We start from the raw sequence: 70,696 nt of genomic DNA, 5'->3' as shown, positions 1-70,696 counted from the left end.
AAGTCAGGAAAGCAGGCCCAAACAAAGAGTTTCAGCAACAAACTCCTCTTTCAGGCACAGACACCCATTGTGTCCTTCATCCGCATTGGCAGCTCAGCCTCCTCTTCCAAGTCCCAGCTCCTGAACGGTCTGCTGAGCAAACACAAACACGACACTTTCTTCCACCGCCACTGCAGAGGCAGCACCAGAGAGCGCTTGCTGATGGAAGGGCTGGTGGAGATTGCCTGGTACTTCCCTGGTGGAATCCCTGATGACACCTTTGAGCGCTGCGTGGCTTTCTGTAACCTGCATGGAGATGCCAGGGATCACGGAGCACAGCTGCAGTTCCTGCAGGAGATATCTGCTGTCAATGTGGCTCTTGTGTCTGATTGGGAGCACATGGACAACAGGGGGAGAAAGCTTCTGCATGACCTGTGGCAGTCACAAAGGCCTTTGGTTTGTCTTCTCACAGAAAAAGAGAAGGTTGCAGGTGGACAAGCCAGCAAAAAAATAAAAATTGGGATCAAGAACAGAAATGAAGCAGAACTGGTGGACAAGCTGACCAAGACAATTGGGAATCTCCTGGAAGGTTCTAATCCATGTTTCAGCCTGGAGGCCTGCGTGGACAAAGCTCGCCAGCACGGATTCATAGTAGATGCAGATCGAGATGCGTGTGTGACAGGCAAAGCAAAGGCAAAGGAGCTGGTGGAGCTTCTGAAGAACGAGAAGCTGTCTGACATCAAATCCCGGCTGCTGCCGCTTCAAGAAAAACTGTGGCACCAGTGGTGCCAAAAGGACAAAGAACTCACTCGCTTGCAGGAGAAGAGGAACAAGAGCATTGAGCATCATCGGAGCCAAATTGAATATGAGAAGAAAGTAATAAGAAGAAAGCAACTTGAGCAAGCTTTCCCTCTCAACAAACTGATGAAATCATTCCTTGGGTTTCTCCATGCCCAGCCAGCAGACACCAAGAAATACTTCCTGCACTGGATGAAGGTCTTTATGCACGAGCTGTCTTGTGGTCACCTTGAGGAAATGAGGAGGGACTATCACAAGTTATGGTCTAAAGTCCTGTCAAGAAAGAAAAGCAGGAAGAAACCCAGTGGCCGTCATGAGTTGCTTATTCGCTTGGATGCCCTCTCTGATGAAATCAATGATTCATCCATTGGCCTGGAGCACCTTCTGAGGGAGGTAGGGCAGATTTATGAAGCTCTGCAATTAATGAACTGCAAGAAAGAGAGTTTTGTCAAACTGACGGAAATTGCAGCAGATCTGATGGTTTCAGGGCACTCCGTGGAGCTGATGGATGGGGACGCTTCTTACCTGCCCTTGCGCTGGGTGGGAGCAATCTTTGACAGCTTAATTGAGAGGCTGGGGGACAAACGAGTGTTTGTGCTCTCCGTGCTCGGCATCCAGAGCACAGGCAAGTCCACCCTGCTGAATGCCATGTTTGGTCTGCAGTTCAACGTCAGCGCAGGGAGATGCACCCGCGGAGCCTTCATGCAGCTCATCCCAGTGGGCGAGGAGCTGCAGCAAGACTTGGGCTTTGATTTTGTGCTGGTGGTTGACACTGAGGGACTTCGTGCCATCGAGATGGCAAATAAACAGTCCCTGAACCATGACAATGAGCTGGCCACCTTTGTCATTGGTATTGGCAACATGACTGTGATCAATATCTTTGGAGAAAATCCATCAGAAATGCAAGATGTTCTCCAGATTGCTCTGCAGGCATTTCTTAGGATGAAGAAAGTCAATCTTTCCCCAAGCTGCCTCTTTGTCCACCAAAATGTGGGAGAAATAACTGCCAAGGAGCAGAACATGGAAGGACGAAGGCGTTTGCAGGAAAAGCTGGATGAAATGACTGTGGTCGCTGCTCAGCAGGAATTCTGTGACATCTCCTCCTTCAGCGATGTCATTGGCTTTGATGTGAACACCCACATTCACTACTTTGCTCACCTGTGGGAAGGAAATCCCCCAATGGCACCACCAAATCCCACTTACAGCCAGAATGTGCAGCAACTCAAGAGCAAAATCCTCCAGGAGGCCAAGAGGAAGTCACAGCACAGCATTTTGAGGCTCTCAGGCCTGAAAGATCGTTTTGACCGCCTCTGGAATGCTTTGTTGAATGAAAACTTTGTGTTCAGCTTCAAGAATTCCCTGGAGATTGCTGTGTACAGGAGACTGGAAACTGCCTTTAGTCAGTGGACCTGGAGGCTGAGGAGTCACATCTTAGATGTACAGATGAGACTGGTGAACAAAATTTGGAATGGGGACTGGCAGAATGTCACCAGACAGCACCTTGAAGGAGAGGTGCAAGAGACAAGTGATGCCATTGAGGAAGAAGTGGAAAAGTATTTCAGGGAAGACAAAGACTGTGAGACACTGGTCCAGTGGAAATCAAGCATAGAGATGAAGCTGAAAGAACTGAAAGAGACTCTTCTTCATGAAACAAAAAAGAAATGTGAGAATCTCATTGAGCTACAGAAGGAGCAGAGGAAACTGGATGCAAGGAAGTTGGAGTATGAAGATGAGCTTCTGAGAAGGAGTCGGGAATTGGCTGTGACTCTGAAAGGGAAGAGCCTCAGTGAGAGAGAACTGAAGGACAACTTCACTCTTGTCTGGAACCAGTGGATTGCAGAAGTCTCCTGTGCTGCTTGTCCTCTGGAACAGGTGGATATTGATGCAGAAATTGAAGATGTCCTTGTAGAGCACTTTAAGGAGTCACGTATCCAGGAACGGATCAGGTCATTTCCCAGAGGCAGAGGGTTTTCTTTTGATCCAGAGAAACACATCATGAAGAAAAAGAATTCAGGCCGTGTTTCAGTTCGCAAGAGCCTTTACAATGCTGATGTTATCAACTTTCCGTACATCACCGACAACATCATAGCATGTATAAAGGCAAGCATTGCTAAGAAGGAAGAGGAGAAACGTGATTACAATAGAAATTTTATTCATGAAATACTCAATGAAGTACAGAAAGGTGTCAACTCTGTCCCCAGCAACGCAACTCGTACTTTTAACAGAGATTACAGCATAGATTTGTCTCTGTATCTGTGCAAAATGGCAGCAGAAAGGTTTAAAGCCATGCATGAAGCATTCCGAAATGCAAATAACCCAGTTGTGTACCTGCGCAGCAAGAGAGAAGATTTCTTCCAATGTTTCCAGATTTCCTGCCAAGGAGCCACTTCTGTCACAACTTTTGCTGTTTTCCTTTGTGACAAGATTGAACCAGCTCTTCGCCGGGCCGTCTATGACAGGACAGCTAAAGCCATCGCTGAGGACATGCAGGGCAAATTCCCTGATTTCCAGGGCAACAGAGCCAATCTGGAAGTTTGCATCCTGAGATATCTGGCAGAACAGGAAAATTTTGAGTATTTCAAGCAGTACCTTATGTCTCCAAAACAGTTTTTTGAGAGTTATATTGAGACACGAGTTAGGAGTCACTGTTTAGATGGGAGCTGGAGTCTGGGGATGTTTTTAGATTCTTCCCTTGATATTCTCTATAGAAACATCCTTTCAGCTGTTTCTTTATCAACCCAAATTGTCAAAGACAGAAAGGACAGAGAAGACAAAATCTCTCTTTGGCTGGATGAATTTTGCAGGGAACTGAGAGAGGTGATCAACTTGCCCAGAAGTGACCTGAAGGGCATCGAGCACCAGGAGGTCACAGACATCGAGTTCCTGAGCAGTGCCATGGCAGATGCTCTGGATGACCTGAAGGAAAGGCTCAAGAAAGAATTGGCTGGGGCTGACCTGAGCTCATTTTCAAGGCAGCCTCACACCATCCTGGCCGAGCATTTTTCAGGGTGCTGGGCACAGTGTCCCTTTTGTTGGGCTGTCTGCACAAACACAATGCAGAATCATGATGGAGACCATCAGGTGGTGTTCCATCGCCCACGAGCTTTGAAGGGAACCATGTGGTGTAAAACTTCATCTGGCATCAAGCACAATACACACGAACTGGTCATTGATATTTGTTCCAGCCTTGTTGCAAGTGCCTGCAGATTCAGTGCTGGTGGTGGCCAATGGATCCCCTTCAAGAGATACCGGGATGCTGGACCTCCTTATTCTGATTGGAACATTCTTCCCGATTCATCCGTGCAGGTGTACTGGAAATGGTTTTTGTCTCATTTCAGGACACAGCTGGAAGCTTTGTACAATGGGAAATTTCAGGGTAGAGGAGAAATCCCTGAGGCGTGGCAGAGAATTACCAAGGAGGAAGCACTGTCTGAGCTGGAGAAGCGTTAGGCCATGTCCATGGGAAGGAAGAACCAGAACAGGTTTGCAGTTTATGAGAACTTTGTACCAGGCTCTCCACAAAATGCAGTTACAATAATGATGCTCTCAAGTCCAGGAAATACAATGGTATCCAATTGCTGCCAAATTTGTTGAAATAAGCTGCATTACTGCATCCATTACTCAGCAACTCCCTTGCTTCCTGGAAAACTCAGAATCCTCTTGTCTGTTTGCCATAAACATTCCTCTTAGATTTGTCCTAGAGCCAAACCAAACCCACTCTTTGGGGCAATCGGCCTCATGGCCAAGCCTGAGCCGAAGGGCTAGGGATGGGGAAAGGCAGCACTCAAAGCACCCCTTGGATCAGCTGCTGTGAGACAAGAAGGGACAGTGCCCCAAAGGCAGTTTTCCTGCAGCAAGGAGCTGTCCTGCCTGGAGGAAGGGCTGCGGGACCTGACACCAGCTCCACGCTGGCTGCAAGCTGGGCTGCTTGGCTTTTGGGTGTCATCCTTCCCTCCCTCACTGCAGCCTCCTGGATCAACTGAGGCCGTTCTCCCAGCAGGAGCTGTTGTGCCTGCAGGCTCAGGAAAGCAGTGACACGACTGCCCCAGGCTCAGGCAGTGCTTTCACTCCCTGTCTCAGGGGTGCTGTGTCTCCATCCAGGGCAGCCGCTCCTGCTCAGGTGCCTGGGGCTGCTGCCCTTCCCTCCAGCTCTCAGCCCCAGCAGGAGCTGCTCCTGCCCTTGGCCCTTCTGCTGAGCAAAATCCTTTGGAATGGCCCATGTGGAGAATCCTGTGTGCCAGCACCTTCAGCAGCAGCCCTCGGGGCAGTGCTGGTGCTGCCCAGGCAGGCTGGTGGCACCAGAGCCGTGCTCTGGAGAAGGTGGCACCAGCTGGCTCTGCCCCAGGGAGCTGTGGGGGCTTTTGCTGTGCAGGTGCTGAAACCCCGCTGGCAATGGGAGAGCCAAGCCCTTCCTGGAGAGCTGCTGAAGGGCTGCTTCAGCCTCATCCCCTGCAGGCTCTGTGTGAAAAATGCATATTATACGCTTGGCTCTTCACAAATATTAAAATGAACACTATATGTGTTATGTTGGAAAGTTATGTTGTATTAATCTCTTTTAAGTAGTGTGGTAAGTATAAATTTTAGGCTATAGCATAATATAAAATAGAAACTATGTGATGGATGATACTTTTCTAAGTAGCTCAAGGAATGGATAAGAGAATCAAGAAATTCTTCACAGGGAGATAACAGCAATAAGACACCAAAAATCCCAAGAGAAGAATTATTGCCTCTTTATCGGGAAGAATCAGACTTTGAAGGACCAAGACGATTGATTTACAAGATGTGGGGGGAGTTGATAATAACCAGAAAAGACCCTTTGTTTGAAAATAATTTTTGCATCATGTGAATATGCAATATGCTATTGCTTTTAAGGATTGTACCTTTGTTAGCAAGGTGGGCTTTTGCTTGGCAAAAGGAGTAAAACGCACCCAGATGTCTGTAACTCTTTCCTTTTTATTGTCTTCTATTGTCCTATTCTGATTGTCCAAATGCTTATTGCTCTAATTTTTTATAATAATTTTCATAGCAATTTTATTACTAATAAACTTTTAAAATTTTAAAACAAGTGATTGCTGGTTCTCCCACTCTGCTAATAAAGGAGTTGATTTGGACTGCTCTGTGTCTCCTTTGTGTTCAGGGGAGCCACAGCTCTGTGTGCTGCAGACAGGCAGGGGACAGGGGGTGGCACTGGGGAAGGGGATGTGACAGCAGAGGCTCTGCTCCATTCAGGGTCTCTGCTCCAGGAGCAGCTTCACTGTCTGCAGGGACAGTGAGAGGGCAGGAACCCCCAAACCACAATGTCCAGGGAAACCAATGTCAGTGGCAGGTGCCAAGGGAGGCAGGGCTGGGAACCAAGCCTGGCCTGTCACACACAGGGAGGGCTGAGAAGGTGGATCCCAGCAAGGTTCTGTGCTCTGGAGCTGCTCAGCTGGGAACCTGCAGGACAAACGGGGAACGGGACCAAACTCTGCCAAGCCCAGCCCTGGCCAAGCAGACCCAGAGCCAGTGACAGGAGCCAGAGCTGGGCCATGTGAGTGTGTGCTGCACAGGTGAGTGCCAGGGACTGGGCACACCTGGCCTTGCTGTGTTGCTGCCATGGTCTGTAAGAAACAATGATGTAGTCATTGCCCTTCACTGTCATATTGGCTTTTCCAAATTATTTTGGTATAGTACAGTTTGTAATTACTTTTTAACCGCTTTTTGTACAGTCTAATTTGTCAGCCTATTTACCATAATCCCGGTGTAGATTATATATTTTTGTGTGATAAATATAGTTAAGGCTCCTGCAAAATACGAAAATAGATACTATTTGCTGTTTATTATCACATTAACTGTTGCAGAAGTGTCACAGTGGTCACAAGGGTTGCAGGATAAAGAGAGAGGCGAGAATGTTGACCTCATGTTCAGAAGGCTTGATTTATTATTTTATGATCTATATTACATTATGACTATACTAAAAAGAATAGAGGGAAAAGTTCTCAGAAGGCTAGCTAAGCTAAGAATAGAAAATGAATCAAGAACAAAGGTCTGTGTCCCAGCAGAGATTGAGACCCAGCTCATCCAAACATCCACCAGAGACCAATCACGGATCCACCTGTTGCATTCCACACCAACATATAAGCGTTGTTTACATTTTGTTGCTGAGGCCACAGCTTCTCAGAAGGGGGAAAAATCCCAAAGAAAGGATTTTTATGAAAAGATGTCGGTGACACTGAAGTAGCTACTGGTTTTTATTTTTTTGGTGTAACTAACTGACAGTGGTGAGTATAACTCAGATAACAGTGTAAAACAGATAATATTGATTTCATGTACTTGTGGAGTATCTTATCCATATGATAAGATACCACTGAAAAGAACCAGGCTATCAAGAACTGTCAAACCATGGAACAGGGTGTCTGGTGAGGAAATAAAATAAAAATTTCATCTGCAGAGTGGCACATACTTTAAGAAGACGTGTCAAGCGCTGAACCAAGCAAAAGAATTCCGGGAACATATAAACTCAAAGGAATGTTTGAATATGTATAATCTTCATGGAGATGCATTTGAGCAATATAATGAAAAAGTATATATGAAAATTGTTTTCAGTTAACTGGTGTGCTTTTGGGATCCTATTACAGCGACCTGATGAGGTCTTCATGGTGAGAGAGAAGGACGAGAATCTTAGTTCATGATCAGAAGGCTGGATTTATTGATATATGATATATAATACATTATTACTATACTAAAAAGAATAAGGAGAGAAGTTGCAGAGGCTGCTAAGCTAAGAATAGAATATTAAAGAATGAATAACAAAGTTCTGTATCCAGGGAGTCTGTCCCCGAGCTTGGTTCTGTGATTGGCCCTCAATTGTAAACAGGGAACATGATCCAATCACAGGAGCCCCTGCTACATTTCACAGCAGCCGATAACAATTGTTTACATTCTTCCTCTGGGGCCTTTGCTTCCCAGAAGATGCACAAATCCCAAAGAAAGGATTTCTGTGAAAAAATGTCTGCGACATCTCACCTTTCTAAATTGTATAAATGAAAAGAAAAATGCTGATGTGAAATGAACAGGAAATTTCTTCACCTGTAAAATATACAATACTAACAAATCACTAAAACAATCCTACAATCTAAGAAAATGCAAAAAACAACGCAAAGAAAGTTCAAGTCCAAGCCGCTGAGTTTCAGGAACAGTCCATGAGCTGAAGTTATTTCTCTTGGGATATCTGAGAATCCTTTTTGGTCCTGAAAACAGACTTCTGCAAAAGTCCCATCAATAGTTATCACAAACCATTGACAGTCTTACAACAATTTCAAACAATGTGAACAACTTTTAGAATGTCCTTTTCTGGCCCTTCAATGCTTCAGTGCTTCAGAGCTGCTACTTCAGTGCTTCAGAGCTGCTGCCTGCTATTTTCAATCATTTTTATTTAATTTTTTTTTGATTGAAAAGGAAAAGAGCAGTAGCCGAGCAGAGCAGTGCTAGAGAAGGTAAGGCCCTGGGGGGCCCTGGCCCGTGATGGACCAGGAACCCCAAAACTGGCCCACAAAGGGGGGCCAGGACCAGTAGGAGAAACCACAACTCCCAGAAACATCAAGAGGCCAAGCAGTGGGCCCGGCCCAGGAACTTCCTGAGCCCAACGGCCCAAGTCAAACCCATGAGGCAGGCTCTGCATTCCCACAGGCCTGCACCCTGCTGCCAGTGGAATGGCAGCACAGGTGGTGACACGCTTCCTTTTCCCAAAACCACTGAGGCATGCCAGCAGCAGGGAAATAGAAGCCTTCCCCAGAAATCCCATCTGGGGTCTGGAGATGTTTGTTTGCCACAGTAAACCAGCTATGGTCTCCTCATCTGTGCCCTCTTCCCCTGCAATGCAAATAATGCATCGGGTTTGTCTCTCATCCGCCACATGGCTTCATCCCCACCCTCTCCGGGCTGGGGATCAGAGGCAGAGCTCTCGGGATGCACCCACCCCCCGCCACTAGGGCGCAAGAGAGGTGGCGGAGATGGCAGCCTCCATGGGACAATCCCCGAAGAAACACACCCCAACCCGCCGAGAATGCTGATCTTGAAAGCAGGCAGCCAGACTGCCCCCACAGTCAGCTGGCAAGCAGCTCCCGCTCCACGGAAGGAGAGACCAGCCTCCGGGGCTGCTGCTACAGAGGCAACTGGACCGGTATGGTCCAAGCTCAAACAAGCCGCCAGTTCCAGGGCAGTCTCTGATGCCGACACGGAAGACAGAGTCTCCGACAGCGGCAGAACTGCTGGGGCAGCCTGTGAAGGCAGCGGGGGGCAAGCCAGAACCGGGGAGGGAATCACGCTAGATGTAGGAGCAGCCGCGGGCTGCTCCGAGGTTCCCACAGGTTCGGCGCCATCTTCAACACCATCCTGAACAGGGACCATCTCGGCTTGAGGCGGTGAGGAGGCCGATGGAAGCGGCAGGGGGGCCGAAGGGGCTGCAGAGAACTCCTCCGCTGAGCTGGAAGCTGGATACGCGTTGTCATCGCCTAGCAACTCAGGCACAGGAAGTGCTGCTCCTGCACTCGCAGACACAGGCGCTGGCAGGGGCGGGGAGGCCGGTGAAGCCGTGGGCGGGACCGCTTGGAGAGGCAGGGACGGGATCACGCAGAGAGGCGGCGCTGGCTCTAGAGAAAGAGTAAAAAAAAATTCTTTGCGCGGCAAAGTTTCACCCCCCCCGCCGAGAAGCAGAAGGGGCTGGGAAGCAGAATCTCATCCCCCACTGGGTCTTCTCCCACTGGGGATGGTGGAAACGGGGTCTGCCCATAGCAGTTAGAAATCCATGGAAAAACAGCTGCTCTCCTTTTCAAAACTGGGAAGAGCTTTATAAATGCTGGGTATACAGGAGGCAAAAGACGTCCCTGACTGTCGACGAAATAAAAGATGGAATTCATTCACTCCCAGACGAAAACATGCAAAGCGTATAGGACATCAGTAAAGAACCCAAAAAGCTCTGCCCATCGAAAGAACTCATAGAGATCTATTTCTGACAGAAAAAATCATCTTCTCTACACCATTCTTGCCAGAGGGCAATAAGGTTCTCCTCTGAAGGAGAAAAACGAACCTCTTCCTGCAAGGCATGTGTCTGCCATACGAACAGCCACAAACTACGAAGGGCTGAATCCTCAGGGATAGAAAAACGAACAGTACCTTTTGAAAGAGTCCAGCTTGCTCTGGCCAGCTCCGCGGGTATGCTGCTCTTGTCTACCATGTTTCCTGAAGGTTTTCCCGAAGAAGGTTCACTTGTGGTCAGCCTTGGCTGTGAACTCTGTCCAAATCAGGATCTTCAGTTCTTCAGCTCCTGGCTTGAATCCACTTCTGTGGTCACTTCAAAGCAACCATCAAATGCTACACATACAGGATTTTACCCAGTGCAGCAATTTGCTCCGCTGGTCTTATCAAATTAATTTTTGCTCTGACACGAGGGGTCACCAACTATTACAGTGATCTGAGGAGGTCACTGGGGTGAGAGAGAAGGACGAGAATCTTGTTTGATGATCAGAAGGCTGGATTTATTGATATATGCTATATAATACATTATTACTATACTAATAGGAATAAAGAGAGAAGTTGCAGAGGCTTGCTAAGCTAAGAATAGAATAGAAAGGATCTATAACAAAGTTCTGTGTCCCGGGACTCCGTCCCCAGCTTGCTCCTGTGATTAGCCCTCAACTATAAACATGGAACATGAACCAATCACAGGTGCATCCTATTGCATGCCACAGCAGCCGATAACAACTGTTTACATTCTTCTTCTGGGGCCCTTGCTTCCCAGAAGATGCACAAATCCCAAAGGAAAGAATTTCTATGAAAAAATGTCTGCGACAGGCTGCAACCTCCAACAACTTAAGAGACCCCATGGGAAATGCCTATGTGCGGTAATCTGTGGCTCTCTGGGCTTTCTATGGGTTCTTTCCAGCTAGCTCGAACCCAAGCCCACACGGCCTTGCATGGACAGAAAGTAAGAGACAACAAGCGCTCTTCTTCATGTGGGGACAGGAGTCCTGTTTATTGGCTTGGGATGGGACGCTCCGCATCCGGAACCACCCAGGTAGAAAACAGAGCTAACAATGCCTGCAGTGGGGTTTTATAACCGAGGATGGGGGTGGGGAAAGAGGACCCAGCCAATGGGATAACACTGGGGAGGGTGAAGGGAGGGGTATCCATGGGACAAACCACCAGGTGTGTAGAAAGGGGTGCATGTGGGAGAGACCATGTGATGAGAAAGGGAGAATAATCTACATGACATACCATACTCAGTACAAACTTCCCATCACCCAGTGCAAAACAACTACTAAATAAACTGTTTAGTGCAATACAACACCTATGACCTTTCTCTTTATTCAAATAAAGCAGCTGGACTCCTCTGTCTCCTTTTTGGACATGAACCTCTGGTGTTTGTGGATTAATTTTCGTGACAGTTGGGATCCAGTCTTGGATCACCAGGTGGAAAACATTGATCTGCTTTTCCTGGTTGCACATTTTGAGCATAAACTCATTCTACCTCTTCCTTTGACTTTGCTACCACCACTGTCTTCTCATCTATGTTCAGCAGTGTATCTAAAACCACCTGAATATCATTCCAATCGGGACCCTGGTTCCTTAAAATGGTCTCAAATGCCTTACTTGCCTTCTGAGGATTTTCCCAGCAAGTCCCTACCAAGTCCTTCCGGGACCTCAACTTGGTTCTGAAAAAGGCATCGTTACCAGGACCAGTCCATCTGTACCTGCCTGAGAGGGGCTTGAATTTCCCCCTTTCCTCATTTTTTCTCTCTCCTCCTGAGCATATTGTCCCTGCCACTGGCCTAAATTCCTCTAAATCTGTGTAAATTTTTGTGTAACTGACAGTCTGTTGAACCACCAAGAAGCTGGACATACCTATGTGAAACACACATGTTAAAGATGAAAAAACTTGGGAACTGTCTCAGGTGGCCATTTGAAGAGCACAGGTGTGATGTTGACCCTTTCAGTGCTTCAATCCTCCCTCAAGTGAAAGAAAAGAACAAGATGCAAGCATGTGAAGGAACAGCATGAAGACATCGAGGTCAGTGAAGAAGAAGTTAAGTCCCAGATGGAAGGGGTGAGGAGATGCCTTGTTTTTGGAGCTGAAATTCTCTTGTAAACTGTGGAGAAAAGACTCTTTTTTTTTATAATGTATGAAACTATGGGGAGATGAAAGTGTTCAAATTGATATCGAGCAAAGGCCTCCATCCTAAGATAAGCAGATGGTGAAATAGCAGTGATCCCATGAGAAGTTTAAATGGAGAGAGAAGTGTAGTCCTGTGCTTCCTGGAGATTTCTGTTTCCAAGGATGGAGATTATTTTAGAGATAGATAATGAGAACTTTTTCCTTTGAACAGCTCATCTTTAAAACAATACTCCATAAGTTGACATGGCCCATCAACAAGCTATGGGGAGGCTTGTGAAAATGGGAAGGATTTCCTGATGGCAGGGTTTCCTAGGCGGCTGTTGTTTGTGATGAAATTGAGAACCACGAGAGAACTGTTTTTTCCTCTTGTGGAGAAGTCTCCATAACCTTAACAAGAGAGACTTCTATCCCTAAATGAACTGAAAAAAGACTATTTTCAAGGTGGTAAACTGACTGGAAATTTTAAGTTTTGTTTCTTTACATTATCAGTGAAAAATAAGAGGTTGTCGGGGGAGGAGAAGTGTTCTGAAGGGTTTGTTTTGATTCTCACTACTTTTTTTTTCTTTTAGTTACTATTAATAAAATTTTCTATTTACCCTTTTAAAGTTTGGAGCCTATTTTGCCTTTTTTTTCCTACTACTGTCTCACAGCAGGAAATGAGTGCACTGGTGATTAACCAGTACTGAAGCCCACCACACTCATGGACTCATTAGTTAGGAAATCTCAAAATTGGGGAAATCTGACATTAGCGAATCAAAACCACTATGCAAAATTACTGTTTCTGTCTGGTTTTGAACTGAAACCACCACAGGAGGGTCCAGACATGGTTACACCTGTTGACTCAGGGGGAAGGGAGGAGCCGAGCGCCATGGAGAGGAATGGAAAAGGCATAAGAGGGGCCATTTTGACACACGAGGGCGGGAAAACTTGGAAGAGAAGAAGACAAGATGGTGAGGTTGGCCGTGTTGCCAGCACCATTTTGTGGGATAACAGCAGAAGGGGGAGATGGAGCAAGGTACATGGGCATAGGGACAAGGTTGAGAGGAAGGTCCAAGATGGCATGGCCAGTGTCGTCCTGGCAATGGGATAGAGGGGATGGGGGAGCATCAGGGAGACAGTAGCAAGCCTGTGCAGAGTAGCAACACCCTCCAGCTGATTACCCCTCTTGAGGGCAAGGGAGTTTGGGGGCTTGGGAAGAGGATGGAGGGGAAGGAATTTTGAACGAGAGACCTGAAACTTTTCCCAAATCATTCCCTGAATCATTCCCCATTTTTACCATTGACTTAACAATAATGTGAAACAAAGAGTAAAACTTCCCCAAACAAATTAGAAAGAAGACACTTATGGTTAAGGATATAAACCTCTTAGGATTCCCCTTAGAAAACTTGAATTTCCCTGCTACAAGAGCACTCACAACTTGGAGATGAATGTCCCTTCAAGGAAGACTAAGTTTAGGACAGGTAAGTTGGTTTCACATACTCAGGCTTCTCTCCCACAACCAGAAGTAAAAGGGGAGAAAGAAAAATTGAAAAAGGTGACCCCAATATATATATATATATATATATATATATATATATATATATATATATGTGTGTGTGTGTGTGTGTGTGTGTGTGTGTATATATGTATGTATATGTATGAAACTCACTGTCTTTCTTCAGGTCAAACTAAACCCACTGGGTGGGTGGTCACTTGTTGACCAGCTTTCAGGATTTTCCTAGCTTCTTTGGAGGGTCCTGGTCACCCTTCGGATAACACTCCTTAGAACATAAGTGGTTCGTCTCAAGGAAGTGGCTGTTCTGAAAGCAGCTTGTGTCCAGCAGCACAAGGCTGGTGGAGATGCTTCTCCAGGGATCCCCTAAACAGGGTCCCTGTTCGGGCGCCACTTGTCACGGCAGCTGCAAACGGTAGAGAAGCATGTTTAAAAAAGATGCCCTAGGTGCACAGACACATCTTGCTCTTGCTGAGTGATTTCAGCTCTTGGGTGATTTCAGCCAGAGCGGCACAGAAGGAAGGGACGGAGTCTTCATATGGGGTTCCACAGAGTGTCTTTAAGGAGCTCCTACAGCAAAGGGGTCCTGATTAAGAACTCTCCAGGCAGAGAGAGCAGGGATTTATATAGGGATAGCAAGCAGGGGACAGAACATCAGAATGGATGAGATGAGGGCACAGGGGTGGAACAAAGGGGAAGGACCAATAGGATAAATCGAACCAACATACAGTAATGATGCATTCTGGGGGAAGCTTTTTGTCCTCACCATGACTAGAGAGGTTGTTGCTTAAGGGTTGTCCCTCAAGGGGAGTGTGGTAAGATTCTCCTCAGCCAATTTACCAGCCTCTGCATTTCCCCCTCCTCTGCTCAACTACAGCAGAAGAGCATGAGTGCAGTTTTCTTCGTGGGTATCCTGGTTTTTGGCCAGTGTCAAACCATGGCAGGGGGTTGCAAGAAAGCCAGGGTTTTGGTTCGAGGCTCCAGTGAGACATTGGGGTTTCAGGGTATGGAGAGTTCTGCTGTGAGACCCCAGATTAGGGGTGGTATCAGGAAAACACAGGGTTTAGGAGGATAGCGGCAGTGAGACCCGAGGTTTGTGGGTTGGGGGGACTGCAGAGAGAACCAGGATTTTGTGGCAAAGGCTTGAATTGAAACCTGGGATTGGGAGGGCTGTGGGTGCAGCAAGGACCAGTGTGGTAATGGTGGGACCATGTGAAACATGGAACACTACCCTTTCTTATGGGGCCACAGTGTCACTGGGAGCTTCTCCTCCTCCTGGGCTGGGATCCAGGGAGGCAGTGGTCACTTGTTGATGCATCCAGTGAGCTCTGGGGATGTCCCTCAAATGAAAGTACTGCAGAGGGAGCTCTGGGTTTCCTGGGGGCAGGGCCAGCCCAGGAACTGCCGCCATGGACCTCAGGACTGCCATTCTCCTGCCCCATGGCTGCTCCATACAGTCATATCCATGGGACCCACATCATTCCTGTCTCCTTGTGCCAAACCAGATCTTGTTCGGGCAATTTTAGCCTTGGGAAAGTGGCTGATCCAGCACAAATCTTGGTACTGAGTCAGATATTCCAGCCTTGATTTAGGCATTGAGGCTTGATGTGTGCACCCTTTCAAGCTTCCAAAGCTGGGTTACCTTGTCAGACTCACAAATGGGGCTGGAAGAGACCTTAAAGCTCATCCAGTGCCATGCCTTGCCATGGGCAGGGACACCTTCTACTGTCCCAGGTTGCTCCAAGCCCAGTGCAGCCTGGTCTGGAACACTTCCAGGGTTCCAGGGGCAGCCACAGCTTCTCTGGGCAGCCAGTGCCAGTCCCTGGCTGTGCTCCAGCCTGTAAGATATGCCTGGAAAAAGCTCTCTGGCCACACACCATGGATTTGGAGAAGAGACAATGGATTTGGGGGGGCAGTGGAGGAGGCAACATGTCCCCAGAAGGGAAGGAGTCTGTCCTTGGAGAGGAGCTGGTGTCCCTGGAGCTGACAGAGCAGGAGCAGAGGAGCTTCATGCAGGATGATCCCCAGCCCTCTCCAGCCCTGGCTGGGTCACTGCTGCCATGGAGTCAGGAGTGCAGATGGTTTCAGTTTGCAGTGTGCAGGTTCCTGCTGGCTGGGGTGAGGCAGGAGTGTGCTCCTGCTGTGCCAGGCTGGCAGGGGCAGAGAGGGAATGGTTCTCTGGCTGCTCCTGAAGGGACACTGAGGAGCTCCTGACCCTGAGGAAGCCGTCCAGCACAAGGTGCAGTGCTGGCAGAGAGGGGGTCATGGTTTAATGGCGCTGGGTAAGATTTCCTGGGGGTGCTGGTGCCAGTGGTGGACATGAGCACAGGTGTGCCAGGTGTGCCAGTGGCCAAAAGCCCTCTGGGCTGTTCCAGGTCTGGGGTGGCAGCAGGGCCAGGGCAGTGCCCGTCCCCTGTGCTGGCACTGCTGGGGCACCTCCAGTGCTGGAGGCAGCTCTGGGCCCCTTCTGACAGGAGAGACCTGCAGGGGCTGGAGCGTGTCCAGAGAAGGGAATGGAGCTGGGAAAGGAATGGAGCCCCAGGAGGGGCTGAGGGAGCTGCGATGGGGCTCAGCCTGGAGAAAAGGAGGCTCGGGGGGACCTTGTGGCTCTGCACAAGTCCCTGAAAGGAGGGCACAGCCGGGAGGATCAGGCTCTGCTGCCAGGGAACAGGGACAGGACAAGGGGAAATGGCCTCAGGCTGGGCCAGGGCAGGCTCAGGGTGGACATCAGGAGGAACTTCTGCATGGAAAGGGTGCTCAGGCCTTGGCAGGGGCTGCCCAGGGACATGGTGGAATCTCATACCCAGAGGTGTCTAAGGAATGCTTAGACACAGCACTCGGTGCTCTGGGCTGGGGACAAGGTGGGGATCAGGCACAGGTTGATCAGGATCAGGCACACGTGGGTCTGGGAGGTCTTTTCCAACCTCAGTGATCCTGGGGTTCTGTGCCTGTAACCCTCCTGCAGCAGGGAATTCTTTGGCTGGAGGAAATATCCCTCTGGAGACAGGCTCAGCTGAGCTGGGAACAGAGGGACCAAATCCATGCTCTGTAGGTGATGTGTCCCAGCCCTGCCTGGCAGCTGCTGAGGCTTCCCCTGAGGCCGGACAAATGCCAGCAGTGTCTGCTCCAGCGCTTGTGACTTGTCAGCCTGGCCCAGGTGATGGCTGCTCCTGGCAGGCTGGAGGTCTCAGTATCCAAGCTGCAGTGGTTGTTTTGCGGCTGTGGAGCAGGATTTGTGTGTCCACATGCCCAGGAAAAAGCAATCCAGGCCCCCTGCTCTGCTTGGGTGTTGAATGTCCTCTGCCAAACCCCAGCACTGTTATTGTCAGGTGTGGGGTGTCGCCTGCCAAGAAAGCTGCAACCGGGCCCTGTTCCTGCTTTGCTTCTTCTGCTGGAGATGTTTCCAAGAAGGCCAGGTTGGATGGTGCCTGGAGCAATCTGGGACAGTGGAAGGTGTCCCTGTCTTGGAATCGGGCCACCACTGCTTATCTGGGAATAGCATCCCAGCCCCTCGCAACTCTCCCAGGGTAGAATTCCTTTCAAATGTCTCATCTATCCCTGCCCTGTGGCAGTGGAAAGACATTCCCCCTTTTCCCATCCTTTCAGGTCTTTCTACAAAGTCCCTCTCGTCCTTTTTTCACATGTGTGAATATCCAACTCTCACAGTTTACAATATTATTACCAGCAGTCAGCACAGGAGTTAAGGGTCAGTGATCTGCAACAGACGAATGTAGACTGTGAATTGGTGTGGAATTTTTAGCCTATATTAATTATCTGACTCCGAAAGGATGGTTTCACTTTCACTCTCTGCAGCAGTAAAAAGCCTGATTTCCAGGAATTACTCCACTGGTATGTAACAGAGGTGGGAACCCCACAGCCACCCGAGAGCCAGGGCTATAAAAGCAGGGCCTGGGAGCTACGGGGCCGGCCCTTCTGCCAGCCTGGGAGCTACGGGGCCGGAGGGAGAAGGTAGGGCATGGGGATGGGGATGGGGATGAGCTGTGGGGCTGAGAGCCGGGGTCAGCCGGGAGCGGGATCTTGTTGCTCTCCTGCCTCCTGTTCCCTGTGCTTTGCCAGGGCTGGGGAGATGGCAGGGCAGGAGCAGAGGGGGCTGAGGGCAGCGGGCGGGCGCTGTGTGCTCCGAGCGTGGGCTGCAGGGAGCCGCCTTTGCTGGCACCGCTTTGGGGAGCTCGGGGGAGCCGTGTGCGCTGCGGGGGCTGAGCTGGGAGGGCCCCGGGCTCAGAGCGGTGGGAGCGGAGCGGCGGGGGAAGGAGGAGGGATGGATGCGGGGATGCAGGGGCACAGGGAAGGCTGCAGAGGCGCACAGGCTGTCCCGAGAGCCGGCAGCGGGGCTGGCCGGGCACAGTTGGCGAGCGGAGCCCCTTCCCTGCCGCCAGCCCGTGCCCGGCCGGGAAACGCTCCCCGCAGGCGGGGCCGACCCTGCCCGGCCCGGGCACCCCCAGCCCCGCGGCGGGGCCGGATGGCTGCGCTCCCCTGAGGGCAGGAGCCGGGGGGATCATTCCTTTTCCTGCCCCTGCAGGGAGGGTGGGATTCTCCTCTCTTGCAGTCTAAGCATCACCACCCCGAGCGCTCTGGTCCCTGGGACAGCCCCTCAAAGGCAGCAGTGTTCCCAGAGCCCCTTTCCCTGGGCCAGGGCTGCGGAAAACACTCTCGGGGGGCTGTTCCTGTGAAACGGGGTGCAGGCATTCCCATGGCAGGTCCTGGTACCAGCCTTGCCGCTTCCCTCCTGTGCTTCCAAGGAGGAACTCGGTCCCGAGTTATGCCCTGAATATGCTCAGTGTCTCTCTGCGAGCACTGACACAGTCGCGTGGGGCTTTTCCCCTATTCCTGCAGCACTGGGAAGCCGTGCAGGGAGTGCCAAGGGTGCCTGGGGGCAGGTTCGGGGTGTGGCTGGGCTGGAGTTGATGCTGTCCAGGGCAGCCTCTGGCTCCTGAGCCTGAACCAGCGCTGGCAGTGCTCCAGTGGGAGAGAATGTGGGAGAGGAGAGGGCTGGGACAAATGGCTCAAGAGGACAAGCTCCAGCTGTGACCCTGAGCCAGCGGAGCTGTCCTGCACTGAGGCTCTCCTGCCCAGGGAGCAGCTGGACATGTGCCCACAGAAATCAATTGGTGTCTGAAATTCTCCTGTGCTCTGCAAGCACACCCAGCTTTCCTCTGCTGCTGAACTGCCCTTATCTCGAGCCAGAGGCTTTTCCTGTTTGTGCTGTCCCCATCCTGTCCCCATCATGCTGGTGGGAGCACAGGAGCTGCTGGGGGGGCTCAGTGCCTGCTGGGATCCAAGCCCAGTGCTGCTTCTCCCCCCTCTGTGGGGCCCTGAGCTTCCCCCCAGCAGCAGTTGCGTGATGTGGGCAGGGGTGGGACAGGGCCCTGCTGCCCCACTGGCAGTGCTGTTCCCCTGGCTCTGCCCCCTCCTCACCTTGTCTGCTGCCCCCAGAGCACAGATGTTCCCACACAGCCTCTCACCCATCATCACCCTCACGCCCTTCTCCTCAGGGCTGCTCTCAATTCAGTCTCTTCCCAGCTTGTGTCTGGGCCTGGAATTGCCCAGACCCAGGGGCAGCACCTGCACTTGGCCTTGGTGACCTTCAGGGGCTTTGCTCTGTCCCACCTCTCCAGCATGTCCAGCTTCCTTCTGGTGGGGGAACATGGATGTAGGTTGCAGGTGAAACCCTGCTCTGGTCACCTCCCCAGAAGAGCCCTGAGGAGTCTTTGCTGCCTGGGGAGTTGATAGGGGAGGAGAAATATAGGGCATACCTCAGCTGGGTTTCAGGGTATCCCCGGCTGGCTGCCTCTAGTCCAAAAGTGCTGTCCTGTGTAGTAAACCCCTCAGGTTTAGCCAGCGCCCCTTGGAGAATAGAATGCTGACACAGCGGCAAAGAAGTTTCCTGTCTCCAGGGACATCCGCCTTGTACCTTATCCCTATAGCCATGTAAGGCAATATGTTGTTAACCCTACTATTGGTCACTTATGATCACTCTAACACCTTTGCCATTGGTCAGGATTGGATCCGGGCCAAGGGTATAAAAGTAGCATACTGTATCCCTACTAACTTGGAAGAAGAAGAGCTGAGACCCTTCACAGACCCTCCAATAAAGCCAAACTCGTGGAACAGCTGGCGTCTTCTGCTTCTCCTCTCTCTACTGTCTGCTGGAGCCTTAGGCTAAGGGAAAAGCTACCTAGCAAGCAAAGCTGAAATCATAAGAGCTGCCTAATCACTAAGAGCTGAATATTCCCTGCTTGCTAGGGCTGTCCCGCGGCCTTGGTCTGAGAGCGAGCTGGCTTCTGGCACCCAGTCCCCTTGGGGACTGAGCTCTGGAGCTGTAACACCTTGCATAGGATAAGACCAAGCAAGGCTCATTTAGTCCTGTTCAGCACAGCCTGATTGAGCTCCCAGGCAGCTCCCAGCCGCAGGCAACCTTAGGAAGCAGTTCACCTCTTTAGTGAATTGTAGCTCTTTGCTTGCTAAATTCCTTTGGCAGACGCAGGGAGAGGAGGAGGTTGTATGAGGTTCCACAGAGATGTCCTTTATTGTTGTCTTCTGCAAAGGTTCTTGGTGACAATACTTCTGTCAAACTGGGCAAAAGTAGGTCTTTATATAGAGTACAGGAGTTTTATAAATTGTCCAGTTGTAAGGGTCAAAGGTCAAGTAACCCATAAACTTACAGAGAGACAAGTAAGCGTCCGGAGGCAGAAGAGGGGCTTCTAAGGTCCAGTCATCATGACTCGGCATTTCTTAGGCTGCTGAACGCCATGGAGGCATTGCAGTCCCTGTGCCTGCTACAGAGAAGGGTTGGCTTCCAGTGCTCCCTGGAATGAATCCTCCGTGGGTTGCTTTCTCCTGACTGTCTGCTCTATTCCTTTAGGACTTTGGGCTTGTCATTCCTGGTGTTCTTTCTCCTGCGTTCTCAAGGGCTTCTCATCTTCTCCACACCCACCGTGTACCCCAGGCCTGCCCCTGGTGCTGTGCTGTGCCCCCTGAGCTGGGGCCCTCAGCTGCCGGTGTCTGCTGGGAAGCCAAGGCTGGGAGCAACAGGAGCATCTGCTGTGAGGTGAGTGAGGGGAACCAGAGCCCACAGCCCTTGCATGCATTGCCCAAATCTGCACTGTAATAGACAGGGCCAGGATACCAGCTCCTTTAAAAAGGCCTTTATTAAAAACAGCCCTGTATGGGGAACCTGAGCGGTTGTGCACACCACACCACACCACTGAGGAGGAGGAGTGCAGCTTTGTCTATTGGCAGAGCTGGAGCTTCCGTACTCATAGGAGTCCTTCGGAAGACAAAGTTGGCTCGTAGGTTAGGGGTGTCATCTAGTCATCTAAACTGAGTGCTATTAAACTTATGGTGATAGGATGTAATCCAGCTCTGGTCAATGCTGGGTGATTTCTGTGGTTCTTTCGGGTTAAAATCATAATTTATGTGCTGGTTTGATGTTTTTGAGAGGGTCCATATAGTACCAGCAGCCCCTCATTAAATTCAGTCCGGGTGTGAGTCCTTCTGGGAGCAGCTGAAGGGCTTCCCTATGGAAAGGGATACAAATACAGGGTAAGATAGTAACACTTAACAGTGGCAACCAAAGGCAAATCCCAGAACTCTAACATTCAATATTCAACAACAGACCAACACTTCAAATTAAGACCCTATCAACTTCATCAACATCAACTAGCAGTTTCCACTCTGAAAAAGAGCTCCCATTGTCAGGGTTTCATTTCTCACATGCATGGACTTCCTAGGGAAAGTGACGCAACCACTGGAGTCTTTAGCTAGCTCTTTTAGAACACCAGCAGCCATGCCAAGGTGTCTGGAACAACTCACCGGATGAATTCACCAGGAGCTGAACTTTAGAGCTGTGGCTCTACAGAGGGATTAGCTGTTCCAGTGTCAGGGAGAAAAGTAAAGGAGTTGACAGATGCTCTCTGCTTGATAGTGCAGAAAGTCTTTAATCCAGAGATTCAGAAGTAAAAGAGAACGAGCAAAGATCTGCAGTGGTTTATATACAGGCCAAAACTGGTGGGCAGATACAAACAGCCAGCCAGTGGGATAACCATAGAGGAGGAGTAAGTGGAGTGGTTTATAGAGGCAGTTCCAATGAGAGCAAAGGGGAGGAGAAAAGGGTGTGGTTTACATCGGGGTAGATACAATTTCGGGAGATACCAACTTGGAACAACATAGGGATGGCTTTGGAAGCAACCATTATCATAGAATCCTGATTACAAAAATGAAAATTGGGTTAACTCAAACACTAACTGCAGCAGAAAAGCTGCCCCTGAAGGCTCTGGAAGGGTGCAGGAGTCCAGTCCAAGCCCCTGGGTCAGTCCCTGTACTGGTGACAGTTTTGTGACCTTTGTGGGACTGTGACACGTGCTGTTTGTGTGTCTGAGATGTGACACATGACAGACCTCCATTGTTCATCAGCCAAACAGCCTGTTTTATTGTTCAGGGCTGGCTTTTATAAGAAGTTCAAAGCTCCCTGCTTGAAACAGCCCTTGGTCTAATCTCCATGCCACCTAGACTCTGAACCAGTCAAATGGTGGTACTTGAGGAGACTTGTTATTTGTTGAAACCTCTGTCAGTCAGTCTGGAGGCTGGTTTATGGAACTGGGCTGGGTTTCTTATTTAAAACTTGATTAAAATGCCATACAAATCAACTTGTACTGCAACAGGACAGAAGCTGAATGCTCAGAAGAATTTTTTGCAGGGAATAAATCTCTCATCCAGTACATCCAAGTGAACTGAGACTGGGACAATCTTCAGAGTTGTGTGACAGTGCCCGTAATACCCCCAAAGGTTTAAGGGCAGGTGCCCAGCTGAAGGTTCGCAGGCACTTTTCCTCCTGTCACCAGAGATTTTGAACTTGGTGGCTCTGTGGTGGCTGAAGCCAAGACTGCCACCAATGGGCACCTGCCTGATGAGACCCTCTGTGCTAACGAGCAGAAGATCACAGAGGGCACCTCTCTGAGTTGGCTCGCAGCATCTCCAGTCTCCCCTGAAGGGCCACCAGGATGTCCCAGGCACAGCTGTGGGCAGGGACAAGGTGGATTTTCCCCCTGCACTGGGGTGGGCCCCTGAGTGTGCCAGGAAGCAGCTCCTGGGAAGAGGCCAGAGAGGGGCGAGGGAGGGGCTGCACTAACAGCTGGAGCAGGAGCAAAGCTCAGAGCCCGTGGGGGGAGTGTGTCTGGGGAGTGTGGTGTGCCTTTGGGGGGGGAGTGTGTTGATCTGTGGAAACAAACAACTCCACAACTTTTGTGGAAGTTGTGAAGCTGGTAGGTTCATTACAGGGCTGGACGCATGTGGGAATCATTCCCCTAAAATGACATGAGTACCTCTGGGAACTCCAGATCCCCTTTTATCTCCCTTTCAAATACATACGAATGCAATTTCGCAATAGGTTCATACATATTCATTCCACTGATTTCACATGGTACTTGCCTCGAATTCTTTGGCTAAAGCAGTTCCTCCAAACACAGGCTCTTTAAGAGAACAGGCAGTCAGACTAAACTGCAAGCTACAGACTTGACTTAAAGATGTACATTTCACCTAAATCAAAATGGATTTCTACTCTGGAAAATTTCCGCTCTTCCTCATTTCCCTCTTTCCTACAAGGAAAAAGTAAATTCTTTTACTTCATGCAAATTCCTATGACAATAAGTGGGCCTTAGTGCTTTACCTTGTACATTTGATAAGGAGATGTCACGATCCATCCTTACAGATGGGTTGCATGATGGTTCGTGGATTAGATCTCAGGGTGCAAAAAATCAACACGGCACAAGAGGGTTTGCAGTGATAATCAAAACAAATGCATCTTTATTGAATAACCACCGCAAATTAGGGAGGAATTGGGGAAAAAAGGAAAAATAAGGAAAAGAGGGAGGAAGAGAAAAAGGAAGGTATATCGTTACCAAATATAGAACGGCGAAGCCCTTCGATGTCCAACTGATGTAGTTCAGCAGGTCATGTCCAGGGAGATCTCAGGAGTGCAGTTCATCTGAAATCTTATTATACTCTTTTTTGGTGGGGGAAAGGGATGAATCTTGAAAGCAAATCAAAGGTAGTCTATTGTATCTTTGGGGGGAAAGAATGGTGTTTAAGAAGGGTACACACAGTCCATGTTCTCAGCAGTGGGCAAGAACCATTGTCTTCTTGGTCCACTGCTCACACCTGCAACATCCATCTTGCTTTGGTCAGCTTGGCTCGCCCCACACACCTCCCGTGGGTTGGGGGTTTCAGTCCCAGTCCTTGGAAAGAGTAGGGGGAGACCTTTTCACATAGGGATTTCATGTCTTGGTTTTTGATGGAGAGTCTTCTTACATTTCAGTCTGTCTGTCATGGTGGTTGCAAACGAGTGAGAGGGGTCTTCTGTGGGGGACCACCCAAAACTCAGGAGAGGTTCAGCCAGGCTGTGAGGTGGGACAACTTCCAAGGCTATTGTAGCAAAAAGGGCAAGGTGGCCCCTTCTCCTTTTCATTGGGTTCAGTGTAGCCTACAGCAAACACACCTGTGAACAATAGCTTAGCAATGTGCTCAGGTCTTGGGGCCTTTGGCATGTAACTTTCTTCAACAGGGCTAAAGATTTCTATCCGGTTAAAGGGTAGATATAGGTCCAATTGTGTCAGGAACCCATGCATAACCGAGGAAACCATGGACCGCTGTAACAACGTCCAGATATGGACAACATTGGAACCAGACCAGTGAAGAGATTTTTGCTTTTATTTCCAGCACATCAGTCTCAAGAAATACAATGGAGACATGATGTTAACGGCTCACTGATCCACACAAAATGTCCCCCAAGGGTGGGGTGATACAGAAAGACATAAAATCATCTCAGTCTAGATTTCAGCCAATCATACATAGAAAAACACATATTGACAAGCATTCTATCTAATCTTATAAAACACACGTAATGGTAGTTAAAACAAAGACTGGTTCATAAGAGACAAAGAACAGAGCTCTATTCATGCTAACCTTCTAAAGATATACATTAAATAACCTTGTTGCCATCCTAAAGCCAATTCTACAGAGGCCTATTGTTATTTGTCACGTATGCTCTACTGCTTGGGAAACTTTTCTGCTTGCTTGGGAAACTTTTCTGCTGTATCTGCAATGCTAACAGAACTTCAGTCTGAGGCCTACATACTTTTTTTAACCATTTCCTAAAAATCCTCTAACTTTATGGATTCCAACCATTTCAGATTGGGGTCTTTTTCTTCAGTGGTCCCCAATGACGATCAAGAGGCAGATGAGAAGAACTTCAAACAGTCTCACAGGAGGTTAACACAGCTACTCGCTGTAGTATTTTCCAATTCCAAATTAACAATATAAAGGATAACCCTAAACTTACTCCAACTAATATTAAAAAAACTACAATGGGATGACACAACTTATTAAAGTTTCCATTTGCAGTTGGTGACCACCCAAAGATTACATCCAACCAGTGATGATCTGCACTTTGTTTTATTCTTTGCAGAATTCTGGTTATTTCTTTTGTATCATGTTGGACAGTAATTAGGATTTTCTCTCCGCTTTTTTGGATTTTCTTCAAGATTTCCAGTAGGCCTTGGTGTTTAATTAATTGTTTTAGCAATGTGAGGTCCATTCCAATAGGAGTAGGTGATAGTCTGTGATACATTGTATAACTGGTTTTAATCAACTGGTGAGATGTCACTGGGGCCATGTACGAATAATCACACTTGATAATCTTAACAAAATTACAAATACAAAAATTAGAATGATTTCTACTAGACAAAATAACATCGTTGTTATAAATTTTTACAGCAGCACAAGCAGTTCTCAAGCACACACAGCCTTTTCCAGTGTATATGAGCACAGTTTTCTGGTCAGTGACTGGATGAACTTGGAAGTGGCAAATACTCTGTTCACCATCGAAACACACATCCTGAGCATTAATAGTATTGCTTTCACAAATGAATCCCATCTGTTCTCTAGTAATGCAGGATTCTTAGTTACTGTTTGCCACTTTTCATTCACCTTTTGTGCCCACGCTCTATGTTCTGAAGGGTAGAGCACTGTTTTTTCATGGTTTAATCCTAGTGCAATGATGGAGTGGATAACGTAAACACTGGCATTAGGTATGGTAAGCACAAAGACAGTGGCCACATTAGAAGCAGAATCATAGGTGAAATTTACCATAGTCCACCAGGATTGAAACTTCCTTTTAAAATCAATCACATTATCCCAGACAATTTTCTTAATTTCATTTGGAAAATTACCTTCACCCCCTTCCCATATGATCAGAGCTGCTGTTGCTTGCATCCATAACTGTGCTTGTATACAACTGAAAACTAAAGACACGTTATCTTGAACTGCAGTAAGTGCTTCTTCTATTAACTTGTGGTCTTGGTCCCTGGCCTTTTCCCACTTTGGCAGTACTTTTGTAATCTGCCGCTGGCTAGTTCCTAATGCCAATAGAGATGACTGTAAAGGCTGATTCAATTTTGGTAGGCCACCTGTTGAAGTGGCCAGCTTATTCATCAATATTTTTGAATCATTTCCATTTAAAACTCTCAATCGTGTCCCTAATATCCCAGTTAGATCCTTTCTTATTCTGCTCCTGAGGTATACTTGTCTTTGTAACCATGTTGTCCAGTTCTCAAAGGATGTTGTTAGGAAAGAGGAGCAGGCTGGTTGGATTTCTGACATGTTAATTTGCATTAGCAACTCAACAAGTTTGAGAGACCATTCTCGATTGAACAACATTTGTTGTTCACCCATATTCCTTACTACGTATGGGCCTATTTCATACACTTCAGGTTCAAGTTTGGGTTGGGTCTGAACTGCTTGAGTACTGGTGTGAGTTGTATAAGCTGTATATTATGTAAAAAGTATAGTATCTATTTTAAATTTAAATGAAAACCCGATAGCATCATAAGCCCAAAGGCAAGTCACTTCTACAGGCTGTATTAAGGTGAAATTACACCAACAGTCTGATTCGCTTGGGCTATCACAAACTTCCTGGTGCTTGTAGACAGGTTGAGACACTAAACAGCATCTGATCTCTCATGAGCCTTCTCATTGACTACCCAGCACACTACCTTGATTTCTTCTCCTCTGATCCCTTGAAGTGTCCACAGTTCCCATTCCAGCCAGACCTGGTCCTCATATACCTGATCCCCATGAATTTCTACAGTGGATAGGTTTAAATCTTTTATCTCAGAAAGTTCTCCCATGGATCCAGTATACTGATAAAAAGCCTGGGACCAAAGCTATTCAGCACTGCTTTGGATAGAGGTACTCTCTAATTCTAAGACTCCAGTTATAATTATATACAAAACAATTCTGTAAATGAAATTACAAACTACTCCCAGCTGCAATATACTCATTTTGCCTGAGTAAGTTTTAGTCTCAGTTCATTGTCTCCTGATGTCACTCTCTAAGGGGCTTCTCGGGCCTTCTTCACTCGAGAGTGATGAATCCAGGCATTCTGCTCCTTGATCTTGATTGCGGTGAAGGTGGTGAGGGGCACCTGGAATGGTCCATCCCACTGTGGTTCCAAAATTTTTCTGTAAGAGACTTAGCATATACATAATCCCCAGGCTGTATGTTATGTACTGGTCCATCTAGCTCCCTTCTCCGAGTTCCAGTCACATGTTTTCCATTTTCTCTGTGCTGTCTACTTAAAGCCACCATATAGGTATTGTGGCTGGAACTCTGAAAGCAGTATTGTTTACTCTGGTCACTTCTCAAGCCTTGGCAGTTCTGGAGGGGAACACTTCTGGCCACCCTTAAAATGTATTTGTCAATACTCATAAATACTGACAACCCCCCTTTCCATGGGAATTCTGAAAAGTCAATTTGCCACTGCTGTCCGGTTCCATGACCCTTCCCAATCTGACCTAGTTTTGGTCTGAGGGTATTTTTGGGGTTAGTCTGGAGGCAAGGATCTCACTGTCAGTTTATCTGAGTAATAGTGGCATATAAATTCCTGTCAATGATTCTTTCAATCAGATATGTGTTCTAGAAAGCCTGTGGAAACTACTGCTTAAAAGTCAACACTTCATTTCAATGCACTCTGTAACACTGGCAGTCTTGGTCATTCTGGGAAAGGAGCCACACTTTATAAAAGCTTTTAAGTAGTTAGGCCCCAGTGTGTTTTCTGGTGCTCCTCCTTACTAGTGACCATGCAAATGGAAAGGGATTACCAGCTCCCTTTCAATGGTACGTGGTTGTATGTCCCTTTTGATTAGTATTATTATATTCTGGCTTACCTTCAAGGGAAATCCGCCCATAATTACCTCACCTTTTGCTGCTTTCTTTGCCTTTCCATCCGCCAGCTCATTTCCTTCCTCCAATTCTGAGCTCACTCTGTGGTGTGCCTTAATATGCATAATCGCTACCTTTTCAGGCAGCTGAACTGCTTCCAGCAGCCGGATTATCTCTTGTACAGGTTTGATGTTCTTTCTCTGTGAGGTTAGCAGTCCCCTCTCTTTCCAGATGGCTCCATGTGCATGTACGACTCCGAATGCATACCTCGAGTCTATGTAGATGTTTATTCTGTTTCCTTTTGCCATTTCCAAGGCACAGGTGAGGGCAATTATCTCAGACTTCTGCACAGATGTACCTGTTGGTAAGGGTCTAGAATCGATTACCTCTCTGCAGGTGGTTACTGCATACCCAGCATGTCGCTTTCTGTTGGCAACGTAGCTCCTTCCATCAGTGAACCAGGTCTCTGCATCATGCAAAGGAGTGTCCTTTTAGTCTGGGCGGCTGGAGTAGGTAGCTTCAATGGTCTCTAGGCAATCGTGGTGTACCGCTTCTCCTTGATTTCCAATGAGAAAAGAAGTTGGGTTGACAATATTAGTCACCACTATCTCTACATCATCTTGCTCTACCACGATGGCCTGGTATTTCAGAAACTTCTGTGGTAAAAGTCAGTGGCCACCCTTTACTTCCAGTACTGCGGACACTGTGTGGGATACCAGTACAGTCATTTTCTGTCTGAGGGTAAACTTGCGTGCCTCTTGAATATTCAGCACAACTGCTGCTACCGCTCTGAGGCAACCTGGCCATCCTTTGGCTGTTGCATCTAGTTGCTCGGAGAAGTAAGCAACTGCCCTCCCATATGGACCCAAGTCCTGAGCCAGTATTCCCAGGGCAATTCCCTGTCTTTCATGGGAAAATAGAAAGAATGGTTTACTTACATCTGGAAGTCCCAAAGCTGGAGTTGACATGAGAGCACTCTTTAGCTGGTGAAAGGCCCCTGTGGCTTCTTTTGCCCACTGGAGATCTCTGTTTCCATCAGCAATAAGAGCATAGAGGGGTCTGACAAGCAGTCCATAATTATAAACCCACAGCCGGCACCAGCCTGCCATGCCTAAGAAGGTTTGGAGTTCCTTTATTGTCTGGGGTTTTGGAGTTTGGCATATGGCTTCCTTGCGAGCCTGCCCTAAAGTCCATTGCCTAGCACTCACCTGGTACCCCAGGTAGATTACTTTCTCTTTCACTGCCTGTGCCTTTTCTTTGATACTCTGTGTCCTTGGAGTCCTAGGAAATTCAAAAGGCTTACTGTCCAGGCCACACATGCTTCTCTCATCGAGTGGCCACTAGAAGATCATCCACATACTGCAAAAGCCTTCCTTCCTCCTGTGGAGCTTCCCAGGACTCCAGATCTTTTGCAAGTTGTTCCCCAAACAGAGTGGGGGAATTTTTGAAGACTTGGGGCAATCTCGACCATGTGAGCTGGGTTTTGCACCCACTTTTAGGGCTTTCCCATTCAAATGCAAAAATTTTCTGGCTGGCTTCATGGATGGGGAGGCAAAAGAAGGCATCTTTTAGGTCTAAATCAGTAAACCAGGTTAGTGCAGGTGTTAGACAAGTTTATAAAGTATATGGATTGGCTACCACCGGATACAAATCTTCTGTTACTTTATTGACAGCCCTCAAATTCTGTACTATCCGGTATGACCCATCAGATTTCTGAACAGGTAAAATGGGAGTAATGAAATCAGATTGGCATTCTTTCAGTAACCCTAACCGCAGAAAATTTTCAATTATTGGGCTGATTCCTTCCCTGTCTTCTTTCTTTAGGGGGTACTGCTTAATTCCCACTGGTTGTGTCCCTTCCTTGAGTTTAATTACTGTAGGGGAGGTGTTTTTTGCCGTCCCTGGTACATCAGAGATCCACAACCTGGGAAATACTTGACTTAGTATCTCTTCATCAATTTCCTCCTCGATTTCAGTAGCTGTTAAGGTTAAACTTAATACCTCTATGCACTTTTTGTCATTCACCTCCAGAGTAACCTCTCCGTTTTTGAATGTAATGGCTGCTTGTAACTGTTCCAATAAATCTCTGCCTGAAAGTGCCTTTGGTGAATTGGGCATGTACAAGAATTTATGAATACCCCATTTTTTTCCCAAATTATACCTCAAAGGTTTGCAAAAATATGCCCTTTCAGACTGGCCAGTTGCCCCCTGCACTACAACATAATCATTTTCCACAGGTACTAAGCTTTATTTAAAAGTGAATATGTAGCCCCTGTATTACCAAAAATCCCCCCCTTTTCCCTTCTTCCCCCAGCCTCATTGTTATAACCAGTGGATCCGCTGGGGCAGAATCCCCCGGTCCTCCTCAGTTGTTTTGTATGTGTGCAGCCATTTGTTGGTCATCCCTTCTCCGTTCTAGGCATTGATCTTTCCAGTGACCAATTCTTTTGCAGATTGCACACTGCTTCCTGCCAAGCCGAGGTGGTCCTTGTCTGGGTGGTCCCTGGTTGCGTTTTCTTTGCCTTTTCTCCTGTACCACTGCCACCAACTTTTTCATTCCTTGTTTATATCCTTCTTCCTGGTTACTGAATGCCCTCCAGGCCTCCTCTACCAAGACTTTGAGATTTCCCCCTTCTGGTCCCCGGATTTTCTGAAGTTTACGTCAAATATCTCCAGCAGACTGCCCCAAAAATGAATTAACTAGTTGATTCATCCCTATCTCAGACCCCGGATCTAATGATGTATGATGATGCATAGCATTCCTTAAACGCTCTAGAAACTCAGATGGAGTCTCAGAAGGCCCCTGCTTAAGTGAATCTAAGGCAGACCAATTTATGGTTTTTGGAACATCTCTTTCCACCCCTGTTTCTATCCACTCTTGATACTCTGCTATTTCTTTACCCCTGCTGATACATTAGGATCCCATTCTGGGTCTTGTAGGGGGAAATATTCTTTTACATCTAGCTGCTTGCTCTTGCAGTAATCCTCTGCCAAAGTCCCTGCTGTCTTTAAGATCAGCTGTTTTTCCGTTTCAGTGAAAGCATCCAGTAGTAACTGGATGCCAGCCCAATCTGAACTGTGTTGCTTGATAACATATCGTAGATATTTGGCAGTAACTATCGGATCGATACGATAATTCCTAGCAATCCTTTCCCATGCCTCTAAATCAAGAGTGGTAAATGGCACTTTAATCATTAATCTCCCTCCTTCTGGTCCCATTGCCTCTCGTAGAGGGGCCTGTAACACTGCTTGCCTCCCAGTTCTAGATGCAACTGGACTGTCGGGGGGCGGGTAGATTCTAGTGGATGTGCCTTCCCAGCCTGAGTCCTCCTCCTTTTTGGGGAAGTCCCTTTCCTCTTCATCCTAATCCTCAACGTCCCTCCTCCTAGGAGGAGCTTTCATCCACTCAAATGTCTCTTGTTCTTGCTCCTCAGAATAATAAACCTTGTCTGATCTCATACACTGTTGTCCTATACTGCATGCTGAATAGCAGCAGTTGATTTGCCCTCTCTTTGCCTTGTTTTCCTTTTCAAGGGCTAAGACCAGTGGATCTGAAGGTGGTCTGAGCTCACAGTCCTTTTGCCATTCTTGGTTATTTCTTAAAACAAAAAACATATCAGCATACGAAGCCTCATCCCATTTACCTTCCCATCTTAAAAACAGCATTAACTGCAGTAAAGTATTATAATCTTAAATTCCAGTGGGCGGCCACTTCTCTCCGTCCTCTAACCTGTACAATGTCCACCAGCATGTGCAATATGGGATTAGATCCTTTTTATTCTCAGAGGCCCCCTACTGGTGACTTCTTTCCAGTGGGCCAAGATGCACCCCAAGGGGCTAGCCCGAGGAACTTCCTTGCTCTGGTTAGTTCCCATTATCTCCTTCTCCTTGCGCTATCTCACTTCCACCCAAACCTCTCTTCACAGAACTTCACAGTCGTTTCCGAATCTTCCTCCCACACACAGCTCCAGGTGGCAGGTATCAGATGTGATTTCTCACAGACAAGCTTTAAGATCTTAGGTTCTGAATCATCTTGATCAGGAAACTTTAATTTACACTCGGGACATGTGCCCTGTCACTTATTAGAACAGCAATACCAGCGTCTCTCACAAACTCCACACTGCAATAATACCCATGCAGCGTGCCAGCCTCTTGATGCACCAAAGGCTCTCAGGATTTGCCTGCAAAGGCAGGCTATTCCATTTATTACAGGGAACTCTAAATCCTCTATGGCAGGTTTTTCCCAGTCCAGACTTACTGTTGTACCAGCTGAAGTCCAGTAAAGCCCCTCTAAATGAACTCGTTCGTCTCCTCTATCTATCCAATAATTCACAGGACTCACAAACTCCCAGGGGTCGAGTCCAAACCACCGGGGCAAAGGAACCCCTTGGGTTCATCTAGCCACAGTAGGAGTGTGCACAGTCCACACCACAATTCACCACCTTTACTCAATGAACGTCCTCACCCACGCTCCTCCACTAATTGCTCTACTCTGCCAGGCGCTCCCTGCGCCCACAGCCTGCCCCACCAGCGCCTCAGGCCTCACTTGGCCCCTTCAGTTGCGGGTAGAAACCACCCCGCACTGTAGATATACTCTCTTTTGTACACCATGCACTTGCACAATTACAAATGCATTAACCATACAATGATACAGTGTCCGGACACCACCACCGGACACACATACACACACACATGTTAACTTGATCCACCCCCAGAGTCACTAGTGGTCCACTCTACCAGACAGTGAACCCCTGTCTCCAGTTTAACTGCTCTATTGGCTGCAACCACGGGCCAAGCACTCAGATGTCTCTGAGTGACTTACTCAGCCATCCTATCTCTCTTTTCCCCCGGGGGTCCCTCAATACATACCGTATCCTCCGCATGCCAGCAGGTCCTTGTCTGTCTCTGCAGGAGGCAAGCTGAGACGAGCGGAGCTCTCCAGGAAAATCCCGGGGCGTGCCTAGGAGTCCATCTGTTCTCCCCTGCCTCTGCAGAGACAGAGACAGTTCCTTCTGGCTGGCTTCGCCAGAATGTTTTGCGGAGATAGCCAAAACCTCCACAACTTTGTGAAAGTTGTAAAGCCGGTATGTTTATTACAGCGCCAGGCACATGTGGAGATTACTCTCCTTAAAAGACATGCGTACCTCTGGGAACTTCAGGTTCCTTTTTATCCCCCTCTCAAATACATATACATAGAATTTCACAATAGGTTCATATATATTCATTTTTACAAATTTCACATGACATTTTCTTTATCAGAAAGAACTCCTAGGTCAGGTTGACCTGCTTTCACAGCAGTCTCTCTGTCTCTCTTTATCACCCTCTGTCTCTCCCCCCCTTATCTCTGTCCTTCACTGAATCAGTTTCCCTGAGCCTAGGCTTTGCAGTCAGGCTACATAGCTATGTTTTCTAACCACAGACTCAAAGATGTACATTTCACCTAAATCAAAATGGATTTCTACTCTGGAGAATTTCTACTCTGTCTCAACGATCCTCTCTATGAATGAGAGTCATGATGGATCGTTTTGCTGATGTCAGAGTGCAAAAAACCAACACGGAAAGGGGATTGCAGTATCAGTCAAAACAAATGCACCTTTATTGAATGACCACAGCTAATGTGTTGCAGGAATTGGGTGAAAAGGAAAAGAACAGGGAAAGAAAGGGAGAAAAAGAAAGTGAGTGAAGCTACCAAACATTGAAAAACAAAGTCCTCAAAGTCCAGTTGATGGAGTTTGCCTAGTCACGTAGGGGGAGATCTTGAAGTCCTGGTCAACTCAAGGTTTTATTATGGTCCATTACTGAGGGCAGAACAAGTCTTGAAGTCACTGAGGGAGAACAGATACAGTAAAGAATATGTCTATTGAAATTACTGAGGGGAAAGAAGGCATTGGAGATAGGTACAGACATTCCATGTTCTCAGCAGGATAAATCAATATCAGCAGTGAGCGGGACCCATTGTTTCAGGACTGGTTTCTAGGGGAAACCAGTCTGGGCCCAGTGAACACACCCACAGGCAAACATCTCACTTTTTTCAGGTTGGCTCCCCCACATACCTCCCCCATGGGGTTTCAGTCTCAGTCCTTGGGAGGGGGGAGCTTTTCCATATAGGGGTTTCATGTCTCAGTCCTTGAGAGAGAGGCTTCTCCCACCTCAGTCCATCCATCACAGTGGCTGTGAAGCAGATGAAGGGTCTTCCTTGGGGACCACCAATGGTGACCCCAGAAAAGTCCAACCAGTCCAAGAGGTGGGGGAATTCCTGGGCTATTGTTGTGAAGCAGGTGCAAGCACGTAGGGCGAGCTACCCCTCCTCTTTTCACCAGGCTCAGTGTTCCACAGCAGCAAACACACCCGCAAACAAGAGCTTGGCAAACCAGCAGGGTTGTCAGGATGGTGAGCAACCATCTCAAACAAGTCCAGAATTCCGACTAGGGTCTTTTCGGTGGTCCCAGTTTCTGTCCTTTCATGACGATCCTGAGGCTGATGAGAGAAACTTTGGACAGAGACTTACAAGTCCATAGTGACTGTGACCCATGACTGTCTTGTGCTTCAGGGATTTTTCAATAAAAGTTGACCAGGAGAGATGGACCTGTACTGGTTTAAAAGACAGGTGTCTGTCAAGGAAGGTGGGAACATTCCTGGAATAGAGAATATGACTGCCTTCTCTCCATTTTATTGTAACTTTGAAATTATGGGGCTTTTAGGCAAAGATACAGGGAAAGGAATAACAGGTATTTACTAGAGTATGTGTGTGTATATATATACATATATATATATATATATATATATATATATATATATATATATATATATATATATACTAAGAGAAACAAAGAGCAGCAGCAATAAACAAACAACCAAAAGCAGAAACCCAATCCCAGCCTTGTCTCACCTGTCAGGCACCGCCCCTGCAGTGCAGTTCCGGGCACAGCCAGCAGGGGCATTGCTGGCTACCGGCCGGGCCGTGTGGGTGCGATGATTACCCCGTGGCTGCAGGGGGCACTATGGCACAAGCTAGGCCGCCTTTCTGCTGGCAATGGCGGCTCTGGCGACAGGGGACAGGAGAGTTGGCTTCCCCTGGAGAGCCCACAGGGAGCAGCTGCTCTCAATGGCACTGCACACCTGGGGTGGCGAATCGAAGTGTAGCAAAAAACCCCAAAGCAGTAGGGGCTGGCTGGTGATCCCTCCTTTGCACAGCCTAACAGTGATGGCTGGGCCTAAGGTTGGGCTTGTTGGGGCTGGGGGTGCTCCCAGGTCCCAAGCAGCAGAGGAGCAGAGAAGCAAGCTGGCAAGCCCTGGTCGCAGTGTTGAAACAAGATAAAAGGAAGAGGGGAAAGAAAGGAAAAAAACATAGGGCAACTAGATCTCAAGTCAGACCCACTGTATTGCATAGCCCCTGTGTTGATCACCCCTGCTGGAAGGAAGAGCAGCCCCTGGTCTCCAACCCCACACAGAAACCTGGGCCACCCTTCATGCATTGTGATACTCCTGAATCAGAGGGGGGACAGTAAAATCTCCAGACACAAACCAAATTAAAAACCAAACTGGCTATGGGATAAGAACAAACCCCCAGACAGGACCCGAGCACCTTCCAGAGCCGTTTCCCTGGGGCCCTCTGTAACTTGCCCCGGAGCAGCCTGAAGTCTGCTCCCCTCAAGGCCAGGATTGAAGGTTTGCTGGCACTTTTCCTCCTGCAACTAGAGATTTTAAGCTCAGTGGCTCTGTGGTGGCTGAAGCCAAGACTAAATCAAATGAGCACTTGGCTGACAAGATCATCTGTGCTAATGAGCAGCAGATCACAGAGGGCACCTCTCTGAGTCTGCTCCCAGCATCTCCAATCTCTCCTGAAGGGCCACCAGGATGTCCCAGCCACAGCTGTGAGCGGGGACAAGGTGGATTTTCCCCCTGCACTGGGGTGGGCCCCTGAGGGTGCCAGGAAGCAGCTCCTGGGAAGAGGCCAGAGAGGGGTGAGGGAGGGGCTGCGCTGGCAGCTGGAGCAGGAGCACAGCTCAGAGCCCCTGGGGGGCATGGGGGGAGTGTGTCTGGGGAGTGTGGGGTGCCCATGGGGGGAGTGTGTGAGCGCTGCCTCCGGGTGCTGGGAGCAGCAGGCTGGGCCAGGCAGTGAGCAGGGCAGCCGTGGGCTGGGCAGAGGGTGCGGGATGCAGGCAGGGCTGTTGGATGGGCAGAAGGGCTGTGCCAGTGCTCCAGGGAGCCAGGAATGGCCCCGGCTGTCTGCACTTGTGGATGGAGGAGTTGTGCTGGGAGGATGTGGGTGATGGTGAAGGCAGCACCTTGTCCAGGGCAGGTTGTGTGGCTGGGTGAGTCTGTGTGCGTCTGTGTTTGTGTCTCTGTGTGTCATTGCTGTCTCTGGGATACACACTCAGCTTCAGGGTTGATCCTGCAAACAGGAAAGCAACAGGCACATCCAGGGTGCTGGGAAGGAGACCCTGGCTCTTGTGCCACCCGAGGCAGGGATGCAGCAGCCAGGTGGGAGCAATCCCCAGGGCTGCTGCTGCTGCACAGCCTCTGCCAGGAGCCTGGGGCCTCTGACAACACCTTAGGGAATGTCTCTTTTCTTCCTCCACAGCCATGGCTTTGCAGGAGGACACACAGGAGGAGGATGCAAAGACACAGCTCTTGGCAGAGGCATTTGAGAAGGAAGGACTGGATGCTGGATACTGGCTGCCCAAAGCTTCACAGATCCTGGGAATCAAGTGCCGAGAAGCCCTGCAACATCTGGAATATAAAGATTACCTCAGGCTGGAGTGTGAGGTACAGCACCCCTGGGAGAAAAAGGCACTCCAGAAACTCCTGAACATAAGAGATGACAAAACGTGCGAGGAGATGCAAAAGCATAACTCAGAGAAGACAAAGCAGAGACAAGATGAGGCCAAACAAGCTCTTAAAGATCTGACAGAAATGCTCAACAGCCACAGCCAGGATGCTCTGAGGGAGAAAGCAGAGACTCTGTGGCGAGCCATGGAGATTCCCAAAGAGTTCTGGCCACCATCAGAGAAACCCTTGGCAGATGTGCTGGAGAGCATCCAGAAGCAGCTGGAGCAGCAGGAGCTGTCAGCAGGCAGTGGGAAGAACATCCCTGACACGGAGGTGCTGAGGCGGGCATCAGGGGGACTGGCCCTGCAGGGCATCTACAGAACCAGCAGACCTGAAGATGTGCTGGCAAAGCGAGAGCAGCTCCTCAGGGTTCCTGACGGATTCCAGCTCGCCGGTCCAATGCAAGGATCGCTGCTTGAGACAAAGGAGTTCTCCTCCTCTGCAGCAGAATCCACTTTCACCAAGTCCATGGAGCAGCTGGGCTTCAGCATGAGCGTTTCTGCCAAATCCTCATTCTGGGGGATTAATCTGGGAGGGAGTGTAGATCAGAGCAGCTCCTCGCAGTCACAGGACACCCACCAGTCCCGCTCTGAGCAGAGCTACTTTTGCATCACCAAGTACCAGTACATCCCTCTGGCCTCCTGCTACTTCCAAAGGCATCAGCTTCGCCTCTCGGATGCAGCTCTGCGGGAGCTGCAAGGCATGGAGCAGCTTTTGAGCTTCAGTCAGGAAGAAGACAACTCCACCTTTGTGAAGATGTGTGAGAGCTTCTTCAGCAGGTTTGGGTCCCACATAAACCAAGGTCCCCTCCACTTTGGGGGCATATTCTGGTGGAAGGCATCTACAGAAGGATTCCGAGCTGAGCAGCGGGAAGAGGTGAAGCGAGAAACATCTGAAGCACTGAACAGCTTTGTTGGGGCCAGCTGGGGTGGCTTCAGGGCCAATGTAGAAGGGACCCTGGATGTTTCCAAATCCAGCTCACAGGCTTCTGTTCTGGGGAGAGCTGGAGAGAGTTCTCATACAGTGACTCAGCTCTACGTGGTCAACACAGGGGGCCCAGCAGACACATCTTCCCTTCCTCTGTGGAAAACGGGGCTCGTGTCTGATAACACAACGTGGTGCGTTATCGACCGTGGTTTTGAGCTGATCCCAGTGTGGGACGTCATCCTGTACAATCACTGTGGGGATTTTAAGTCTGTTGGTCAGATGAGCACAGCCCTCAGGGCTGGGTACAAAGAGCTGACAAATCAGAGCTTTGGCACCATTTTTGGAGAGGAACTGGGCAGTGCAGTGCAAGAGGCCAAAAGTTTCATGGGGACTGTGAAGACCTGGGAGGTGACAGTGGATGAAAAGCTGCTCATGCTGATGGAGCTAAAAGAGGATCTGAGAGCAAAAACCAGGAACCCGAGTGTGTGGATCAATGTGTGCCTGTCAGACAAAGCCCTGCAGGACTTCCTGGTGAACACTGTGCGGGGCTGCCAGGAGTCACCTCCAGAAAACACCACCACTATCAAGGCAATGTTGAGGAGTCTCCTGAATCCTCATATCTACTCTGTCAAGGACTTCCCTGAGGCTTCATTTATTATGCAATGGGTCTTCCAGACTGAGCACCCACTTCCCAGATCTCCCAAAGTCTCTGAGCTTCAAGAGCTCATCAAAACACTGCAGCAAATGAAGGAGCACATCCATGCTGTCACCTACGCACCAAGAAGCTCTGCTTCTGATGTTCATGAAGCAAAGATAAAAGCCACCCAGACCACCAGCCTGGCAATTTATTCCTTACTCCAGTCTCTCCAGGAACAGGCTCAGAAGGACATGGAGCTGTTGGTGCTCTTGATTGTGACCAGCACAGGATACCAGGTGGAAAGCAGCACTTTTCAGCACCTCCTTGGACACCCAGAAATTCAGTACATGGCCAAGGAAATGGAAGCGGCATGTGAGCAGTACGTGAACCTGAAGGAGCAAGATGCCAACAGAGCTGAGGCCTCCCTCCTGCTGAAAGGTCTGACTGTGACACCTGTAAGTCAAGAGCTGTCCCTTGAGCAGAAGAGGGAGCGTTTAGTTTTCATGGAAGATCACATGAAAGGCTTGTGGTCCACACGGATAAACAATCTCCTCCAAAAGCACAGTGGAGACGAAGACTGGGAGAGGCTGGAACAGGACTTGGACTCCCTGATCAGTGGTTGCTTGGATGACAAATGGGATGAACAGAGGACGCAGAACATACTCAGAGACCTGGATGACACTCTTCCAACTCCTGAGTTCTCCAGTCAGTCCCAGTCCAAGTCAGACAGCAACAAATCCAGAGAAAATGAAACCATTTCAAACCAGGATTTCCTCCAGTTGCTCAAGCGCCTTGGACTGGAAAGTCACTATCCAAGGAAAATGGGGATGGGAGATTTCCACACCATCTGCAAGAGATGTCTGCAGGACAGCCAGCCCAGCCAGGACAAGGAACTGCCCCTATACTTCTTGCAGAAGCTGTTAACTGTGGATTCTACACTTAGGTACCTGACTTGCTGGGATGACAGCAACCCAGGCCTTGCACATGTGTCACAAACCACAGTTAAAGAGCACCAACACTCAGATGCCTTTGAACAGTTTTTTGACAAGCTGACAGAACCAGGCCCTAAACACGCAAGCACGGACAGCCATGTGCACCCTATGGACCTGCAGATGGCCATTTTCCATTGTGCCGATGACTTCCTGAGACAGACCCTGGCAACCAAGCTGGCATTCTGCCAACTGGCGCTGCCTCTGCTGGTGCCCAACCCAAGCACTTCACACATTGAGTTCCCACTCTACGCCCTCAGCCAAATCCAAAGGAGCTGGAAAGAGGTGGAGAAGGAGGGAAAGGAGGCCCAAACAAAGAGTTGCAATAACAAACTCATCTTTCAGGCACAGACACCCATCGTGTCCTTCATCCGCATTGGCAGCTCGGCCTCCTCTTCCAAGTCCCAGCTCCTCAACGCTGTGCTCAGCAAACGCAAACACGACACTTTCTTCCACCGCCACTGCAGAGGCAGCACCAGAGAGCGTTTGCTGATGGAAGGACTGGTGGAGATCGCCTGGTACTGCCCCCGTGGAAGCCCCAATGACACCTTTGAGCGCTGCGTGGCTTTCTGTAACCTGCATGGAGATGCCAGGGATCATGGAGCACAACTGCAGTTCCTGCAGGAGATATCTGCCGTCAACGTGGCTCTCATATCTGAGTTGGAGCACATGGACAACAGAGGGAAAAAGCTTCTGCAGGGCCTGTGGCAGTCACAAAGGCCTTTGGTTTGTCTTCTCACGGAAAATGACAATGCTGCATCTGGACAAGCAAGCAAAACCATAACAATAGGGATCAAGAACAGAAACGAAGCAGAACTGATGCACGAGCTGACCAACACAATTAGAAATCTCCTGGAAGGTTCTAATCCACGTTTCAGTCTGGAGGCCTGCATGGACAAAGCTCGTCAGCATGGATTCGTAGTGGATGCAGATCGAGATGCGTGTGTGACAGCCAAAGCAAAGGCAAAGGAGCTGGTGGAGCTTCTGAAGAAAGAGAAGCTGTCTGAGATCAAATCCCAGCTGCTGCCGCTTCAAGGAAAACTGTGGTACCAGTGGTGCCAAAAGGACAAAGAACTCACTCGCTTGCAGGAGAAGAGGAACAAGAGCATTGAGCATCATCGCAGCCAAATTGAATATGAGAAGAAAGCAATAAGAAGAAAGCAACTTGAGCAAGCTTTCCCTCTCAACGCACTGATGAAATCATTCCTTGGCTTTCTCCAGGCCCAGCCAGCAGATACCAAGAAATACTTCCTGCAGTGGATGAAGGTCTTTATGGACGAGCTGTCTTGTGGTCGCCTTGAAGAACTGAGGAGAGACTATCACAAGTTATGGACTGAAATCCTGTCAAGAAAGAAAAGCAAGAAAGAACCCAGGGTGAATGCTGAGTCTCTGAGTCATTTGAATGCCCTCTCCGATGAAATCAATGATTCATCCATTGGCCTGGAGCACCTTCTGAGAGAGGTAGGGCAGATTTATGAAGCTCTGGAATTACTGAACTGCGAGAAAGACAATTTTTACAAACTGCCAGATATTGCAGCAGAGCTGATGGTCTCAGGGTACCCAGTGGAGCTGTTGGATGGGGATGCTTCTTACCTGCCCTTGCGCTGGGTGGGAGCAATCTTTGACAGCTTAATTGAGAGGCTGGGGGACAAACGAGTGTTTGTGCTCTCCGTGCTCGGCATCCAGAGCACAGGCAAGTCCACCCTGCTGAATGCCATGTTTGGTCTGCAGTTCAACGTCAGCGCAGGGAGATGCACCCGCGGAGCCTTCATGCAGCTCATCCCAGTGGCCGAGGAGCTGCAGCAAGACTTGGGATTTGATTTTGTGCTGGTGGTTGACACAGAGGGACTTCGTGCCATCGAGATGGCAAATAAACAGTCCCTGAACCATGACAACGAGCTGGCCACCTTTGTCATTGGTATTGGCAACTTGACTGTGATCAATATCTTTGGAGAAAATCCATCAGAAATGCAGGATGTTCTCCAGATCGCTGTGCAGGCTTTCCTGAGGATGAAGAAAGTCAATCTTTCCCCAAGCTGCCTCTTTGTCCACCAAAATGTGGGAGAAGCAAATGCCAAGGAGCAGAACATGGAAGGACGAAGGCGCTTGCAGGAAAATCTGGATGAAATTACCATGATCGCTGCTCAGCAGGAATTCTGTGATGTCTCCTCTTTCAGTGATGTCATTGGCTTTGATGTGAACACCCACATTCACTACTTTGCTCACCTGTGGGAAGGAGATCCCCCAATGGCACCACCCAACCCCACCTACAGCCAGAATGTGCAGCAACTCAAGAGCAAAATCCTCCAGTCTGCCAAGAAGCAGTCGCAGCGCAGCATTTTGAGGCTCTCAAGCCTGAAAGATCGTATTGGTGACCTTTGGAATGCTTTGCTAAATGAAAACTTTGTGTTCAGCTTCAAGAATTCCCTGGAGATTGCTGTGTACAGGAGACTGGAAAGTGCCTATAGTCAGTGGACCTGGAGGCTGAGGAGTCACATCTTAGATGTACAGATGAGACTGGACAACAAAATTCGGAATGGGGAGATGCAGAATGTCACCATAAAACACCTTGAAGGGCTGGTGCAAGAGACAAGTGATGCCATTGAGAAGGAAGTGGAAAAGTATTTCACGGAAGACACAGACTGTGAGACACTTGTCCAGTGGAAATCAAGCACAGAGCGGAAGCTGCAAGAACTAAAAGAGACTCTTCTTCAGGAAACAAAAAAGAAATGTGAGAATCTTATTGAGCTACAGAAGGAGCAGAGGAAACTGGATGCAAGGAAGTTGGACTATGAAGATGAGCTCCTGAGAAGGAGTCGGGAGCTGGCTGTGAGTCTGAAAGGGAAGAGCCTCAGTGAGAGAGAACTGAAAGACAACTTTACTCTTGTCTGGAACCAGTGGATTGCTGAAGTCTCCCGTGCTGCCCCTCCTCTGGAACGGGTGGATATTGATGCAGAAATTGAAGATGTCCTTCTAGAGCACTTTAAGGAGCCAGGTTTCCATGCACGGATGAGGTCATTTGCTAGAGGCAGAGGGTTTTCTTTTGATCCAAAAAAACACATCATGAAGAAAAGGTATTTTGGCATAACGGTAGTTTTCTGGAGCATTTTCAATGCTGATTTGATCAAATTTGAGCAAATGACAGACAACATCATAGCGTGTGTGAGAGCAAACATTGCTAAGAAGGAAGAGGAGAAACGTGATTACAGTAGAAATTTTATTCATGAAATACTCAATGAAGTGCAGGAAGCTGTCAACTCTGTCCCAAGCAATGCAAAATATACTCTTAACAAAGAGTACAGCATGGATTTGTCTCTGTATCTGTGCACAGTGGCAGCAGAAAGGTTTAAAACTATGCACGAAGCATTCCGAAAGGCAAATGACCCAGTTGTGTACCTGAACAGCAAGAGAGAAGATTTCTTCCAATGTTTCCAGATTTCCTGCCAAGGAGCCACTTCTGTCACAACATTTGCTGTTTTCCTTTGTGACAAGATTGAACCAGCTCTTCGCCAGGCAGTCTATGAGAGGACAGCTAAAGCCATCGCTGAGGACATGCAGAAATCCCCAGATTTCCAGGGCAGCAGAGCCAATCTGGAAGTTTGCATCCTGAGATACCTGGCAGAACAGGAAAATTTTGAGTATTTCAAGCAGTACCTTAGGTCTCCAAAAAAGTTTTTTGAGAATTATATTGAGACACTAGTTAGGAGTCACTCTTTAGATGGGAATCGGAGGCTGGGGATGTTTTTAGATTCCTCCCTTGATATTCTCTATAAAAACATCCTTTCAGCTGTTTCTTTATCAACCCAAACTGTCAAAGACAAAGAAGACAGAGAAGACAAAGTCTCTCTCTGGCTGGATGAATTTTGTAGGCAACTGACAGAGGTGATCAACTTGCCCAGAAGTGACCTGAAGGGCATTGAGCACCTGGAGGTCACAGACATTGAGTTCCTGAGCAGGGCCATGACAGAAGCTCTGAATGACCTGAGGAAGAGGCTCATGAAAGAATTGGCTGGTGCTGACCTGAGCTCGTTTCCAAGGCAGCCTCACACCATCCTGGCAGAGCACTTTGCAGGGTGCTGGGCACAGTGTCCCTTTTGTGGGGCTGTCTGCACAAACACAATGCAGAATCACGATGGAGACCATCAGGTGGTCTTCCATCGCCCACAAGCTTTGATGGGAATCAAATGGTATAGAACAGACCACCTGGTCATTGATATTTGTTCCAGCCTTGTTGCAAGTGACTGCTATTTAGTACTTTCTGACAGTAAACGAATCCCCTACAAGAGATACCGGGATGCTGGACCTCCTAAGTCCACTTGGAAAATTCTTCCTGATTCATCCTTGCAGGCGTACTGGAAATGGTTTGTGTCTCATTTCAGGACACAGCTGGAAGCTCAGTACAATGGGAAGTTTCAGGGTAGAGGAGCAATCCCTGAGGCGTGGCAGAGAATTACCAAGGAGGAAGCACTGTCTGAGCTGGAGAAGCGTTAGGCCATGTCCATGGGAAGGAAGAACCACAACAGCTTTGCAGTTTAGGAAAACTTTGTACCAGTCTTTTACAAAATGCATTTACAATGATGATGCTCTCAAGTCCAGGAAAGACAATGGTATCCAATTGCTCCCGAATTTGATGAAATAAGGTGCATTACTTCACCCATCACTTAGCAACTCCTTTGTTTCATGAGGAAGGCAGAATACTCTTGCCTGTTTACCATAAACATTTCCCTCAGCTTTGTCTTAGAGACAAACCAAATCCCCTCCTTTGGACAATTGGCCTTGTGGCCAAGGCTGAGCCAAGGGCCAGGGATAGGGCAAAGGGCAGCACTCAGAGCACCCCTTGAAACAACTTCTGTGAGACAAGAAGGGACAGTGCCCCAGAGGCAGTTTTCCTGCAGCAAGGAGCTGTCCTGCTTGGAGAAAGGCCTGCGGAACCTGATGCAAGCTCTACACTGGCTGCAAGCTGGGCTGCTTGGCTTTTGGGTGTCATCCTTCCCTCCTCATTGAAGCCTCCTGGATCAACTGAGGCTGTTCTCCCAGCAGGAGCTGCTGTGCCTGCAGGCTCAGGAAAGCAGTGACACGACCGCCCCAGGCTCAGGCAGTGCTGTCACTCCCTGTCTCAGGGGTGCTGTGTCTCCATCCAGGGCAGCCGCTCCTGCTCGGGTGCCTGGGGCTGCTGCCCTTCCCTCCCGCCCTCAGCCCCAGCAGGAGCTGCTCCTGCCCTTGGCCTCTCTGCTGAACAAAAACCTTTGGAGTGCCCCATGTGGAGAATCCTGTGTGCCAGCACCTTCAGCAGCAGCCCTCAGGGCAGTGCTGGTGCTGCCCAGGCAGGCTGGTGGCACCAGAGCCGTGCTCTGGAGAAGGTGGCACCAGCTGGCTCTGCCCCAGGGAGCTGTGGGGGCTTTTGCTGTGCAGGTGCTGCAACCCCGCTGGCAATGGGAGGGCCAAGGCCTTCCTGGAGAGCTGCTGAAGGGCTGCTTCAGCCTCATCCCCTGCAGGCTCTGTGTGAAAAATGCATAATATACGCTTGGCTCTTCACAAATATTAAAATGAACATTATATGTGTTATGTTTGAAAGTTATGTTGTATTAATCTCTTTTAAGTTGTGTGGTAAGTATAAATTTTAGGCTATAGCATAATACAAAATAGAAACTATGTGATGGAAGATACTTTTCTAACTAGCTCAAGGAATGGATAAGAGAATCAAGAAATTCTTCGCATAGAGATAACAGCAACAAGACACCAAAAACCCAACAGAAAAATTACTGCCTCCTTATCAGGAAGAACCAGACTTTGAGCGACCAAGACAATTGATTTACAAGATGAAGAGGAGAGTTGACAATAACCAGAAAAGACCCTTTGTTTGAAAATAATTTTTGCATCATGTATGAGATATATGAATATGCAATAAGCTATTGCTTTTAAGGATTAATCCTTTGGTAGCAAGGTGGGCTTTTGCTTGGCAGAAGGAGTAAAATGCACCAGACATCTGTAACTCTTTGCTTTTTATTGTCTTCTATTGTCCTACTCTGGTTGTCCAAATGCTTATAGCTCTAATTTGTTATTACTATTTTCACAGGTATTTTATTACTATTAAACTTTTAAAATTTTAAAACAAGTGATTGCCGTTTTTCACACTGTGCTAATAAAGGAGTTGATTTGGACTGCTCTGTGTCTCCTTTGTGTTCAGGGGAGCCACAGCTCTGTGTGCTGCAGACAGGCAGGGGACAGGGGGTGGCACTGGGGAAGGGGGTGTGACAGCAGAGGCTCTGCTCCATTCAGGGTCTCTGCTCCAGGAGCAGCTTCACTGTCTGCAGGGACAGTGAGAGGGCAGGAAGCCCCAAACCACAACATCCAGGGAAACCAATGTCGGTGGCAGGTGCCAAGGGAGGCAGGGCTGGGAACAAAGCCTGGCCTGTCACACACAGGGAGGGCTGAGAAGGTGGATCCCAGCGAGGTTCTGTGCTCTGGAGCTGCTCAGCTGGGAACCTGTGGGACAAACGGGGAACGGGACCAAACTCTGCCAAGCCCAGCCCTGGCCAAGCAGACCCAGAGCCAGTGACAGGAGCCAGAGCTGGGCCATGTGAGTGTGTGCTGCACAGGTGAGTGCCAGGGACTGGGGACACCTGGCCTTGCTGTGTTGCTGCCATGGTCTGTAAGAAATAACGATGTAGTCATTGCCCTTCACTGTCATATTGGCTTTTCCAAATTATTTTGGTATAGTACAGTTTGTAATCACTTTTTAACCGCTTTTTGTACAGTATAATTTGTCAGCCTTTTTACCATAATCCCGGTGTAGATTATATATTATTGTGTGATAAATATACTTTAGGCTCCTGCAAAAAACTAAAATAGAGACTATTTGCTGTTTATTATCACAATAACTGTTGCAGAAGTGTCACAGTGATCACAAGGGTTGCAGGATGAAGAGAGACGAGAATGTTGACCTCATGTTCAGAAGGCTTGATTTATTATTTTATGATCTATATTACATTATGACTATACTAAAAAGAATAGAGGGAAAAGTTCTCAGAAGGCTAGCTAAGCTAAGAATAGAAAATGAATCAAGAACAAAGGTCTGTGTCCCAGCAGAGAGTGAGACCCAGCTCATCCAAACATCCACCAGAGACCAATCACAGATCCACCTGTTGCATTCCACACCAACATATAAGCGTTGTTTACATTTTGTTGCTGAGGCCACAGCTTCTCAGAAGGGGGAAAAATCCCAAAGAAAGGATTTTTATGAAAAGATGTCGGTGACACTGAAGTAGCTACTGGTTTTTATTTTTTTTTTGTGTAACTAACTGACAGTGGTGAGTATAACTCAGATAACAGTGTGAAACAGATAATATTGATTTCATGTACTTGTGGAGTATCTTATCCATATGATAAGATACCACTGAAAAGAACCAGGCTATCAAGAACTGTCAAACCATGGAACAGGGTGTCTGGTGAGGAAATAAAATAAAAATTTCATCTGCAGAGTGGCACATACTTTAAGAAGACGTGTCAAGTGCTGAACCAAGCAAAAGAATTCCTGGAACATGTAAACTCAATGGAATGTTTGAATATGTATAATCTTCATGGAGATGCATTTGAGCAATATAATGAAAATGTATATATGAAAATTGTTTTCAGTTAACTGGTGTGCTTTTGGGATCCTATTACAGCGACCTGATGAGGTCTTCATGGTGAGAGAGAAGGACGAGGATATTAGTTCATGATCAGAAGGCTGGATTTATTGATATATGATATATAATACATTATTACTATACTAAAAAGAATAAGGAGAGAAGTTGCAGAGGCTGCTAAGCTAAGAATAGAATATTAAAGAATGAATAACAAAGTTCTGTATCCAGGGAGTCTGTCCCGAGCTTGGTTCTGTGATTGGCCCTCAATTGTAAACAGGGAACATGATCCAATCACAGGAGCCCCTGCTACATTTCACAGCAGCCGATAACAATTGTTTACATTCTTCCTCTGGGGCCTTTGCTTCCCAGAAGATGCACAAATCCCAAAGAAAGGATTTCTGTGAAAAAATGTCTGTGACATCTCACCTTTCTAAATTGTATAAATGAAAAGAAAAATGCTGATGTGAAATGAACAGGAAATTTCTTCACCTGTAAAATATACAATACTAACAAATCACTAAAACAATCCTACAATCTAAGAAAATGCAAAAAACAATGCAAAGAAAGTTCAAGTCCAAGCCGCTGAGTTTCAGGAACAGTCCATGAGCTGAAGTTATTTCTCTTGGGATATCTGAGAATCCTTTTTGGTCCTGAAAACAGACTTCTGCAAAAGTCCCATCAATAGTTATCACAAACCATTGACAGTCTTACAACAATTTCAAACAATGTGAACAACTTTTAGAATGTCCTTTTCTGGCCCTTCAATGCTTCAGTGCTTCAGAGCTGCTACTTCAGTGCTTCAGAGCTGCTGCCCGCTATTTTCAATCATTTTTATTTAATTTTTTTTTTTTTTTTTGATTGAAAAGGAAAAGAGCAGCACCGAGCAGAGCAGTGCTAGAGAAGGTACGGCCCTGGGGGGCCCTGGCCCATGATGGACCAGGAACCCCAAAACTGGCCCAAAAAGGGGGGCCAGGACCAGTAGGAGAAACCACAACTCCCAGAAACATCAAGAGGCCAAGCAGTGGGCCTGGCCCAGGAACTTCCTGAGCCCAACGGCCCAGGCCAAACCCATGAGGCAGGCTCTGCATTCCCACAGGCCTGCACCCTGCTGCCAGTGCAATGGCAGCACAGGTGGTGACACGCTTCCTTTTCCCAAAACCACTGAGGCATGCCAGCAGCAGGGAAATAGAAGCCTTCCCCAGAAATCCCATCTGGGGTCTGGAGATGTTTGTTTCCCACAGCAAACCAGCTATGGTCTCCTCCATCTGTGCCCTCTTCCCCTGCAATGCAAATAATGCATCGGGTTTGTCTCTCATCCGCCCCATGGCTTCATCCCACCCCCTCTAGGCTGGGGATCAGAGGCAGAGCTCTCGGGATGCACCCACCCCCCGCCACTAGGGCGCAAGAGAGGTGGCAGAGATGGCAGCCTCCATGGGACAATCCCCGAAAAAACACCCCCCAACCCGCCGAGAACGCTGATCTTGAAAGCAGGCAGCTGGACTGCCTCAACAGTCAGCTGTCGAGTACTCCCCACTCCACGGAAAGGGAGGCCAGCCTCCGGGGCCGCTGCTACAGAGGCAACTGGACCGGTATGACCTGAGCTCGAACAAGCCACCGGTTCCAGGGCAGTCTCTGATGCCGACACGGAGGACAGAGTCTCCGACAGCGGCAGAACTGCTGGGGCAGTCTGTGAAGGCAGCGGGGGGCAAGCCAGAACCGGGGAGGGAATCACGCTAGATGTAGGAGCAGCCGTGGGCTGCTCCAAGGTTCCCGCAGGTTCGGTGCCATCTTCAACACCATCCTGAACAGGGACCATCTTGGCTTGAGGCAGTGAGTAGTGTTGTGGTGTGTTTTTTAAGTTTTTCTGCTTGCTCCCCCAGTTGGTGTATCCCCCCCTATGTTCTTGTAAAAGTTCTTGTGAGGTTCTTCCCCTCACAGTTTTCCCGCCACTGTTCTCCTGCCAGTTTAGTTTCCATGGTTACCCCCTCCCCCTTAGCTGTGAAGCTCCTAGGTTATGTAATTTCTCCTCCCCCTTCCTGTCCTTATAAGTCAAGTTTTTCTCCTCCCTGTGCCCAGTCAATCACCCCTGCTCCTCCCTCAGTTCTAGAGGCTTCTTCTCTCCGGGGGTTGTGGTTGGCTGTGGTCCCAGGGCCCCTCCTATACTTTGTATTTATTGGTTGTTCTTGTATGTCCATTAAGTTCTGTACCTCCCACGTTTTTCTGTTATTGGCTAGCTGGGCGTCCCTCCTTTCCCCACCCCTCTTCTTTAAAACCTTGTTGCACCCCCTGTTCCTCGCCATTTGCTGGTCAGTGCCCTCCCTGTGGTTGGTTCCGTCCACCTTCAATAAACCTACGTTTTCACCCCAGCAAGTGGCCGCCTCCTTTCCTCGGCTCATAGGCGCGATTCCATCCACGTCCACAATACAGCCCAGCCCGAGGCCAGGACGCCGAGGGGGGCTGGACCTCAGATGCGCGGAGGCGTCGGCCGCCTTCACCCAAGCCAGCCGGACCTCAGGGCGACGTACGCCCTCACACAGAGTAGGCCGATGGAAGCGGCGGGGGGGGCTGAAGGGGCTGCAGAGAACTCCTCCGCTGAGTCGGAAGCTGGAGACGCGTTGTCGTCGTCTAGCAACTCAGGCACAGGAAGTGCTGCTCCTGCATTCTCAGACGCAGGTGCTGGCAGGGGCAGGTAGGCCTGTGAAGCCATGGGCTGGACTGCTTGGAGAGGCGGAGATGGGATCATGCAGAGAGGCGGCACTGGCAGGGGCGGGGGGGCCTTTGGGACCGGTACCACCCCCATCTCTGAGCGGGGCAGGGTCCAAGAAGCCGGCTGGGGGAGCACCGTCCACTCCCATCCCCCCTGCAGGGGAGAAGGGGGGGGAAGAGAAGGCTCCATCTGTGCAGGCTCTGGAGAAAGAGTAAAAAAAACTTCTTCGCGCGGCGAAGTTTCGTTCCCCCCCCCGCCGAGAAGCAGGGGGGGCTGGGAAGCAGAATCTCATCCCCCACCAGGTCTTCTCCCACTGGGGACGGTGGAAACGAGGTCTGCCCATAGCAGTTAGAAATCCATGGAAAAACAGCTGCTCTCCTTTTCAAAACTGGGAAGAGCTTTATAAATGCTGGGTATACAGGAGGCAAAAGACGTCCCTGACTGTCGACGAAATAAAAGATGGAATTCATGCACTCCCAGACGAAAACATCCAAAGCGTATAGGGCATCAGTAAAGAACCCAAAAAGCTCTGCCCATCGAAAGAACTCATAGAGATCTATTTCTGACAGAAAAAAATCATCTTCTCTACACCATTCTTGCCAGAGGGCAATAAGGTTCTCCTCTGAAAGAGAAAAACGAACCTCTTCCTGCAAGGCATGTGTCTGCCATACGAACAGCCACAAACTACGAAGGGCTGAATCCTCAGGGATAGAAAAACGAACAGTACCTTTTGAAAGAGTCCAGATTGCTCTGGTCAGCTCCGCGGGTATGCTGCTCTTGTCTACCATGTTTCCTGAAGGTTTTCCCGAAGAAGGTTCACTTGTGGTCAGCCTTGGCTGTGAACTCTGTCCAAATCAGGATCTTCAGTTCTTCAGCTCCTGGCTTGAATCCACTTCTGTGGTCACTTCAAAGCAACCATCAAATGCTACACATACAGGATTTTACCCAGTGCAGCAATTTGCTCCGCTGGTCTTATCAAATTAATTTTTGCTCTGACACGAGGGGTCACCAACTATTACAGTGATCTGAGGAGGTCACTGGGGTGAGAGAGAAGGACGAGAATCTTGTTTGATGATCAGAAGGCTGGATTTATTGATATATGCTATATAATACATTATTACTATACTAATAGGAGTAAAGAGAGAAGTTGAAGAGGCTTGCTAAGCTAAGAATAGAATAGAAAGAATCTATAACAAAGTTCTGTGTCAGGGGACTCCATCCCCAGCTTGCTCCTGTGATTAGCCCTCAACTATAAACACGGAACATGAACCAATCAAAGGTGCATCCTATTGCATGCCACAGCAGCCGATAACAATTGTTTACATTCCTCTTCTGGGGCCCTTGCTTCCCAGAAGATGCACAAATCCCAAAGGAAAGAATTTCTATGAAAAAATGTCTGCGACAGGCTGCAACCTCCAACAACTTGAGACACCCCATGGGAAATTCCTATGTGCAGTAATCTGTGGCTCTCTGGGCTTTCTATGGGTTCTTTCCAGCTAGCTCGAACCCAAGCCCACACGGCCTTGCATGGACAGAAAGTAAGAGACGAGAAGCGCTCTTCTTCACGTGGGGACAAGAGTCCTGTTTATTGGCTTGGGATGGGACGCTCCGCTTCCAGCAACCACCAGGTAGAAAAGAGAGCTAACAATGCCTGCAGTGGGGTTTTATAACCGAGGATGGGGGCGGGGAAAGAGGACCCAGCCAATGGGATAACACTGGGGAGGGTGAGGGGAGGGGTATCCATGGGACAAACCACCAGGTGTGTAGAAAGGGGTTCATGGGGAGAGACCACGTGATGAGAAAGGGGGAATAATCTACATGACATACCATACTCAGTACAAACTTCCCATCGCCCAGTGCAAAACAACTACTAAATAAACTGTTTAGTGCAATACAACACCTATGACCTTTCTCTTTATTCAAATAAAGCAGCTGGACTCCTCTGTCTCCTTTTTGGACATGAACCTCTGGTGTTTGTGGATTAATTTTCGTGACAGTTGGGATCCAGTCTTGGATCACCAGGTGGAAAACGTTGATCTGCTTTTCCTGGTTGCACATTTTGAGCATGAACTCATTCTACTTCTTCCTTTGACTTTGCTACCACCACTGTCTTCTCATCTATGTTCAGCAGTGTATCTAAAACCACCTGAATATCATTCCAATCGGGACCCTGGTTCCTTAAAATGGTCTCAAATGCCTTACTTGCCTTCTGAGGATTTTCCCTGCAAGTCCCTACCAAGTCCTTCCAGGACCTCAACTTGGTTCTGAAAAAGGCATCGTTACCAGGACCAGTCCATCTGTACCTGCCTGAGAGGGGCTTGAATTTCCCCCTTTCCTCATTTTTTCTCTCTTCTCCTGAGCATATTGTCCCTGCCACTGGCCTAAATTCCTCTAAATCTGTGTCTGCCCTCCTTCCTCTTCATCCACAGGATTGGGGAGCTACCAACATTTTGAAATCCTCTTCCTCTTCTGTTGTGGGTTTGGGTTTTTTCAGGGCATTTTCTCCCATTTGTTATGTGGAAGAAAGACACTGTGAGGGAAGGAGGTTATCCAGAAGACAAATTGGGGGCAATTAAAAAAGAAAAAAATGGCCAAGCACTCACATACCACTGTAGTGGCTTGGCCAGGCGAACAAGAGTTTGGGAGTCATGCCAGGGGAAGGGGGAGTAGGTTCTTCAGAAGTGGTGGCATAATACCATGAGTTGTACTGGGGTGGATTCCGGGACTCTGTCTGGGATGTGGGGGCTCGTTTATGGCCGCTTTTTTGGCTCAGTGGTTGAGGATAGTGGTCGTGTATGCTATTGACAGCATTTGGCTCCTGCAGGGACATTGCTACAATTAGCTTTCTGCCCTGGGTCTGCCCAACTCCACTGCTTCAGCCTACTGCTCCGGGGATCCTGCCACAGTTTAGCCCCTGTCCTGGTTTGAAATGGGAGGAAATTCAGGGAAGTGATGCAAAGATTTTTGTGTAACTGACAGTCTGTTGAACCACCAAGAAGCTGGACATGCCTCTGTGAAACACACATGTTAAAGATGAAAAAACTTGGGAACTGTCTCAGGTGGCCATTTGAAGAGCCCAGGTGTGATGTTAACCCTTTCAGTGTTTCAATCCTCCTTTGAGTGAGAGAAAAGAACAAGATGCAAGCATGTAAAGGAACAGCATGAATACATCGAGGTCAGTGAAGAAGAAGTTAAGTCCCAGATGGAAGGGGTGAGGAGATGCCTTGTTTTTGGAGCTGAAATTCTCTTGTAAACTATGGAGAAAAGACTCTTTTTTTTTTTTATAATGTATGAAACTATGGGGAGATGAAAGTGTTCAAATTGATATCAAGCAAAGGCCTCCATCCTAAGATAAGCAGATGTTGAAATAGCAGTGATCCCATGAGAAGTTTAAATGGAGAGAGAAGAGTAGACCTGTGCTTCCTGGAGATTTCTGTTCCCAAGGATGGAGATTATTTTAGAGATAGATAATGAGAACTTTTTCCTTTGAACAGCTCATCTTTAAAACAATACTCCATAAGCTGACATGGCCCATCAACAAGCTGTGGGGAGGCTTGTGAAAATGGGAAGGATTTCCTGATGGCAGGGTTTCCTAGGCGGCTGTTGTTTGGGATGAAATTGAGAACCACGAGAGAACTGTTTTTTCCTCTAGTGGAGAAGTCTCCATAACCTTAACAAGAGAGACTTCTATCCCTAAATGAACTGAAAAAAGACTATTTTCAAGGTGGTAAACTGACTGGAAATTTTAAGTTTTGTTTCTTTACATTATCAGTGAAAAATAAGAGGTTGTCGGGGGAGGAGAAATGTTCTGAAGGGTTTGTTTTGATTCTCACTACTTTTTTTTTCCTTTTAGTAACTATTAATAAAATTTTCTTTTTACCCTTTTAAAGTTTGGAGCCTACTTTGCCTTTTTTTCCCTAATACTGTCTCACACCAGGAAATAAGTGCACTGGTGATTAACCAGTACTGAAGCCCACCACACTCATGGACTCATTAGTTAGGAAATCTCAAAATTGGGGAAATCTGACATTAGCGAATCAAAACCACTATGCAAAATTACTGTTTCTGTCTGGTTTTGAACTGAAACCACCACAGGAGGGTCCTGACATGGTTACACCTGTTGACTCAGGGGGAAGGGAGGAGCCGAGTGCCATGGAGAGGAATGGAAAAGGCATAAGAGGGGCCATTTTGACACACGAGGGTGGGAAAACTTGGAAGAGAAGAAGACAAGATGGTGAGGTTGGCCATGTTCCCAGCACCATTTTGTGGGATAACAGCAGCATGGGGAGATGGAACAAGGTACATGGGCATAGGGACAAAGTTGAGGGGAAGATACAAGATGGCATGGCCAGTGTCGTCCTGGCAATGGGCTAGAGGGGATGGGGGAGCATCAGGGAGACAGTAGCAAGCCTGTGCAGAGTAGCAACACCCTCTAGCTGATTACCCCTCTTGAGGGCAAGGGGGTTTGGGGGCTTGGGAAGAGGATGGAGGGGAAGGAATTTTGAACTAGACCTGAAACTTTTCCCAAATCATTCCCTGAATCATTCCCCATTTTTACCATTGACTTAACAATAATGTGAAACAAAGAGTAAAACTTCCCCAAACAAATTAGAAAGAAGACACTTATGGTTAAGGATATAAATCTCTTAGGATTCCTCTTAGAAAACTTGAATTTCCCTGCTACAAGGGCACCCACAACTTGGAGATAAATGTCCCTTCAAGAAAGGGTAAGTTTAGGACAGGTAAGTTGGTTTCACATACTCACGCTTCTCTCCCACACCCAAAAGTAAAAGGGGAGAAAGAAAAATTGAAAAAGGTGACCCCAATATATATGTATATGAAACTCACTGTCTTTCTTCAGGTCAAACTAAACCCACTGGGTGGGTGGCCACTTGTTGACCAGCTTTCGGGATTTTCCTAGCTTCTTTGGAGGGTCTTGGTCATCCTTCGGATAACACTCCCTAGAACGTGAGTGGTTCTTTTCAAGGAAGTGACTTGTCCTGAAAGCAGCTTGTGTCCAGCAGTACAAGGCTGGTGGAGATGCTTCTCCAGAGACCCCCTATACAGGGTCCCTGTTCGGGCGCCACTTGTCACGGCAGGTGCAAATGGTAGAGAAGCTTGTTTAAAAAAGATGCCCTAGGTGCACAGACACATCTTGCTCTTGCTGAGTGATTTCAGCTCTTGGGTGATTTCAGCCACAGCAGCACAAAAGGAAGGGACGGAGTCTTCATATGGAGTTCCACAGAGGGTTTTTAAGGAGCTCCTACAGCAAAGGGGTCCAGACACAAAGAACTCTCCAGGCAGAGATATCAGGGATTTATATAGGGATAGCAAGCAGGGGACAGAACATCAGAATGGATGAGATGAGGGCACAGGGGTGGAACAAAGGGGAAGGGCCAATGGGATAAATAGAACCAACATACAGCAACGATGCATTCTGGGGGAAGCTTTTTGTCCTCACCATGACTAGGGAGGTTGTTGCTTAAGGGTTGTCCCTCAAGGGGAGTGTGGTAAGATTCTCCTCAGCCAATTGACCAGCCTCCGCATTTCCCCCTCCTCTGCTCAACCACAGCAGAAGAGCATGAGTGCATAGTTTTCTTCATGGGTATCCTGGTTTTTGGCCAGTGTCAAACCATGGCAGGGGGTTGCAAGAAAGCCAGGGTTTTGGTGCGAGATTCCAGTGAGACATTGGGGTTTCAGGGTATGGAGAGTTCTGCTGTGAGACCCCAGATTAGGGGTGGTATCAGGAAAACACAGGGTTTAGGAGGATAGCGGCAGTGAGACCCGAGGTTTGTGGGTTGGGGGGACTGCAGAGAGAACCAGGATTTTGTGGCAAAGGTTTGAATTGAAACCTGGGATTGGGAGGGCTGTGGGTGCAGCAAGGACCAGTGTGGTAATGGTGGGACCATGTGAAACATGGAACACTACCCTTTCTTATGGGGCCACAGTGTCACTGGGAGCTTCTCCTCCTCCTGGGCTGGGATCCAGGGAGGCAGTGGTCACTTGTTGATGCATCCAGTGAGCTCTGGGGATGTCCCTCAAATGAAAGTACTGCAGAGGGAGCTCTGGGTTTCCTGGGGGCAGGGCCAGCCCAGGAACTGCCGCCATGGACCTCAGGACTGCCATTCTCCTGCCCCATGGCTGCTCCATACAGTCATATCCATGGGACCCACATCATTCCTGTCTCCTTGTGCCAAACCAGATCTTGTTCGGGCAATTTTAGCCTTGGGAAAGTGGCTGATCCAGCACAAATCTTGGTACTGAGTCAGATATTCCAGCCTTGATTTAGGCATTGAGGCTTGATGTGTGCACCCTTTCAAGCTTCCAAAGCTGGGTTACCTTGTCAGACTCACAAATGGGGCTGGAAGAGACCTTAAAGCTCATCCAGTGCCATGCCTTGCCTTGGGCAGGGACACCTTCTACTGTCCCAGGTTGCTCCAAGCCCAGTGCAGCCTGGTCTGGAACACTTCCAGGGTTCCAGGGGCAGCCACAGCTTCTCTGGGCAGCCTGTGCCAGTCCCTGGCTGTGCTCCAGCCTGTAAGATATGCCTGGAAAAAGCTCTCTGGCCACACACCATGGATTTGGAGAAGAGACAATGGATTTGGGGGGGCAGTGGAGGAGGCAACATGTCCCCAGAAGGGAAGGAGTCTGTCCTTGGAGAGGAGCTGGTGTCCCTGGAGCTGACAGAGCAGGAGCAGAGGAGCTTCATGCAGGATGATCCCCAGCCCTCTCCAGCCCTGGCTGGGTCACTGCTGCCATGGAGTAGGAGTGCAGATGGTTTCAGTTTGCAGTGTGCAGGTTCCTGCTGGCTGGGGTGAGGCAGGAGTGTGCTCCTGCTGTGCCAGGCTGGCAGGGGCAGAGAGGGAATGGTTCTCTGGCTGCTCCTGAAGGGACACTGAGGAGCTCCTGACCCTGAGGAAGCCGTCCAGCACAAGGTGCAGTGCTGGCAAAGAGGGGGTCATGGTTTCATGGCGCTGGGTAAGATTTCCTGGGGGTGCTGGTGCCAGTGGTGGACATGAGCACAGGTGTGCCAGGTGTGCCAGTGGCCAAAAGCCCTCTGGGCTGTTCCAGGTCTGGGGTGGCAGCAGGGCCAGGGCAGTGCCCGTCCCCTGTGCTGGCACTGCTGGGGCACCTCCAGTGCTGGAGGCAGCTCTGGGCCCCTTCTGACAGGAGAGACCTGCAGGGGCTGGAGCATGTCCAGAGAAGGGAATGGAGCTGGGAAAGGAATGGAGCCCCAGGAGGGGCTGAGGGAGCTGGGAAAGGAATGGAGCCCCAGGAGGGGCTGAGGGAGCTGCGATGGGGCTCAGCCTGGAGAAAAGGAGGCTCGGGGGGACCTTGTGGCTCTGCACAAGTCCCTGAAAGGAGGGCACAGCCGGGAGGATCAGGCTCTGCTGCCAGAGAACAGGGACAGGACAAGGGGAAATGGCCTCAGGCTGGGCCAGGGCAGGCTCCGGGTGGACATCAGGAGGAACTTCTGCATGGAAAGGGTGCTCAGGCCTTGGCAGGGGCTGCCCAGGGACATGGTGGAATCTCATACCCAGAGGTGTCTAAGGAATGCTTAGACACAGCACTCGGTGCTCTGGGCTGGGGACAAGGTGGGGATCAGGCACAGGTTGATCAGGATCAGGCACACGTGGGTCTGGGAGGTCTTTTCCAACCTCAGTGATCCTGGGGTTCTGTGCCTGTAACCCTCCTGCAGCAGGGAATTCTTTGGCTGGAGGAAATATCCCTCTGGAGATAGGCTCAGCTAAATGGGGAACAGAGGGACCAAATCCATGCTCTGTAGGTGATGTGTCCCAGCCCTGCCTGGCAGCTGCTGAGGCTTCCCCTGAGGCCGGACAAATGCCAGCAGTGTCTGCTCCAGCACTTGTGACTTGTCAGCCTGGGGCAGGTGATGGCTGCTCCTGGCAGGCTGGAGGTCTCAGTATCCAAGCTGCAGTGGTTGTTTTGCGGCTGTGGAGCAGGATTTGTTTGTCCACATGCCCAGGAAAAAGCAATCCAGGCCCCCTGCTCCGCTTGGGTGTTGAATGTCCTCTGCCAAACCCCAGCACTGTTACTGTCAGGTGTGGGGTGTCGCCTGCCAAGAAAGCTGCAACCGGGCCCTGTTCCTGCTTTGCTTCCTCTGCTGGAGAGGTTTCCAAGAAGGCCAGGTTGGATGGTGCCTGGAGCAATCTGGGACAGTGGAAGGTGTTCCTGTCTTGGAATCGGGCCACCACTGCTTATCTGGGAATAGCATCCCAGCCCCTTGCAACTCTCCCAGGGTAGAATTCCTTTCAAATGTCTCATCTATCCCTGCCCTGTGGCAGTGGAAAGACATTCCCCCTTTTCCCATCCTTTCAGGTCTTTCTACAAAGTCCCTCTCGTCCTTTTTTCACATGTGTGAATATCCAACTCTCACAGTTTACAATATTATTACCAGCAGTCAGCACAGGAGTTAAGGGTCAGTGATCTGCAACAGACAAATGTAGACTGTGAATTGGTGTGGAATTTTTAGCCTATATTAATTATCTGACTCCGAAAGGATGGTTTCACTTTCACTCTCTGCAGCAGTAAAAAGCCTGATTTCCAGGAATTACTCCATTGGTATGTAACAGAGGTGGGAACCCCACACCCACCCGAGAGCCAGGGCTATAAAAGCAGGGCCTGGGAATGGGCTTCTGCCAGCCTGGGAGCTACGGGGCCGGAGGGAGAAGGTAGGGCATGGGCATGGGGATGGAGATGAGCTGTGGGGCTGGGAGCCGGGGGCAGGTGGGAGCGGGATCTTGTTGCTCTCCTGCCTCCTGTTCCCTGTGCTTTGCCAGGGCTGGGGAGATGGCAGGGCAGGAGCAGAGGGGGCTGAGGGCAGCGGGCGGGCGCTGTGCGCTCCGAGCGTGGGCTGCAGGGAGCCGCCTTTGCTGGCACCGCTTTGGGCAGCTCGGGGGAGCCGTGTGCGCTGCGGGGGCTGAGCTGGGAGGGCCCCGGGCTCAGAGCGGTGGGAGCGGAGCGGCGGGGGAAGGAGGAGGGATGCGGGGATGCAGGGGCACAGGGAAGGCTGCAGAGGCGCACAGGCTGTCCCGAGAGCCGGCAGCGGGGCTGGCCGGGCACAGATGGCGAGCGGAGCCCCTTCCCTGCCGCCAGCCCGTGCCCCGCCGGGAAACGCTCCCCGCAGGCGGGGCCGACCCTGCCCGGCCCGGGCACCCCCAGCCCCGCGGCGGGGCCGGATGGCTGCGCTCCCCTGAAGGCAGGAGCCGGGGGGATCATTCCTTTTCCTGCCCCTGCAGGGAGGGTGGGATTCTCCTTCTCACACTCTAAGCATCACCACCCCGAGCGCTCTGGTCCCTGAGACAGCCCCTCAAAGGCAGCAGTGTTCCCAGAGCCCCTTTCCCTGGGCCAGGGCTGCGGAAAACACTCTCGGGGGGCTGTTCCTGTGAAACGGGGTGCAGGCATTCCCATGGCAGGGCCTGCTGCCAGCCTTGCTGCTTCCCTCCTTTGCTTCCAAGGAGGAACTCGGTCCCGAGTTATGCTCTGAATGTGCTCAGAGCCTCTCTGCGGGCACTGACACAGTCACATGGGGCTTTTCCCTTATTCCTGCAGCACTGGGAAGCCGTGCAGGGAGTGCCAAGGCTGCCTGGGGGCAGGTTCAGGGTGCGACTGAGCGGGAGTTGATGTTGTCCAGGACAGCCTCTGCCTCCTGAAACTGAACCAGCACTGGCAGTGCTCCAGTGGGAGAGAATTTGGGAGAGGACAGGGCTGGGACAAGTGGCTCAAGTGGACGAGCTCCAGCAGTGACCCTGAGCCAGCTGTTCCCATCCTGAGAAGTCACTCTGCACTGAGGCTCTGCTGCCCAGGGAGCAGCTGGACATGTGCCCACAGAAAACAATTGGTGTCTGAAATCCCACCTGTGCTCTGCAAGCACACCCAGCTTTGCTGCTGAACTGCCCTTGTCTTGAGTCAGGGGCTTTTCCTGTTTCTGCTGTCCCCATCCTGTCCCCATCCTGTCCCCATCATGCTGGTGGGAGCACATGAGCTGCTGGGGGGGCTCAGTGCCTGCTGGGATCCAAGCCCAGTGCTGCTTCTCCCCCCTCTGTGGGGCCCTGAGCTTCCCCCCAGCAGCAGTTGCGTGATGTGGGCAGTGGTGGGACAGGGCCCTGCTGCCCCACTGGCAGTGCTGTTCCCCTGGCTCTGTTCCCTCCTCACCTTGTCTGCTGCACCCAGAGCACAGATGTTCCCTGCACAGCCTCTCACCCTACAGCAGCCCCAAGTCCTTCTCCTCAGGGCTGCTCTCAATCCATTCTCCTCCCAGCTTGGGTCTGGGCCTGGAATTGCCCCGACCCAGGGGCAGCACCTGCACTTGGCCTTGGTGACCTTCAGGGGCTTTGCTCTGTCCCACCTCTCCAGCATGTCCAGCTTCCTTCTGGTGGGGGAATGTGGATGTAGGTCCCAGGTGAAACCCTGCTCTGGTCACCTCCCCAGAAGAGCCCTGAGGAGTCTTTGCTGCCTGGGCATTTGTCAGTGGAGGTGAAGGGCTGGCCTCCAGTGTCCCTGGAATGAATCTGCCATACTCATGGGTCACCTTCTCCTGACTGTCTGTTCTTCTCCTTTAGGATTTCAGGCCTTTCCTTCCTGCTGCTCTTCCTCCTGAGTTCTCAAGGGGTTCTCATCTTCTTCTCCACACCCACCGTGTACTCCAGGCCTGCCCCTGCTGCTGTGCTGTGTCCCCTGAGCTGGGGCCCTCGACTGCCGGTGTCTGCTGGGAAGCCAAGGCTGGGAGCAACGGGAGCATCTGCTGTGAGGTGAGTGAGGGGAATCAGAGCCCACAGCCCTTGCTCGCATTGCCCACATCTGCAGTGATTCCCTGCACAGGGAAAACTGCCTCTGAAGGCTCTGGAAGGAGCTGGAGGATGCAGGAGCCCTTGGATGTATTGGACCTGAGTCTAATCCCCTTAGATCAGTTCCTGTGCTGGTGTCAATGTTGTGGCCTTGGTGGGACAGAAGCTGAATACTCAGACAGATTTTTTGCAAGGAATAAATCTCTCCAGTATCCAAATGAACTGAGATTGGGACAATTCTTGGAGTTGTGTGAAAGAGTCAAAACCCCCAAAAGTTAAAAGGGGGGTGCCCAGTTGAAGGTTTGCAGGCACATTTCCTCCTGTCACCAGACATTTTGAACTTGGTGGCTCTGTGGTGGCTGAAGCCAAGATTGTCACCAAAGGGCACCTGCCTGATGAGACCCTCTGTGCTAACGAGCAGCAGATCACAGAGGGCACCTCTCTGAGCTGGCTCCCAACATCTCCAGTCTCCCCTGAAGGGCCACCAGCATGTCCCAGACACAGCTGTGGGCAGGGACAAGGTGGATTTTCCCCCTGCACTGGGGTGGGCCCCTGAGGGTGCCAGGAAGCAGCTCCTGGGAAGAGGCCAGAGAGGGGCGAGGGAGGGGCTGCGCTGGCAGCTGGAGCAGGAGCACAGCTCAGAGCCCGTGGGGGGCATGGGGGGAGTGTGTCTGGGGAGTGTGGGGTGCCCATGGGGGGAGTGTGTGAGCGCTGCCTCCGGGTGCTGGGAGCAGCAGGCTGGGCCAGGCAGCGAGCAGGGCAGCCGTGGGCTGGGCAGAGGGTGCAGGATACAGGCAGGGCTGTTGGATGGGCAGAGGGGCTGTGCCAGTGCTCCAGGGAGCCAGGAATGGCCCCAGGCAGTCTGCACTTGTGGATGGAGGAGTTGTGCTGGGAGGATGTGGGTGATGGTGAAGGCAGCACCTTGTCCAGGGCAGGTTGTGTGGCTGAGTGAGTCTCTGTTTGTGCTTATGTTTTTGTCTGTGTGTGGGCCAATCTATGTGTGTCAGTGTGTCGGTGCAGTCTCTGCGATACACACTCAGCTTCAGGGTTGATCCTGCAAACAGGAAAGCAACAGGCACATCCAGGGTGATGGGAAGGAGACCCTGGCTCTTGTGCCATCCCAGGCTGGGCACCAGTAGCTGGGTGAGAGCATTCTCCAGGGCTGCAGGTGCTGCAGAGCCTCTGCCAGGAGCCCAGGACCTCTGACAACACCTTAGGGAAAGTCTCTGTTCTTCCTCCACAGCCATGGCTTCACAGGAGGACACACAGGAGAGAGATGAAAAGACACAGCTCCTGGCAGAGGCACTCCAGAAGGAAGGGCTGGATGCTCAATACTGGCTGCCCAAAGTGACCCAGATCCTGGGAATCAAGTGCAGAGAAGCCCTGCAACATGTGGAATACAAAGACTACCTCAAGCTGGAGTGCAAAGTTCAGCATCCCTGGGAGAAAAAGGCACTTCTTAAATTCTTGAAAATAACAAATGACAAAATAACCATTAAAGAGGTGCAGAAGGAGTACTTGGAGAAAAAAAAGCAAAGCCAAGAAGTTGCCAAACAAGCCCTGAATGATTTGACAGAAATGCTCAACAGCCGCAGGCACAGCCAGGATGCTCTGAGGGAGAAAGCAGAGACTCTGTGGCAAGCCATGGAGATTCCCAAAGAGTTCTGGCCAGCACCAAAGAAACCCTTGACAGATATGCTGGAGAGCATCCAGAAGCAGCTGGAGCAGCAGGAGCAGTCAGGAGGCAGGAGGGAGAACATCCCTGACACGGAGATGCTGAGGCGGGCATCGGGGGGACTGGCCCTGCAGGGCATCTACAGAACCAGCAGACCTGAAGATGTGCTGGCAATGCGAGAGCAGCTCCTCAGGGTTCCTGACGGATTCCAGCTCGCCGGTCCAATGCAAGGATCGCTGCTTGAGACAAAGGAGTTCTCCTCCTCTGCAGCAGAATCCACTTTCACCAAGTCCATGGAGCAGCTGGGCTTCAGCATGAGTATTTCTGCCAAAGCTCTCTTCTGGAGGCTCCTTCCAATAGGAAGTATAGATCACAGCAACTCCTCACAATCACAGGACACCCACCAGTCCCGCTCTGAGCAGAGCTACTTTTGCATCACCAAGTACCAGTACATCCCTCTGGCCTCCTGCTACTTCCAAAGGCATCAGCTTCGCCTCTCGGATGCGGCTCTGCAGGAGCTGCAAGACATGGACCAACAGCTTTTGAGCTTCAGCTGGGAAGAAGACAACCCCACCTTGGTGAAGATGTGTGAGAGCTTCTTCAGCAGGTTTGGGTCCCACATAAACCAGGGTCCCCTCCACTTTGGGGGCATATTCTGGTGGAAGGCATCTACAGAAGGATTCCGAGCCGAGCAGAGGGAAGAGGTAAAAAAACAAACCTCTAAAGCATTGAACAGCTTTGTCAGGAAGAGCTATGGTGACTTCCTGGTATGTGCTGCAGGGGCCCTGGATGTTTCCAAATCCAGCTCGGAAGCTTCTGTCAAAGGAAGAGCCAGAGAGAGTTCCCATTCAGAAATTCAGCTCTACGTGGCCAACACAGGGGGCCCAGCAGACACATCTTCCCTTCCTCAGTGGAAAACGGGGCTTGTGTGTGATAACACAACGTGGTGCGTTATCGACCGTGGCTTTCAGCTGATCCCAGTGTGGGATGTCATCCTGTGCAATCACTGCAAGGATTTTAAATCTGTAGATCAGATGAGCAGAGCACTCAGGGCTGCTTACAAAGTGCTCACAAATGAGAGCGTTGGCACCATTTTTAGAGATGAATTGAGCAGTGCAGTGCAAGAGGCCAGAGATTTCATGGCAACTGTGAAGGCCTGGGAGGTGACAAAAGTGGATGAAAGGAAGCTGCTCATGCTGATGGAGCTAAAGGATGATCTGAGTGCAAAAACCAGGAATTCCAGTGTGTGGATCAATGTGTGCCTGTCAGACAAAGCCCTGCAGGACTTCCTGGTGAACACCGTGCAGAGGTGCCAGGAATCACCTCTAGAAAACACCACCTTTATCAAGGTGCTGTTAGGGAATCTCCTGAATCCTCATATCCACTCTGTCAAGGACTTCCCTGAGGCTTCCTTCATTATGCAATGGGTCTTCCAGACTGAGCACCCACTTCCCAGATCTCCCAAAGTCTCTGAGCTTCAAGAGCTCATCAAAACACTGCAGCAAATGCAGGAGCATATCCATGCACCAGGAAGCTCTGCGTCTGATGTTCATGTAGCAAAGATAGAAGCCACCCTGACCATCAGCCTGGCCATTTATTCCTTACTCCAGTCTCTCCAGGAACAGGCTCAGAAGGACATGGAGCTGTTGGTGCTCTTGATTGTGACCAGCATAGGGTACCAGGTGGAAAGCAGCACTTTTCAGCACCTCCTTGGACACCCAGAAATTCAGTACATGGCCAAGGAAATGGAAGCGGCACATGCGGAGTACGTGAACCTGAAGGAGCAAGATGCTGACAGAGCTGAGGCCTCCCTCCTGCTGACGGGTCTGACTGTGACACCCGAAAGTCAAGAGCTGTCCCTTGAGCAGAAGAGGGAGCGTTTGGTTTTCATGGAAGATCACATGAAAGGCTTGTGGTCCACACAGATAAAGAATCTCCTCCAAAAGCACAGTGGAGACGAAGACTGGGAGAGGCTGGAACAGGACTTGAACTCCTTGATCAGTGGTTGCTTGGATGAAAAATGGGATGAACAGAGGATGCAGAACATACTCAGAAATGTGGAAGACACTTTTCCAACGTCTGGGGCCCCCAGTCAGTCCCAGTCCAAGTCAGACAGCAGCAAGTCCAAAGAAAATGAAGCCATTTCAAACCCAGAGTTCCTCCAGCTGCTCAAGCGCCTTGGACTGGAAAGTCACTATCCAAGGAAAATGGGGATGGGAGATTTCCTCACCATCTGCAAGACATCTCTGCAGGACAGCCAACACAGCCAGGACAAGGAACTGCCATTTTACTTCTTGCAAAAGCTGTTAACTGTGGATTACCAGGTGAGGTGCTTGACTTGCTGTGATGACAGCAACCCTTGCCTTGCAACCATGCCACAAAGCAGAGAGCAAGAGAACCGACAGTCATATTCCATTGAGCAGTTTTTAGGTGATTCGGATGGAGCCTCCCCTGAACCTGAAAGGAAGGACAGCCATGTGCACCCCATGGACCTGCAGATGGCCATTTTCCATTGTGCTGATGACTTCCTGAGACAGACCCTGGCAACCAAGCTGGCGTTCTGCCAACTGGCGCTGCCTCTGCTGGTGCCCAACCCGAGCACTTCAGGCATTGAGTTCCTGCTCTACGCCCTCAGCCAAATTCAAAGGAGCTGGAGAGAGGTAGACAAGTCAGGAAATCAGACCCACACAAAGAGTTACAACAACAAACTCATCTTTCAGGCACAGACACCCATTGTGTCCTTCATCCGCATTGGCAGCTCAGCCTCCTCTTCCAAGTCCCAGCTCCTGAACGGTCTGCTGAGCAAACACAAACACGACACTTTCTTCCACCGCCACTGCAGAGGCAGCACCAGAGAGCGTTTGCTGGTGGAAGGGCTGGTGGAGATCGCCTGGTACTGCCCCCGTGGAAGCCCGGATGACACCTTTGAGCGCTGCGTGGCTTTCTGTAACCTGCATGGAGATGCCAGGGATCACGGAGCACAGCTGCAGTTCCTGCAGGAGATATCTGCTGTCAATGTGGCTCTTGTGCCCAATTGGGAGCACATGGACAACAGGGGGAAAAAGCTTCTGCAGGACCTGTGGCAGTCACAAAGGCCTTTGGTTTTTCTTCTCACGGAAAAAGAGAACATTGCAGCTGGACAAGCCAGCAAAAACATAAAAATAGGGATCAAGAACAGAAACGAAGCTGAACTGATGGATCAACTGACCAAGACAATTGGAAATCTCCTGGAAGGTTCTAATCCATGTTTCAGCCTGGAGTTCTGCATGGACAAAGCTCGCCAGCTCGGATTCATAGTGGATGCAGATCGAGATGCGTGTGTGACAGGCAAAGCAAAGGCAAAGGAGCTGGTGGAACTTCTGAAGAAAGAGAAGCTGTCTGAGATCAAATCCCGGCTGCTGCCGCTTCAAGGAAAACTGTGGCACCAGTGGTGCCAAAAGGACAAAGAACTCACTCGCTTGCAGGAGAAGGGGAACAAGAGTGTTGAGCATCATCGGAGCCAAATTGAATATGAGAAGTCAGAACTAAGAAGGAAGCAACTTGAGCAAGCTTTCCCCCTCAACACACTGATGAATTTGTTCCTTGGCTTTATCCATGCTCAGCCAGCAGATACCAAGAAATACTTCCTGCACTGGATGAAGGTCTTTATGGATGAGCTGTCTTGTGGTCGCCTTGAAGAACTGAGGAGAGACTATCACAAGTTATGGTCTGAAAACCTGACCGAAAAAAAAAACCAGGAACAAACTTGTGTGAACAACAATTTGATGAATCAGCTGGATTCCATTTCTGATGTACTCAACAATTCATCCATCGGCCTGGAGCACCTTCTGAGGGAGGCAGGGCAGATTTATGAAGCTCTGCAATTAATAAAATCCAAGAAAGACAATTTTGTCAAACTGCCGGAAATTGCAGCAGAGCTGATGGTTTCAGGTTATCCCATGGAGCTGATGGACGGGGATGCTTCTTACCTGCCCTTGCACTGGGTGGGAGCAATCTTTGACAGCTTAATTGAGAGGCTGGGAGACAAACGAGTGTTTGTGCTCTCCGTGCTCGGCATCCAGAGCACAGGCAAGTCCACCCTGCTGAATGCCATGTTTGGTCTGCAGTTCAACGTCAGCGCAGGGAGATGCACCCGCGGAGCCTTCATGCAGCTCATCCCAGTGGGCGAGGAGCTGCAGCAAGACTTGGGCTTTGATTTTGTGCTGGTGGTTGACACAGAGGGACTTCGTGCCATCCAGATGGCAAATAAACACTCTCTGAACCATGACAATGAGCTGGCCACCTTTGTCATCGGTGTTGGCAACATGACTATGATCAATATCTTTGGAGAAAATCCATCAGAAATGCAGGATGTTCTCCAGATCGCTGTGCAGGCTTTCCTGAGGATGAAGCAAGTCAATCTTTCCCCAAGCTGCCTCTTTGTCCACCAAAACGTGGGAGAAGCAACTGCCAAGGAGCAGAACAAGGAAGCACAAAGGCATTTCCAGGAAAAGCTGGATGAAATGACTGTGGTCGCTGCTCAGCAGGAATTCTGTGACATCTCCTCCTTCAGCGATGTCATTGGATTTGATGTGAACACCCACATTCACTACTTTGCTCACCTGTGGGTAGGAGACCCCCCAATGGCACCACCCAACCCCACCTACAGCCAGAATGTCCAGCAACTCAAGAGCAAAATCCTCCAGTCTGCCAAGAAGCAGTCGCAGCGCAGCATTTTGAGGCTCTCAGGCCTGAAAGATCGTATTGGTGACCTCTGGAATGCTTTGCTGAATGAAAACTTTGTGTTCAGCTTCAAGAATTCCCTGGAGATTGCTGTGTACAGGAAACTGGAAAGTGCCTACAGTCAGTGGACATGGAAGCTTAGAAGTCACATCTTAGATGTACAGATGGGACTGTACAACAAAATTCGGAATGGGGACTGGCAAAATGTCACGAGACAGCACCTTGAAGGGGAAGTGCAAAAGACAAGTGATGCCATTGAGAAAGAAGTGGAAAAGTATTTCAGGGAAGACAAAGACCGTGAGACACTGGTCCAGTGGAAATCAAACACAGAGCTGAAGCTGAAAGAACTCAAAGAGACTCTTCTTCATGAAACAAAAAAGAAATGTGAGAATCTCATTGAGCTACAGAAGGAGCAGAGGAAACTGGATGCCAGGAAGTTGGAGTATGAAGATGAGCTCCTTAGAAGGAGTCGGGAGCTGGCTGTGACTCTGAAAGGGAAGAGCCTCAGTGAGAGAGAACTGAAGGACAACTTTACTCTTGTGTGGAACCAGTGGATTACCGAAGTCTCCCGTGCTGCTCGTCCTCTGGAACGGGTGAATATCGAGAAAGAAATTGAAGATGTCCTTCTAGAGCACTTTAAGGAACCGGGTATCCATGCACGGATCAGGTCATTTCCCAGAGGCAGAGGATTTTCTTTTGATCCAGAGAAACACATCATGAAGAAAAAGTATTTGGGCTATATCTCAGATCCCAGGAGCATTTCCAATGCTGATGTGATCAACTTTCAGCACATCACTGGCAACATCATAGCATGTGTGAAGGCAAACATTGCTAAGAAGGAAGAGGAGAAACGCGATTACAGTAGGAATTTTATTCATGAAATACTCAATGAAGTACAGAAAGGTGTCAACTCTGTCTCCAGCAATGCAACTCGTACTTTTAACAGAGATTATAGCATGGATTTGTCTCTGTATCTGTGTACAATGGCAGCAGAAAGGTTTAAAGCCATGCATGAAGCATTCCAAATGGCAAATGACCCAGCTGTGTACCTGAAGAGCAAGAGAGATGATTTCTTCCAATGTTTCCAGATTTCCTGCCAAGGAGCCACTTCTGTCACAACTTTTGCTGCCTCTCTTTGTGACAAGATTGAACCAGCTCTTAGCAGGGCAGTCTATGACAGGACAGCTAAAGACATCGCTGATGACATGAAGGGCAAATTCCCAGATTTCCAGGGCAGCAGAGCAAATCTGGAAGTTTGCATCCTGAGATACCTGGCAGAACAGGAAAATTTTGAGTTTTTCAAATGTTACCTTAAGTGCCCAGAGGATTTTTTTCAGAAATACATTGGAATACAAGTTCAGAGTTACTGTTTAGATGGGAGCAGAAGGCTGAGGAAGTTTTTAGAGGACTCCTTTAATAATCTCTATCGAAACATCCTGTCAGCTGTTTCTTCATCAACTCAAGCTGTCAAAGACAGAAAAGACAGAGAAGACAAAGTCTCTCTTTGGCTGGATGGATTTTGCAGGGAACTAACAGAGGTGATCAACTTGCCCAGAAGTGACCTGAAGGGCATCGAGCACCAGGAGGTCACAGACATTGAGTTCCTGAGCAGTGCCATGGCACAACGTCTGAATTACCTGAGGGACAGGCTCATGGAAGAGTTTGATGATGCTGACCTGAGCTCATTTTCATGGCAGCCTCACACCATCCTGGCAGAGCATTTTTCAGGGTGCTGGGCACAGTGTCCCTTTTGTGGGGCTGTCTGCACAAACACAATGCGGAATCACGATGGAGACCATCAGGTGGTCTTCCATCGCCCACGAGGTTTGATGGGAACCACGTGGCATGGCACAAATGACCTGGTCATTGATATTTGTTCCAGCCTTGTTACAAGTAATCTCAAATTCAGGTTTGATAATGGCAAATGGATCCCCTACAAGAGATACCGTAATGCTGGACCTCCTGTTTCCACTTGGAGCATTCTTCCTGATTCATCCATGCAGGCGTACTGGAAATGGTTTGTGTCTCATTTCAGGACACAGCTGGAAGCTTTGTACGGTCAGAAATTTCAGGGCAAAGGAGAAATCCCTGAGGCATGGGGGAGAATTACCAAGCAGGAAGCACTGTCTGAGCTGGAGAAGCGTTAGGCCACATCCCTGGCCAGGAAAAACCACAGAAGCTTTGCAATTTATGAGAAGTTTGTACCAGGCTCTCCAGAAAATGCAGTTACAATGATGATATTCTGAAGTCCAGCAAAGACAATGGTATCCAATTGCTTCCAAATTTGGTGAAATAAGGTGCATTATTGCATCCACCACTCAGCAACTCCCTTGCTTCATGAAAAAGCCAGAATCCTCTTGTCTGTTTGCCATAAGCATCTCCCTCGGCTTTGTCCTAGAGGCAAACCAAACTCAGTCCTTGGGACAATCACCTCGTGGCAATCCTGAGCCCAGGGGCAGGGATGGGGCAAAGGGCAGCACTCAAAGCACCTCTTGGATCAGCTGCTGTGAGACAAGAAGGGACAGTGCCCCTAAGGCAGTTTTCCTGCACCAAGGAGGTGTCCTGCTTGGAGAAAGGCCTGCAGGGTCTGAGGGGAGCTCCACGCTGGCTGCAAGCTGGGCTGCTTGGCTTTTGGGTGTCATCCTTCCCTCCCTCATTGCAGCCTCCTGGATCAACTGAGGCCATTCTCCCAGCAGGAGCTGCTGTGCCTGTAGGCTCAGGAAAGCAGTGACACGACCACCCCAGGCTCAGGCAGTGCTTTCACTCCCTGTCTCAGGGGTGCTGTGTCTCTGTCCAGGGCAGCCGCTCCTGCTCAGGTGCCTGGGGCTGCTGCCCTTCCCTCCCGCCCTCAGCCCCAGCAGGAGCTGCTCCTGCCCTTGGCCTCTCTGCTGAACAAAAACCTTTGGAGTGCCCCATGTGGAGAATCCTGTGTGCCAGCACCTTCAGCAGCAGCCCTCAGGGCAGTGCTGGTGCTGCCCAGGCAGGCTGGTGGCACCAGAGCCGTGCTCTGGAGAAGGTGGCACCAGCTGGCTCTGCCCCAGGGAGCTGTGGGGGCTTTTGCTGTGCAGGTGCTGCAACCCCGCTGGCAATGGGAGGGCCAAGGCCTTCCTGGAGAGCTGCTGAAGGGCTGCTTCAGCCTCATCCCCTGCAGGCTCTGTGTGAAAAATGCATAATATACGCTTGGCTCTTCACAAATATTAAAATGAACATTATATGTGTTATGTTTGAAAGTTATGTTGTATTAATCTCTTTTAAGTTGTGTGGTAAGTATAAATTTTAGGCTATAGCATAATACAAAATAGAAACTATGTGATGGATGATATTTTTCTAAGTAGCTCAAGGAATGGATAAGAGAATCAAGAAATTCTTCGCATAGAGATAACAGCAACAAGACACCAAAAACCCAATAGAAAAATTACTGCCTCCTTCTCGGGAAGAACCAGACTTTGACCGACCAAGACGATTGATTTACAAGATGTAGAGGAGTGTTGACAATAACCAGAAAAGACCCTGTGTTTCAAAATAATTTTTGCATCATGTATGAGATATATGAATATGCAATAAGCTATTGCTTTTAAGGATTAATCCTTTGGTAGCAAGGTGGCTTTTGCTTGGCAGAAGGAGTAAAATGCACCAGACATCTGTAACTCTTTGCTTTTTATTGTCTTCTATTGTCTAACTCTGATTGTCCAAATGCTTATTGCTCTATTTTTTTATTATAATTTTCATAGTAATTTTATTACTATTAAACTTTGAAAATTTTGAAACAAGTGATTGCCGTTTTTCACACTGTGCTAATAATGGAGTTGATTTGGACTGCTCTGTGTCTCCTTTGTGTTCAGGGGAGCCACAGCTCTGTGTGCTGCAGACAGGCAGGGGACAGGGGGTGGCACTGGGGAAGGGGGTGTGACAGCAGAGGCTCTGCTCCATTCAGGGTCTCTGCTCCAGGAGCAGCTTCACTGTCTGCAGGGACAGTGAGAGGGCAGGAACCCCCAAACCACAATGTCCAGGGAAACCAATGTCGGTGGCAGGTGCCAAGGGAGGCAGGGCTGGGAACAAAGCCTGGCCTGTCACACACAGGGAGGGCTGAGAAGGTGGATCCCAGCAAGGTTCTC

General features: G+C 49.4%; 3 protein-coding genes across 3 annotated transcripts in view; all 3 read left to right on the top strand.

Annotated features, from left to right (window-relative positions):
- LOC131556295 (interferon-induced very large GTPase 1-like) overlaps positions 1 to 4,227 on the top strand; it is a 7,329-nt gene extending 3,102 nt beyond the window's left edge. Inside the window, exon 1 of the mRNA XM_058802773.1 lies at positions 1 to 4,227. This exon is cut by the window's left edge and continues 3,102 nt beyond it. Coding sequence (XP_058658756.1) covers positions 1 to 4,227 — 4,227 coding nt within the window.
- A 16,075-nt stretch (positions 4,228 to 20,302) lies between these two features.
- On the top strand, positions 20,303 to 43,532 carry LOC131556027 (interferon-induced very large GTPase 1-like). Its single transcript, XM_058802409.1, has 2 exons — positions 20,303 to 20,490; positions 36,241 to 43,532. Exon 2 carries the CDS (start codon positions 36,243 to 36,245, stop codon positions 43,530 to 43,532), a length of 7,290 nt encoding a protein of 2,429 aa, XP_058658392.1. The 5' UTR covers positions 20,303 to 20,490; positions 36,241 to 36,242.
- A 16,425-nt stretch (positions 43,533 to 59,957) lies between these two features.
- On the top strand, positions 59,958 to 70,397 carry LOC131555059 (interferon-induced very large GTPase 1-like). The gene is made up of 2 exons (XM_058800734.1): positions 59,958 to 60,148; positions 61,428 to 70,397. Exon 2 carries the CDS (start codon positions 61,430 to 61,432, stop codon positions 68,726 to 68,728), a length of 7,299 nt encoding a protein of 2,432 aa, XP_058656717.1. The 5' UTR covers positions 59,958 to 60,148; positions 61,428 to 61,429; the 3' UTR covers positions 68,729 to 70,397.
- Positions 70,398 to 70,696: the final 299 nt, after the last annotated feature.

This window comes from Ammospiza caudacuta, chromosome 3 (genome assembly GCF_027887145.1).
Source record: "Ammospiza caudacuta isolate bAmmCau1 chromosome 3, bAmmCau1.pri, whole genome shotgun sequence".
Taxonomy (NCBI): domain Eukaryota; kingdom Metazoa; phylum Chordata; class Aves; order Passeriformes; family Passerellidae; genus Ammospiza; species Ammospiza caudacuta.
This window is presented reverse-complemented; position numbering and strand designations above follow the sequence as displayed.

Coding starts and splice junctions, on each gene's coding strand:
- LOC131556027 (XM_058802409.1), top strand. CDS start 36,243: ATGGCTTTGCAGGAGGACACACAGGAGGAGGATGCAAAGACACAGCTC.
- LOC131555059 (XM_058800734.1), top strand. CDS start 61,430: ATGGCTTCACAGGAGGACACACAGGAGAGAGATGAAAAGACACAGCTC.